Raw genomic sequence first — 72089 nt, forward strand, 5'->3', positions numbered from 1 at the left:
GGGAGCAGCTGAACTCTGGAGTGAATTACAAAGACTGTTAGGAGGGTACATGCTGGAATTATAAGAAACTAAGATCTCTCACCCTGCCTGTCAAATCCAGACCAGGTATGACATTTATTATTTTCTAAGTCTCCCAGTATATGTTTATCTTTCTTCCTTATCCTGATATACATATATATGTATGTGTGTGTGTATATATATATATATATATACATATATATATAAACTCTATATAAATACACATAGAAAAGTTTGATCCAGATGTTGAGATATTGTTTTCTGTTGGGATGGACAGAAATGGAAAAACAAAATTGATTCTGCTTCATCGTATGAATTTCTGGGTCACCAAATCCAACATTTGATCTCTTGAAGATTTTTGGAAGTGGTTCCATATATATAATCAAATAAGCACTGAAATTAACTTTGGCTTTGAAGCAAAGTGGAACTGGAGATGTCCCCATAGGAATCTAGTTCTAACACAAATAGAGGTTTGGGAATGCTATTAAATTGGTATGTTAATCAATCAGACGTGTTTCCACGATCATTATTGTTGTTTACCATCATAATTATAATGATCAACTGCTGGGTTATTTGCCCACTTCCCTCCTCCAGTCCTCTTACTGAGAACTGACCCTTTTGCAAACCCATGTGGACACTTGGGTGACCCCAGCACCTGCAATGGTCTTGTATTTTGGTAGCAGTGAACTGACTTAGATTTGGCTAATCACAGCTCATTCCCAAGGACTTTAGTACTGAGACTGAGACTAAGAAACCCATGCAGTTTCTTCCCCAAGACGGTATCCTTACCATGTCGAAAACTTTTGGCAGCCTTGGCGTCACCATGGGGACAGGAGACAGAGGAAGCCAGCTGCAGAGGGGAATGGGGCAGACAGAGAGAGGATGTCTTTAGATTCCTATCGGGTTTCTGAACTCACTAAGTATGTGCTCTTTGGGTGTCCTTTCTTTCTTCTCCAAGTGTTTCGTTCTGAAAATAAATACATATTTTTAAGAAACTTTGTAAGTAAACTGCAAAATGGTTCTGTGCTTAAAGAATTATCATAGAATTGTGAGTGCAAATGACCATTAGAATAATCAGTAAATAACACCACATTTTAAATTATCCTCAGAAGACTCAGGTCTGCCACAGTGAATGGCACAAATGTTCAGGAAAGCAAATTTATAAGCAACTAAAACATCTGAATAGCCTCAAAGCAATTCAAAACGTGCAAACGTGACGTAAATACATGAACATGGGAGGAGAAGCTGGAAAAGATTCAAGGAATGTATTCTCTCAAAGCACTAATAGCTTTAGAGAATTGGGTAACACATTTCCGATGGGCCAGACAACATCTTCATCAAATAATTTTTGTTGTTTAATAGTGACTGTGAATTAGCATTTGGTGGTAGATGAGAAGGAATACAAATATTTGTCATGAAAGGTTTTATCATATTTACCCCAAGCTATAGAAAATTGCTTATTTATTATAATCCGAATCACCTATTTTAAGCATAATTTTCCTTTTATCTAGGATAGACTATAGCATTCCTCTGATGCTCACAATACTTCTAAATATATTAATATTCTTTTTGGTATCTCTCTCCCAAGGTTTAATCTGAGCTTTGCATGTTAAAGGTTTCACACGAGATGTTTTTAAGGAAAAAGAATTACACAGATATTACATTAAGATTTCTGTTAAATAAATTCTAACAGAATAATCTTTTTATCATCATTCAACGTGGAACAGATATCAAGTAAATGTCTTTCCTTTATCAGACAGCTCTGACCTAATGCATCAGACTTTAAAATATATAAATTCAAAACAAAGGTATGGAATAATACATACCATTTTGTGTTCATTGCCTGGGAATGAAATAAATCACCTTCCCCTTTAAAATTAAAATTTTAGATAAACACAAGTTTCCAATGTTTTTGCAAATCTTTTTGTTTTTTCCAATAAAATAACTGTATTTTACCTTCTCTTTGTCTCAATAATTTGTAACTTGGAAATAAATGTAAGCGTATTTGCAAGACTACAACAGAGAATCTTTTTTTCCCCCCGAACCATTTGGAGATAAGTTGCCAACATGATGTCACATCCTGCCAAAATACTTCAGTGTTTCTTACAAAGAAGGACATTCTCCTACATAACCCAAATACATCAAAATCAGGAAATTGGCATTACACATTATCACCATCTAATTTAGAGACCCATCCAAGTTTTGCCAACAGTTCCAATATCCCCTGGGAAACTAGAAGATCCTACTCAGATGACGCACTGCATTAAACTTCCCTGTCTCTTTAGCTTCCTTCCATCTGAAAGAGTTCTCAAACTGCCCTTGTCTTTCATGACCTTGAGACTTCTGAAGATTACAGGATGATTATTTTCACAAATTTCCTTGAATTACAAGACTTTAATGGAATCATGAAGAAAAGTTACTTACTCCCTCACTGTTTCCAAAATGAAAATATTTAACAATTTTAGATAAAAATATATAAATATTATCTCAATTGTCTACCAAATAAGAAAACTCACACATGGACACACAACTGTTGCTGTTGTTTAGTCACTAAATTGTGTCCTACACTTTTGCAACTCCATGGACTGTAGCCTGCCATGCTTCTCTGCCCATTGGATTGCTCAGGCAAGAATACTGGAGTGGGTTGCCATGCCCTCCTCCAGGGGATCTTCCTGACCCAGGGATCGAACCTGGGTGTCCTGCATTGGCAGGCAGATTCTTTACCACTGAGACACCAGGGAAGTTCCAACAGACAATAGTTAATGAGCAAGCATTCCTCTTGGTTCTCTAGAGTACACCACTAGGTCTCCTCCCCTGGCTTATCTCTATCCAGCTATAAGACACGGAACAGAATGGGCATCTCACTGACTTTATTTTAAATTATAGACCAGGTCTGCAAAGAGGTCATTTCATCTGAATCACGCAGTGTAAAGGTTGTGGATTAAAGAGAATTTTCAATTTAGTATTTTACTTGGCTTTCAATGCATTAACGGCTAGAAAGGGAAAAAGCATTATTCAGTCTCTTCAGTCTAAATGGAATGTTAGGAATTCCTAACTATACCTTTGGGTCTACCTAAACACAGCAATAATAATTACTTAGTCATCTAGCCAGTCCATTCAGTTAGACAACTTGCTTAACATTTTTCCCTTCTCCTGATAGGATGGGATAATTGCCTGTATTACTTCCATTCACTGTAGCAGCGTTACCATGACCTTCCCTGCAGAAGTTAACAAACCTGCACCTGCAATTATTTTCTTTTTTGTTTGTTTTCTTTTGCTTTGGGGGTTACAAATATTGGCACATTTTGTATGTCACCAAGGAGCCAAATGGTAAACTGCATTATTTCCGTTTTCTAACCCATGAGTTTAGCCAGTGTATGTAACAGAGTATTTCACTGTAACAGAGCAGTTCTGATCATTTTATGCTAGATTTATCATAGTAGAATTAGTAAATGGCATTACAGGAGAGCAGAACCTTAGTTAGAGAAATCTCTCTGACCCAGGGTGGGGGCATGATGCGGGTGTGTCTAGAATTTTGTGGTGGGAGATAGATGGATAGAAGCAGCTGTCTGGTATATGTTTAAGTCTTAGGCTTCTTGCTCATTGTTTGAAAATGTTATGCTTACATTGATAAGAAAAATAATTAAGATAAGGCTTCCTGAAATAGAGATAGTTTCAAATTCTCTTCCACAGTCATGATATAACTCCTGAAAGCTGTGTTATGTTTCAGGTTAATTTAGATTTGTGATGTCCAGGGAACAGTTTGGTAGTCATCTACAAAGCATCAGTTTAAAGGGAAGACTTGATGGGAGACATGCAATTACCTGGGAGGAGTGTTCTCCAGTCTCTGCGGTTGTGACAAGGAAGAGGTGTGACCCTTTCATTGCTGATTTCTAGGTAAGGACTAGATTGTTACTTCTTATTTTAACTTAACAGTTTTGCAAGAAATTCTCTTTCCTATTTCTTAATTTTATAGCACTCTGGGCATATGCAAACAAAGAAAACAATAGTATGAAATTAATTGCTGGATTGAAATCATCATACAGGAAAGAAAGAGTTGATCTTTTGCCCAATAAGAGAGACACTATAGAACTGAGATTCTGGGAGATATTGAGTAGTAGTTCCAAATAGACACAATACATTTTGGGGGGAAAAGAGTGAGAAAAAATACCCTGAGGCTATCAATGCCTATTAAGAAGTGGATCAAAGGAAATAAATGATTATAGCCTTAAAAGTAAATTTTTACCAGCATAATGAAAATAGTAAATATCATACTTCACAGGGGAAACAGATGAGTAGTTGAACCATAATTTACCCCACCACAGCCAGGATCTTAGTGGCTGGCAATTAGTATTATAAACAGGAAAGGGGATCATAATCCAACAAATTTGGGATCTGGCCAAGAAGAAAACTGATCCTAAAGAAGACATTCTAACTGAAAAATTTATCTTCAACAATAAGCAGCAATGTTGCATAAGTCCTTAGCAGTTGAGTGCAATCAAAAAGGCATGGATAACTTTTCATTTATAAAGGGGGAAAAATAGTTATTTTAATATTTTATCCATAAACAGCATTCTCTCAAAATATACTGTGTTCTGCTTACTAATGGAGAGGACAAAGAAATACCTGCAAATAGAAAGTTTGAAAAGAGAAGACAGTTTTCTACCCCTCCAAGCAGATGTTTACTTCTCTTTGTTGGAGCTCCTATAGTCACTGTTTAAACACCTCTGGTAGCAAGAAATGCACATCCATCAGTAGATGAAGTATTCCTTCCATTTCCTAAGAGATATATTTTTAAAGAGCCCAAAACACTAATTCGAAAAGAGACATGCATCCCAGCATTCACTGCAGCATCATTCACAATAGCCAAGATATGGAAGTAACTTAATGGATGAAAGGATAAAGAAGCTGTGATGTGCAAATGTGTATGCATGCACACACACACACACACACACACACATGTAAGCAAATAACTTCTTAATGCTTGCTCTGCAGAGAAGTGAAATAAGTTAGCAAAGCAATTGAACATATTACTAAAGCAAAAAAGGGGGCTTAAAATACCCCCATCTCTGAGTTGAAGGTATACTTTTTCAGCTTGATTGTACAGATAATCACCCCATTTCTGGGCTCTGCTTTGTTAGCAGAGACAGTTCTTGAAGTTGATATGCTTTGTGCTCATGCACCGAAGTAATAAATGTTGCCCTTGCAGACACATTCCCACTGCTCCTGTAGTAAATTCTTTGCCTGTGAAACTGCCTTGGGAGCGCTAGGACTGTGCTGTCTACACCATCTGCAACCACTGGCCCCGCTTCCAGCTGAGTTCACTTGGTTCTTCATCTCCTCTACTGGTGAAGCTGAGTCTCTCAGCGAGGGCTGCTTTGGATGGACTAAAAGGAGGTTTGATCTGTCTTCTGTGTGCATAGGAAGCCTGGACCTCAGCCAAGAGTGCGTCCCCTGTGCCCAGTGTGGTCATTTCTCACTTTTGCCCTGCCGGATTGCTTGACTGTGCAGGCCAGCTCTGGGCATCTCTCTCCCCAGGGACTACATTGCCATGGGGCATCAGATTCTCTGAAATGCTTTGATCTTTCAGAATCAATGGCATGACCCTATCTGGAAAGCCACGATGCTCAGACTAGTACCAAAGGAGACCCAGTAGAATGGTGAACTGTCGAGAAGGATGCTGTCCTTATCTCGGACGTCCTGCTGGCATCCAGGTGAGGAGATGCAGGGTCTGTGGGCCTGTCTCCAGGCAGCACAGTGGCTTCAGGCCTGTCTTTCCTCTTCGTCCCTCATGTGTCTCTTTAAAATGAAAGTGAAAGGAAGTGAAGTCGCTTAGTCATGTCTGACTCTTTGTGACCCTATGGACTATAGCCTACCAGGCTCCTCCATCCATGTGATTTTCCAGGTTAGAACACTGGCATGGGTTGCCATGCTCTCCTCCAGAGGAACTTCCTGACCCAGGGACCAAACCTGGGTCTCCCACATTGTAGGCAGACGCTTTACCGTCTGAGCCACCAGGGAAGTCTTTAAAATAGGACAGAGTTAATGTCTATCTCAGAGGGAGGTTTTGAGGGCTAACGAGGCATTAAAGGTAATGCCATTCAGAACAGTGACTGGTTAAAATAATAAGCCCTCTATTAATATTCTTTAATAGCACGGAAGCTCTTTTTTGGTTTGTTTGTTTTTTCATATGATGCTATTCTAGAAAGACTTCATTTAAATTGATTGCATTGCCAATATGCATCTTTCAACTAAAAAGAGTAAGGCAGTAAGAAATTGAAGTTTTAAGTCTCTTGACATCCAGTCACATAGGTGCTTTTGGTCCCATTTCTACATAAAACAATTAAAGAATATGCAGCTTATGAGAGATACTGTGCACTGTGTGTGCATGTTCAGTTGCTTCAGTCAAGCCCAACTCTTTGGGACCCCATGAACTGTAGCCCACCAGGTTCCTCTCTCCATGGGATTCTCCAGGTAAGAATACTGTAGTGGGTTACCATGCCCTCCTCCAGGGGATCTTTCTGACCCAGGGATTAAACCTACGTCTCCCACCACTCCTGCATTGCAGGCAAATTCTTTATCACTGAGCCACCTGAGAAGCCTGTGTAGGCACTATATAAGGTTACACTGCACAAAGGGTCCCATAATTCTCTGGTTCCTGAGGGGGGAAACTCAGAAGTTCTAATGCATACTTGTCAAAATTAAATTAGAATAATGTTACTCGTTATGTGTTGTGCTGTAAGAAACATTATATTTGGCATATTTTAAATAAAACTAAATGAAATAAATACAAGTGAAAAGTTCAGCTATTCAAAATAATTGACTTTTGAGTTTTGTGACTTTCACTGGTGGAAATTTGGTGATTTTTTAGCGCATCAGGCAAAGATAGTTCAGAGTCCGATTTACCCTTTACAAAGCCATTAAGAGGCCCCTAAATCATAGGCAGCCTTGGAGGAAGGCATGGCAACCCACTTCAGTAATCTTGCCTGAAGAATCCCATGGGTAGAGGAGCCTGGTGGGCTACAGTCCATGGGGTCGCAAAGAGTCGGACATACACAAAAACATTGGCAGACTGTCTCATTCAGGACATCGCATTCTGTCAAGTCCTCTTTTGGAATGCTGAGGTTTGAGCTGATGAGAGCAAGAAAGAGAAATTCTGCATGTGACTAAAAACCATTTAAGCAATGGTACCTACAGGATAACACTAAGATTCTGAGTTGTGATTAGAGGTGGCTGTGAAACCTAAGGGGTTTTTTCCTGCCAGCAGGACAAACCTCATTCTACCCTCTGAATACTTCATACAAGGTAACAGATTTGTTTGTTACAGGCAGCATTAACAGCGATGCTATAATACCACTTTGGAATCAAGGCCATATGATTCTACATTCTGAGTATATATTAATGCTCATAGTATGGATTCTTTTTTCCCTCACATTCCCATGCACATTGCATTTTATTTATCTGTGAAATGTAGACAAATACATTTCCAAGTAATTTTGTTTTAAAATTGTTATTTGAGTTTCAATCTGCTGACTTTACTTTGTTGATCTTTATTTAACAATAGTATGAGTTACCTTTTAAATCATGTGATGACTTGACAGACAATGGATTGTACTTAGATTTCAGAGCTAATCTTGCAGTTATTGCCATTTCATGGTTCTACATTATGCTTTGATGAGACCCACGTGATTTGGGTCTAGGGACATGTCTCCTGCTTGTTGTGACTCTTTGGGCAATTTCATGTTTTATTTGCCAGCATCCATTTGTGGCAAATTTGTGCCAGCTCAGCTTCTGGGGGACAGGTGGCTGATTGAAATGGCAATTAGCTGATGGCTCTGTTGGTAGAGGTTGTGCACAGAAATTTTATGACATTCTAATGCAGACACCAAGGCTGTGTGCCAAGGGCAGTCTGACTGAAAACTTTATGAAGATCTAGAAACAAGCTTTCCAAAACTCTGGCACTTACAAATGTGTGTGTGCTAAGTCACTTCAGTTGTGTCCAAGTCTTTGTGACCCTATGAACTGTAGCCTGCCAGGATCCTATGTCCATCAGGATTCTCCTAGCAAGAATAGTGGAGTGGGTTGCCATTCCCTCCTCCTGGTGGTCTTCCCAACCCAGGGATTGAACTAATGTTTCTCACATCTCCTGCATGGGCAGGCAGGTTCTTTAACACTAGTGCCACCTGGGAATCCCCCCAAAATACACAGACTAATAGAAAAATACCAAGATTAAAAGTTTAAAAGTGTATATTCTTAGTGGGTTTGCTAATGTCAATGCATGTTATTCTCAACATCTTTTCTTATGAACTATTTTTGTGGCTGCAGTCCATGAAAAATTTTTGCTCTTTATATCTAAAAATTTTAAACTCTATATATCTATATACAATTCCATATCTCTGTCACTTGCCACCCCACCAAAAAGCCTGTGATAATATTAAGAAATAATGTAACTATATTACTGAGAAAATAATTATAAACGATTGACCAAAGTTTATGCAGTCATTATTCATTTTTTTCAAATGTTTACACCAACTTTTTTGAGGTATACTTTGAAAAGCACAAAATGTACCCATTAGCAGAGTACATCATGAGAAACGCTGGGCTGGAAGAAGCACAATCTGGAATCAGGATTGCTGGGAGAAATAGCAATAACCTCAGATATGCAGATGACACCACCCTTATGGCAGAAAGTGAAGAACTAAAGAGACATTACTTTGCCAACAAAGGTCCATCTAGTCAAGGCTATGGTTTTTCCAGTGGTCATGTATGGATGTGAAAGTTGGACTATAAAGAAAGTTGAGCATCGTAGAATTGATGCTTTTGAACTGTGGTGTTAGAGAAGATTCTTGAGAGTCCCTTGGACTGCAAGGAGATCCAGCCAGTCCATCCTAAAGGAGATCAGTCCTGGGTGTTCATTGGTAGGACTGATTCTGAAGCTGAAACTCCAGTACTTTGGCCACCTGATATAAAGAGCTGACTCATTTGAAAAGATCCTGATGCTGGGAAAGATAGAGGGCAGCAGGAGAGGGGGACAACAGAGGATGAGATGGTTGGATGGCATCACTGATTTGATGGACACAGGTTTGGGTGAACTCCAGGAGTTGGTGATGGACAGGGAGGCCTGGCATACTGTGGTTCATAGGGTTGCAAAGAGTTGGACACGACTGAGCGACCAAACTGAACTGAAAGAGCCTCTTGATGAAAGTGAAAGAGAAGAGTGAAAAGTGGGCTTAAAGCTCAACATTCAGAAAACTAAGATCATGGCATCCGGTCCCATCACTTCATGGCAAATAGATGGGGAAACAGTGGCTGACTTTATTTTGGGTGGCTCCAAAATCACTGCAGATGGTGATTGCAGCCACGAACTTAAAAAACGCTTACTCCTTGGAAGGAAAGTTATGACCAACCTAGACAGCATATTAAAAAGCAGAGACATTACTTTGCCAACAAAGGTCTGTCTAGTTAAGGCTATGGTTTTTCCAGTGGTCATGTATGGATGTGAGAGTTAGACTATAAAGAAAGCTGAGCACCAAACAATTGATTCTTTTGAACTGTGGTGTTGGAGAAGACTCTTGAGAGTCCCTTGGACTGCAAGGAGATCCAGCCAGTCCATCCTAAAAGAGATCAGTCCTGCGTGTTCATTAGAAGGACTGATTCTGAAGTTGAAACTCCAGTACTTTGGTCACCTGATGCGAAGAGCTGCATCATTTGAAAAGACCCTGATGCTGGGAAAGATTGAGGGAAGGAGGAGAAGGGGATGACAGAGGATGAGATGGTTGGATGGCATCACAGACTGGATGGACATGCGTTTGGGTGAACTCTGGGAGTTGGTGATGGACAGGGAGGCCTGGCATGCTGTGGTTCATGGGGTTGCAGAAAGTCAGACACGACTGAGTGACTGAACTGACTGAAGGGTAGAATTCAATGAGTATTTTTTCTTAAAAAAAAAAACAAAACAACTATTTTATAGAGCAGTTTAAGCAGAGAAATCGTACAGAAAATAAAATGAGTCCACGTAAAATCTCCCCCTTCACTGACAAATTCTCTGTGATTACTGACATCTTATATTAGTGCAGTGTGTTTACTAAAACTGAAGAACCTACACATATTTTTCATTGACCAAAGTCCATAAATAACTAGTGTTCACTTTTTGTGGTGTAGAGTTGTAGGGGTTTTGATAAATGCCATATATGCACGTTTAGAGTATCATACAGGATAGATTTATTCCCCTAAGCTCTCCCCACTCTCAGTCTATTCATCCCTCCTTACCCAGACCCCTGGCAACCACTGATCTTCATGGTTATGCCTTTCCAGATCATCATATACTTGGAATCCTACCACATACAGATTTTCACCCTGTATTCTTTGACTAGCAATGTGGATTTAAGGTTTTTCTGTTTCTTCTCAAGGCTTGATATTATTCCTGGAGAATATTTTATTATTGGATAATATTCCATGGCATAGAGGTACCACACTTTGTTTATGCAACTACCCATTCAAGAACACCTTATTTGCTTTCAATTTCCTGTTAATTATAAAGCTTTTATAAATAAATAAGGATATTTTCAATTCCATTTATTTCTGCTGTAGTTTCTTTGTTTTCTTCTGTTTGCATTGTATTTAACTTGCTCTTCTATTTCATTTTCCTAAGGTAGAAACTCAGATTATTGAATTTTAAGCCTTCTCTTCTAATATATGTACTCAATGCCATAAGTTTCCTTTTAAGCTCTGCTTTTGCTATATCCTCTATATTTTCATGCTTTGTATTTTCAATTACACTTAATTCAGAACATTTCAAATTTCTCTTGGGATTTCTTGTTTGACTCATGTGCTATTTACTAGTGTGTTTTTTCATCTCCAACTATTTTGGTATTTTTCTTGCTATCTTTTTGTTATTGATTTCTAGTTTAATTCCATGTTGGTCTGAGGACATTCTTTGCATAGTTAATATCCTTTTCACTTTTGAAGGTCTGTTTTATAGTCCAGTATCTGGTCTATTTTGGTACATGTTCCATGTGAGTTTTGGGAGACTGTGTCATCTGCTATTGTTGGGTGAAGTATTCTAACAATGTTGGTTAGATACAGTTGCTTCATGGTGGTGCTGAATTCAGTGATGTCCTCAGTGATACTCTGCCTGCCAGGATTGCCAGTTACTGGCACAGGGATATTGAGGTCACCACCTAAGATAATGCATTCTGTCTTTTTCTTGCAGTCCGATTAGTGTTTGCCTCATTCATTTTGATGTCTCTCAAATGCACATACACATTAACAATTATGTCTTTTTGGAGAACTGACTCCTATATCATCATACCATCTTTATCCCTGATCATTTTCTTTGCTCTGAAATCTGCTTTTCCTGGATATCAATTTATTTTTCCATTCATTCTTTCATGCATTTGTTAAAATAGTTCAGTCCTGGGAACAGAGCCCACAGCCAGACCTCCTTCATTGGTCTTTTGATTTGGTCAGGTAGGGCCTCAGGGAATGAATCAAAGCAGAGCTGGATTGCAGATAGCTGAAAGTGTCCTCCATGTCATTTGTCCACCATGGCTTAACTGGAGAATTTTCATGGTGACACTATAAATGGTCACACCCACCCCCTGCCCCATGCCTTCAAAGAAATAATATAAGAAGCTGAGATCAGATCAACCTCCAAAATGTGAGCATACTCTATAAGAAGCAAGAGAAATATGAGAAAAAGTGCCAAATTTACTGTCATGTAAAATCCATATCGCGATCTATATTTCAACCAGAAGAAAGCAAAGTAAAAATAATATTGCTCTGGCCGTTTTGGTCATTGATGGTGTGTACTTCCCTGGTAGCTCAGACAATAAAGCGCCTGCCTGTATTGTGGGAGACCCAGGTTTGATCCCTGGGTCGGGAAGGTCCCCTGGAGAAGGAAATGACAACCCACTCCAGTATTCTTGCCTGGAAGATTCCATGGATGGAGGAGCTGGTGGGCTTGGGGTCGTAAAGAGTAAGACATGACTGAGTGACTTCATTCACTCACTCAGTATGCATATATACACAAAGAACTTTTTGAAAGAAATTAGGAGCGACTTTAGAGCCAAGAAAATGACTAGAGAGCCAATGTCAGAATTGGTTTTATTTTTTAATGAAATAATTACACTTGTCATTAATGCATTGCTTCTAAAAATTTGGAGACATCTGAATAATTGCTGATGAATAAGCAATGGATTAGGTAAAATACTTTATATAAGTAAAATTAATCTAAATGGTGGTGTGAGTGGTTCCCTTCTAAAGAAAATGGGACCATCCTCAGTTTATGAATGTTAAGGGTTAATATTTGAAGTTGGAGGGCAGCATTGACAAATTATTAAAAAATTTAAATGCATGACCTATAAAGAGACCATTGTTCTTACAGTTTATGTTTAATGATTCAAATCAACTGATGGAAACTCAACTGGAGTATTCATAGGATAATGTACTTAATGAGAAAAATAAATTATATTCTTTGGTCATCAGGATATCATCATGAAAAAATAGCCCACTTTTGCTTAAGACCTTTAACACATCCTTGAAGTATACTGAGAACTCTGTTCACCTCTCTGTAGGAAGCCACCTGGTTATAAGGTCTCAGTGCCAGGGATGAAGGTACAGAGGATGGAATGTGCTGGTATTAATATCAATGACCCTGAAAGTTACATGGTAGCCGAAAATTTTACATAAATTTGAAGTAGGGGCTCATTATATATTTGTTTGTAAAAAAGGGACCGCTTATTTTATCAATGCAAATTTGACTCTAAATTACTAGGAGTTTAACCTGATGAAAGTAAGGCTCAGAAACACCTGGAATTAAGACGACGACTCTTCACATTGTCATCTGCAGAATAACAATTTGTCCTACCAAGGAATTCATGCACTTCAGCTTTATGAGAGGATTTAATTATTTTCAGCTGTGGAAAAGCTTCTAAGAAGCTTTTTATTAAAAAAGATTAATACTCGAACTGAAATGCTCACTCTAAAGATTCAAACCACAAAACTTTTAAATTCATGTAATAATGCTGACATCCAAAGAAAATATAACATTATACATATTAAAAGTATAATAAAAGTTGCATGATGAGATGAATCTATTCATAAAATTATAGTGCTCACTTACAATGCCCTCTTTAGGGAGGAAATTTATGTCACAGTATAAATCCCTCAGTCCTGAACCATTGCCCTGAAAATCTACCAGCAAAAATACATATTTTTGGCTTTGTTATGTTTTCTTGAAATTCTTTTGTTAGGAAAATGCTCCAAATGACACAGAAACATAAAGGATAGCATGATGAACGGTTCTGTTTGTTCCTCAGAAACCACCCCTGGCTGTCATCTCATGTCTTCCATAAATACTCAGCATACACAGAGAGGATTCTTTTCTTCCTACAGGACTTCTAGTCTTTGGGAATTACTTAATAAAATTACTCTGACAGGGGTTATTACATATTAGTGGATTAATATCCTGAAAAAATAATTTTTAAAATTTTATCTGAAATATACATATAGTATTACACATTGTTTCCCATATATGAGTATATATACCATATTATATTTCATATATATTACACTCCATATGCTAAGTTCAGTTCAGTCACTCAGTCGTGTCCAACTTTTTTTGAAAACCCATGGACGGCAGACATCAGGCCTCCCTGTCCATCACCAACTCCAGGAGTTTACTCAGACTCATGTCCATTGAGTCAGTGATGTCATCCAACCATCTCATCCTCTGTCATCCCCTTCTCCTCCTGCCCTCAATCTTCCTAAGAATCAGGGTCTTTTCAAATGAGGCAGCTCTTCACATCAGGTGGCCAAAGTATTGGAGTTTCAGCTTCAGCATCAGTTCTTCCAATGAATATTCAGGACTGATTTCCTTTAGGATGGACTGTTTGGATCTCCTTGCTGTCCAAGGGACTCTCAAGAGTCTTCTCCAACACCACAGTTCAAAAGCATCAATTCTTTGGTGCTCAGCTCACTTTATAGTCCAAATCTCACATCCATACATGACCACTGGAAAAACCATAGCCTTGACTAGATAGACCTTTGTTGGCAAAGTAATGTCTCTATTTTTTAATATGCTATCTAGGTTCGTGATAACTTTTGTTCCAAGGAGCAAGTGTCTTTTAATTTCATGGCTGTAGTCACCATCTGCAGTGGTTTGGGAGCCCAAAAATAAAGTCAGCCACTGTTTCCAACTGTTTTTCCATCTATTTCCCATGAAGTGATGGGACCAGATGCCATGATCTTAGTTTTCTGAATGTTGAGTTTTAAGCCAAATTTTTCACTACCCTTTCACTTTCATCAGGAGGTTCTTTAGTTCTTCTTTGCTTTCTGCCATAAGGGTGGTGTTATCTGCATATCTGAGGTTATTGATATTTCTCCCAGCAATCTTGATTCCAGTTTGTGCTTCATCCAGCTTGGCATTTCACATGATGTACTCTACATAGAAGTTAAATAAGCAGGGTGACGATATACAGCCTTGACGTGGAACCAGTCTGTAGTTCCACGTCCAGTTCTAACTGTTGCTTCCTGACCTGCATACAGATTTCTCAGGAGGCAAGTCAGATGGTCTGGACTTCCCATCTCTTTAAGAATTTTCCACAGTTTATTGTGATCCACACAGTCAAAGGCTTTGGCATAGTCAATAAAGCAGAAGTAGATGTTTTTCTGGAACTCTTTTGCTTTTTTGATGATCCAACAGATGTCAGCAGTTTGATCTCTGGTTCCTCTGCCTTTTCTAAATCCAGCTTACAGTATTACACATTGTTTCCCATGTATGTGTATATATATATTACTTTCCATATATATTATACTCCATAGTCTAAATGATGCTATAATACAGAGCATGATGGATACAGAACCCCCCTCTCACTCACACACAGCAGTTTCCTCATGTGTCCCCATCTCCATGCCATTATTAAATTCTGTGAATGTTCTTGTGTGTTTGTTGATTTTTGCAATGGATCTTTAATCTCTCTTGAGAGTAAGGTTTAGGTTTTATTCATTTTTTAGGCCACATTTATGTAATACTTGCACAAAATGAGCTCTCAATAAACACTTGTTAAATAAACAAACTGGGAGAAAACCAAATATTAATAAAAAATATTTTGATCAGAAAATTACAATCCTTTTGCCACTTGGCATATACTATGTTTAAGTTATCAGCAAGTTTCAACCTCAGACCAGTTTATTTAAAGTGAAAAAAATTAAATCAATAAATGGAAAATGCACCCTGTCCATGGTCATATAATATAAATTATGGTTATGTGCCCTCTGTGGAAGTGAGTTTGAGCAAGTTCCGGGAGTTGGTGATGATCAGGGCAGCCTGGTGTGCTGCAGTCCATGGAGTCGCAAAGAGTCAGACATGACTGAGTGGCTGAACTGATACTGATGATGCCCTCTGTGGAACCGATCATGATGATTTTTAAGAGCTGTAAGAAATTTTTAAATTTAAAAACCATGAGAAGAAATGTTTACCTAGAGAGTATGAAGGAAGAAAAATTTTAAATATCTGTGCTGTCATCCTGAAGTACAAGCCCATCTTGAGTCTGTATCAGAAAATGTATTCCTTACATAGGAGCTAAACTACATGAGTCTTACATATCCAACATTGCAACTCTGAGACACTTTAAAAAAGTAAGCAATATATTCACAAAATGAAAACAATTACATGTGGCTGCCTATGGAAGAGCCATGTATCACTGACCACTGCAGTTATCAGACATTAGATGGGCATGGAGAATATATACCTATCTACATGAAAGGAAACAGTACTACAGGAACAAATATATTTATGTCTTCATAAATGTTCTTCTGTCCTTTGCATTCCCCTCTCCCAGGACACACAACGTGAATTATACAAGCAATACAAGAACCCACTAAGCAAAGCCAACATTCCTTGGATCTGAGTGTCATTAATCATGAGTGATCTTGGGTTGGTGAATACTTGGCTTTCATATTATGGGGGATGATAACTTTTACCACCAGACAATGAAGTTTCTAAAGAGAAATACCTCTCTCAAGAATACAGAGACAACAAGAATGCTCCTACAGTGGGGTAGATGATGAACAAATGGGCAAAAAATTGTAGATGACAAGATTTGTTAATGTACAAAGTGAAAACAACTATGTGTGTGTATGTGTATATATATACTTATATATATATTTTGCTAAGTAACAAAAATCATAAAATTTTTGATAAGGTCATCAAAGAGGAGATACTTATCTGGTTCCCCTGGTAGATTTCCTTGGGACTCAATACATACTTAAGAACCATGCTGACCAAATACCTCTTAAGATTAATATTTTAATTAGTATTACAGTAGAAACATTACTTTTATGGAATGGAACATTATTGGATGTAGACACATGGAACAAATACTATACCATCATGCATAATGAGCTACATTCAGTAAAGAGGTTTTTAATTATACCATTGATGGAGGTTAAGTTAATTAGGGACAACTCAGTAAGTACCTTTAGTCCCACAGCACAGTAGAATCAGTTTTGGAATCAAAACCTTAAGGCTAAATTGTGGTTGCGTGACTCATTGAGTATCATCTCAGCCTTTCCATTTTACTTTTAGTGACTCAATTTTTCTCATGTTTAAAATCATGCAGCAAAACTGATAAGGTTCAAAGCCTGCTATACATTAGATCATATTTTATAATAAAAAATGATGTGGCTTATACTGTGGGGTTTCCATCAAAATAGGTCTCCTGGACAAAAAAACATATATAGGAGATTAAAACATATAAAACAACTAAAGGAATGGGACTTCCCTGGTGGTCCTGCAGGTAAGACTCCCGCTCCCAACACAGCGGGCCCAGGTTTGATCCCCGGGCAGGGAATTAGATCCCACATGCCACAACTAAGAGTTCCCATGCCACAACTAAGACCCCACATGCCACAACTAAGACTGGGTACAGCCAAATAAAACACAAGACAAAATGAAACAAAGAAACACACACACACAAAAAAAAAAAACCAAAGGAACAAACAACACACACTAGGTGCTAATATAATAATTGGGCTCTTGTTGATTGCCAAAGTCAAGGAAACACAGCTACAGTCGATACATGTTTTAAGAGGAGTTGGTATGAGGATATACAGATTTACAATGAGGATATACAGATTTACATATGAAAACATTTTCATGGGCTGGACCTGGGGCATCCTCCATCCACACACAGGATAACAGGGTGGCAGCTCTAAGAAAGCAGCTGGCCCACGCTGCCCCTGTGGTCAGTCTTCCCTGTCTCTCCCTCTCCCTGACCTGCCTGCCCCTCTGTGGAGTGGCCAGCTCCTTCCTGCTCTGGTGCTCAGTCCTAAGGGTGAGTCAGTGACAGGAAGGGCTACAGTCCAAATGCACTCTACCTCCTGCTTCTCCGCCAGGGCTTCTGACCCCACTCCATCCCAGGGCCATTCCACAATGGGGTCCTCTACTGTGTTTCATGTGGACTCTCCAAGGGAGAGAGACCTGCTGGGGTTGATCGGTTTCAGGAGTTCTTTCCCCTGTCGGACTGTGGGCCAGAGAGCAGCAGTTGGCTTCGGTACAGGTCCCTACTCTAAAAAGGCAGGGTTAGAGTGGTCAATCCACACACGGCCTGTGGTATCCCTGTAGCACTTCCATATTATCCAATTCCAAAATAAGCATGGCTCCGTTTACTGAGTAGCTTAGTCCAAAAGACTTAATAAGTGTTTATGCCCTAACAACTTAGTGGCCATTGGAAAAAATAATACACATAAGTTGAAGGATAAATAATATTTTAATTTTATAGTTAAATAATTACCATGACTCAGTACTAGAAAATATGCACCTGTTAGGCCTTGTTGCTGCTGCTGCTGCTGCTGCTAAGTCACTTCAGTCGTGTCCGACTCTGTGAGACCCCATAGATGGCAGCCCACCAGGCTCCCCCGTCCCTGGGATTCTCCAGGCAAGAACATTGGAGTGGGTTGCCATTTCCTTCTCCAATGCATGAAAGTGAAAAGTGAAAGTGAAGTCGCTCAGTCGTGTACGACTCTTCGCGACCTCATGGACTGCAGCCTACCAGGCTCCTCCGTCCATGGGATTTTCCACGCAAGAGTACTAGAGTGGGGTGCCATTGCCTTCTCTGTTAGGCACTGCACAACTTCTTAATCCTCATTTCTGGACCTGTGTTGATTTTCACCACACGTGCTTTTTATCATAGCAAGCACCCAAACCTCTGCTTTGCAAAGATGTGACATTACAGTAAGTTACAATAAAAGATCTGCCTGCAATGAAGGAGCTGCAAGAGATGCAGGTTGGATTCCTGGGCCGGGAAGATCCCCTGGAGAAGGGATAGCAACCCACTCCAGTATTCCTGCCTGAAGAATCCTATGAACTGAGGAACCTGGCAGGCTACATACAGTCCATAGGGTCATAAAGAGTCAGACACGACTGAAGCAACTTAGCAGCATGCAATGTTGAAGTCACTAATTATTCAAGCTAGTATTTTAGCAGTGTTTGACAGATACCATAAATCTGTTTCCTTCAAAAATTTAAAACACCTTGTGGTCCTCCCACACGTGTGTTTGATCCTCAGTGACACCTTGATACAGTTTCTGAACCATGTTAATAAGAAAGATGGTAGGCCATCTTAAGAATGAGTAAATGAACATGATACGCTTTTTTTTCTCCCTCAGAAGGGATTAGTGACTATGGCAGAAATGCAGTACGTGAGGGAAAGTTCACTCTAATTGATTATGAGGTATGGGTAACAGTTGTAATAAGAGTTGTGAGAAAAAATAATCACTGAGGAAGAGTCTATGGAAGGGCTCAGGGTGAAGGAAGGATAAAAACTATGCTGAGATGAAAGCAGAGTGGCTTCCCAGGTGGCACTACTGGTAAAGAACACATTTGCTAAAGCAGGAGAAATAACTGACCCTGGTTTGATACCTGGATTGGGAAGATCCCCGGGGGGAGGAAATGGCAACCCACTCCAGTATTCTTACCTGGGAAATCCCATGGACAACGGAGTCTGGTGGGCTACAGTCCATGGGGTCCAGAGAGTCCGACATGACTGGAGCAACTTAGCATGCAGGCACACACAGGAGAGCAGGGATGCAGAGTCAAGGGAGCCTGTTGGTGCCATGACAGAAGAGTCACCTTTGAATGTGGTTTTGGGTGAGTCTGCTCTGTCAGAGATGGAAATATGGGCTAAAGTTGGGGAGCGAACTCCCTTCTATAACCTGGGTGTCAGGCGATGAGGATTCTCCCTCTTGTCTCCTGGGAATATGCTCCATCAGTCCTGACCTCACCTCCCTCTTCTGTCACTCTAACATTGCTCTCTGCTTCTTTTCCATCAGCATATATGTGAACTCACTGAAATCTAACTTCTTCTTTATTGCTCCCATAATGATATCCATTTTTGTTCAATGTCTCCTGTATGGCAAAGCCAACAAGCATGTCTCATCTCTTTACTGAATTCTCAAAACCCTTTCTCCCCTCAGCGTTTCTTTTTTCTGCTTCTCTCCACTTCCTGTTTCTTCCCTTCTCTCTGGACATACTTCCATTCTCTCCTCTGTAGATGGAAATATTTACCTCTGTCATCTCTCCACACAGAGATTCTCTTGAGAGCTCATTGTAGCACTCCTCTCACTCTGTACACGTGGCCTGCTCTTGCCCCGCGTTCTCCTCTTACTTCCCAGCCCTCTGGCCAGGCAGGTTCCCCCCACAACTCCCTGCGGTCACCCTGAACCCCCTGCCTCAGCTCACATGCTCCTTGAGGCTTCTGTGCCTTTCCACATGCATTCCCTTCCTCCTGAACTAGCCACATCATCTGCAGAGACCAAAGCAAAAGGAAAAGCCCCTTAACCCACCAAATTACTAAGAATTTCAAGATAATGACATCAGAGCTTTAAGCCAAGCACTGGTCCCGTGGGCCATGTGTGTCTACACTGGTCACTCTCCCTGCAGCCATCTCTGTTTCATTGTCTATAGATTCTCTGACACTCATCTCAGACCTTCTCTCCTCCTGTCTGACCAAGCGTTCCCACCATCTTGGTAAACGCTCCATTCCTGTGCACCCCTCGACTCCATGCTGGTTTCCGGGCCTACTTTCCTGACCACGTTGTGATACCATTAACAGCCAGACAGTGTGTGTTTGTATCTCCAGCACCTTCGACCATGCTTGGCAAAGTTCAGTCCTCAGTGAATGTAAGTAATGTGGTGGGGGCCAAGAGTAGGAATAAAAATGTATACAGGACCTTTAGACAGTTAGAAAGAGAAAAAACAAATCCAAATATAGGATTCTATGTGAACTGGAAGACAGTTCAGAGAGGCAGAAAGGAGAGGAAAAATACAAGTTGAGGGGAACTGATACTGCAATCTAGAACTGGTTGAAAACTCCAACACATCTGACCTCCACATATATGAACCTTACTGAAGTTGTCTCCAAGTTTAAACACAAAATCCCGAATGAGGAAAAGAACCATAGGGTTACACCTAGGTTAACCCTACCAAAGAGCAAACTAAGAACATAGCTTTTCCGATGTGTCCTACTCAGCACTGGCTTTGTCCTGTGTCTGGAGGGGATGGTGTGTGTTGAGGAGGAGGATGTGGTGCTGGGGAAGTCTTCTTCTACCATATATTTCCACCTATTGCCCAGCCACTGCTGTGTAGACCTTTCCAGATAAGCCATCACATGGGGGGAGGCATGATAACTGCTAAGCCAAGCCACGTGGTTCCTCTACAGATGCCTGCATCTATTCACATGTACAGGGTGGTACTGTTGAGCCCCTAGAAGGGTGCAACCAGGGACAGAATGATCTGCACCCTGCTCAGAGCATCATCGTGACTTTCTCATTATTTTGTCTTAATTTAACTCCATAAAATACAGGTCTCATAAAAACTTGTGTTTAAAAATATCTTGCATTCGATCATCTGGCTATCAGATTGGCTCCAAGCAAGCTCTACATTTTTTAATAAAGGAACATCCTGCTGGCAGTGGTACCACAGCAAGAGTCCAGAACACTATGCCAGCATGGTCACACTTCTCGGAGGTATAGTTTTATGCAAAAAAAAAAAAAAAAGATTTTAGAAACTGCAGGGAGGGGGACAACCATGGGGAAATGAAAGATTAAATATTTTTAATGTGAGAAAAGTGAAAAAGCATGTGTGTTATTTGATGTTCTACATAGGATTGTTGGTAGGTTTAATTGTCGAAAATAGTCAAAGATAAAAATAAAGGAAGGAAAGGGAAATGTGACTGTTGACTGAACATATTGGCTTTCTCTGTCTGGTCCTGAGTTGGGAGTGAAAATAGGATTGACGGCAGCTGTTGTCCCTGTCTTGACAGCCCTAGAATGATGTCTGCAGAGGTTGCAGGTCAGACTTCTAGCATCATGTGTGGTCTGGCCATTGTTCATTTGCATATTTAGTCTCTCAGTAGTACTTGACTCTCAAGAATATCTCTTAAGTGGTTGGAGTTAAAATTTAGGATTTATAATATAATAGGAGAAAAAAAATGAAGAGCCTGGTAATATCATTTTTGAGTGCTTCTATGTTACCAGAACTTCTTATGGCACTTATTTTTATATATTTGAAACTGAAAACAAGAAATCTAAATTATTGATCCCATATGGAGATAGAGAAATAGACCCACAAAATATGAACTTGTCCGAGAACAGGGAGTAAGGTTTCCCAATGTGTGGGTTTCATTTGGTGGAAGAGGGCTTCTAATGCTACATCTGTGTGTAGTACAATTATATTAGGAGAATATCTGCATGAAGGTATGAGGTTGCTTTACTTACAAGTAACACATCAATAAGATGCTATCCACTGATCTACAAACCTTATTTGTATTCTGTCAATTACCCAACTGTTGCTCTTTTCTAGTGCTGCTCCAGATGATCCCAGATGCCTGGGGTTGATCACTCTCATTTCTGATGATGTTCACTTGGATAAAGTTTAACTTTAATTTCTCCCTTTGTCATTAAAGAGTATCATGTCTGGTGATGTTTTTAGAGCATAGAAATTCTCTATGTCTCTTCAGACTTTTATCCACTAATTTTAGGATCTATGATTATTTTTGCCTGAATCACACTTGATTGTGGTGTTTGTAAATGGTGATTTTCTATTTTCACCATTCCTTCTTTCTATATATGCTGGAATTACACAGTAAGAGAAAGTTTCTCCTTTGCTCCCATTTATTTATTTGGTTATTTATATCTGGAGAGACTCATGCATAGGTGCTTCATTTTATGAGCTATAATTCATCATTGTCATTAATTATTTTGTAGCTTAAATTGTCCCACATTCTCCTTGCATTTAAAAACATTTTGCTCCATATTGTTTTACAAGCTCTTTTGCATAATTTATGCTTTTCTCAAATTTCCCCAATTTTATTGACACAATAAAGGTTGCTAATAACAATTTAAAAGATTTCTGTATACATTTACATGATACAGTTTAACAAAACCCATAGTTGTGTACCTGTAAAGGAGTTTTCAAAACATTGTGAAAAGTGTATTGAATGACTAACATGTCCATACTTCTTTTAGTTCATTGGTCTTACTCACTACCACTTCCTTCTGCATCTGTAAAAAATAATATTACCCATTCCTCAAAGAAAGAGTGCAGTAAAGCACCAGAATACTCCACATAAAGCATATTTCAGCTTAATATTACACATAAAAACCTATCAGATCAGTATCAATTGTAATTAATCAAAATAATAAAATTGACAAGATAGGAAAAAATAAAATCCAGTTATACCAAACTACAACATTCAAAAACCTAAGATCAAGACATCCACTCCCATCACTTCATGGCAAATAGATGGGGAAACAATGGAAACAGTGAGAGACTTTATTTTCTTGGGCTCCAAAATCACTGCAGATGGTGAATGCAGCCAAGAAATTAAAAGACACTTGCTCCTTAGAAGAAAAGCTATGACCAACTTAGACAGCATATTAAAAAGCAAAGACATTACTTTGCTGACAAAAGTCTGTCTAGTGAAAGCTATGGATTTTCCAGTAGTCATATATGGGTGTAAGAGTTGGACCATAAAGAAAGCTGAGTGCAGAAGAATTGATGCTTTTGAACTGTGGAGTTGGAGAAGACTCTTGAGAGTCCCTTGGACTGCAAGGAGATCCAACCAGTCCATCCTAAAGGAGATCAGTCCTGGGTGTTCATTGGAAGGACTGATGTTGAAGCTAAAACTCCAATACTGTGGCCACCTGAGGCAAAGAACTGACTCGTTTGCAAAGACCCTGATGTTGGGAAAGATTCAAGGTGGGAGGAGAAGGGGATGATAGAGGATGAGATGGTTGGATGGCATCACTGACTCAATGGACATGAGTCTGAGTAAACTCTGGGAGTTGGTGACGGACAGGGAAGCCTGGCATGCTGCAGTCCCTGGGGTTGAAAAGAGTTGGACACAACCGAACAACTGAACTGAACTAAACTGAGTTATACCAAAAGCTTTCCCCACCCTTCATGTGCATTGTAACATTTATCAAGAGAAGATAGTCCTCCCTATTCCTTTAAGTTTACTGCCTCAAACACTACTATATCTGGCGATAAATTATGACCCCTGTTTTGTTTCTATCTTCATTTGCTTGTGTTAGTGAACTTTTTCATTTTTTCATACTGATATAATTTACCCCATTGCTGTTATATTCCTCTGGTCATTTCAATAAGAGAAAATTTACACATCTACACTTGTGTTCCCATCTGATGAAGAGTCCCTTATGTTTGTTTGTGACGAGTTACTATCAGTTAATATATGGACTGTTAATGGTGCTGATGAGGATGTACCTGGGAAGGATATGGTTTGAGGTTTATCAACTTGGCTAATGCTGGTCCTGACTAATAAATCAACATCTAATGCTCTGCTATCAAATACTAATTAATTCTTCCTTCCCTCCCTCACATTAATTTAGTGTCGTTCCAAGTCTTTTGGGGAGAGTGCTAGCAGCTTTCATCAGGAACACTCTGATGCCTTGCCAGAGGTTTTTTATTAATTGCAGTAAATGCAGTGGTTTTGGACAACCAAATTTAGAAAAGAAAGATGAGTTTGGAAGATGGTTCTCCCCTTTGGCAAGTCTGATATTCCAAGATCTCAATAAATCTTTTTGAACCTAATAGGACTGGAAGTAATTTTTTCACATCTTTTTTAATAACCAGACAGTCTGGTAATCCAATTACAAGGACTCTTGTAGTCCAACACTCATATTAACATCAATTTCAAAACACGAAATAAAATAAATGCAACAAATTAGTTCAGTATTCCTAGTTATAATAAGATATTTCATTCTGATGACAAAGACTATGCTTGCATGTACTTTATATTCACACATGGCCAAAAATATCCAAATAAGCATTTTAAAACTCTGCTAGCCAACAAAATCTCCTGTGTATCATTACAAATATCTTTTTCGGATATTTTAAGCTTTTTCTGAGTTTACTGATTTGAAAGCCATATGATGGAGTCTTTTTTAAACAATGTTATCTAGTGAGGAATTACATAGAAAGTTAAGATGCTATGTGGCTTGAATGACTGATAACTATTAAGTGAACTTAGTATGATGAAGTCAGCCATTCATCACACGTTGCTACACATAAAATGTGAAAACAGATACACTCCTCCAACTTTCTTCCATGTATGTTCCAGAAGATCAGGAAAACTAAATATTATGAGAGAGAGAAGACGCAATGAGTGGTGCATTCCACCTCAGAGGCCTGTGTGGGTCTGCAGTAATGGAACCTCCCTGAAACCATGACCAAAGCCATATATAATCAAGTCTAGGAGCCAGAGAGGATGGGAATAAGGCAAAGAAGGATGACTCCCACAGTGAGGCACAGCTTTCCCAACTCCAGGGGTCAGAGATGGGACAGCCCTGGAATGTTCTGTTTTTCTAAACAAATGCTAGCTTTTGTGCATGTTGATTTTTCATTCTTTTCTGAGCTTTTTCAAAGAATTCAACATTTTAGGAGTGCACAAAAGTTTTTGGATATCGTGGCCTGTTTGGAAAGAATGCCTTGGTTTAGTCTCTGTCAGGACCTGGGATGGACAAAGGAGCTCCCAAGGCTCTGTAGTTGAAGTAGGGAATGAATCAGAGGTCCCTCACTCAACTGTGACCTTGGGCTCAAGTGCTTGGGTGTGCAGTTTGCAACCTGCCTAAGGCTGGCTCAAAATCAGGACCCACAGGTCCCTCAGGACAGTAAACTAGGATGGGAAAAAGGACCTGAAATAATGCTATATAAAATTAGTGGTGAAAATATCAATAATATAGTCATTTGGGGAAACTATCATTTTAACACCACCAAGGTAGCACTTGGCAAACCATAAGCAGTAAAGCAGCTTTTAAAATGTATTAAAAAACAAAAACAAAAACAAAATGAACAGGGGAGAAATGCACCTATTCAGCAAATTGAACTCAATGTGTGTAAGGTTCAAAGAAAGATAAACAGTTGTAAAGTCTGTTGGTCAAGGGTTACCATGTCTCTTAAATGACAAGTTGCCAAAGGTTATTACAGGCATCAGCTTTGCTAGAAACTGTTCATTTAAAAATGACATGCTCAAATGAATCAATTCTGTTAGGGACATTGAGAAAGTCAGGGAAAAAATGTAAAGCACAGATCAAGCTTTCCTTCAGGTTTTATTTAGATGGCTGGACATGAAAGTATGTGTTTCATCTTTTACCTTCTATTTTATTAGTGAAATAGAACTTAAGAGTTTCCCGCATGTTATACAGAACTATATAAATTGGGTATGTGTTATTATCTCTAAATACCCACAGAATTTTGTGCCTACTCAGCAACATTTTTATGTTCCTCTGAAATTTCTATAACTATATAATAATACATCAAAACAATGCTCCTTGTTTCTTAAGGGAATTCTCCTCATAACTAAATTTATTAGGAAAATGTTAGTATTTCTAACACCCGTAAGTTATATTAAAAACAGACTCCCAGGAGAAACTTTAGCTCAAAAGGTCTCAATCTCATGACTTTAAACTGCATTTAAAAAGTGACCTGGAAGATATACTATTAAAATTTCTAGTGCATTAAAAAAAATTTTTTATAACACTTAGCACTAAATGTTTTGTGATAGAGACATTTGCATTCCTGCTCTATCTCTACAAGGGAGTAAGGAGTGTATGCTTAGTTTCCTTGTTTTGTTATTTTTTCCCCCTATGGTGACACTTCACAAAATATGTTCCTCGATACTAACAAATTTTAAGAATAGACTCAAACAGTAAAGAGTATGCCCACAATGTGGGAGACCCAGGTTCGATCCCTGGGTTGGGAAAATCCCCTGGAGAAAAGAATGGCAATGCCCTCTAGTATTCTTGCCTGGGAATTCCAAGGACAGAGGAGCCTGGTGGGCTACAGTCCATGGGGTCACAAAGAGTCAGACATGACTAAGCAACTATCACTCACAAAAGAGTTTCATCAATTAAGGTCTAGGGCTAGGGTTAGGATTAGGGTTAGATTTAAGAAATGATATTTTCATGCTTATATTTTCATGTTTTTAACTTATATTTTGACTCTCCTGGCATGATTTAATACATAGAATCTCTTAGCTTGAATGGAGATCAATGCATTCTTTTTTTAAACTTCATGGTTATTTACTGTGCTATATTTACCTAATCCTGGCAATGGAGATTTCTCTATTTGCTATATTTTCCCAGGAAGATTCAGTATTTTAACTTTCTCATTTAGAACTAGACTTAGCCAAAATTGACCTTTATATGTAGTCTGAATTAGTAATCAGAATTTTTATTGAGGCAATATTGCCTTATAACATATAAGCTTCATTGTGCAGCATTATATTTCTACTTCTGCTTACATCCCAGCATGCTCACCACCAAAAATTTAGTTCTGGTCACCATACAGCTGTTGATCAGAAATTTTTACCAGTGAAAACACTTTGATATTCATTTTTACTTCTAATATAAAGTAGCTACAGTACAATGTAGCTACATGGGAAAAAACTTCCAAATAAATGCTAGATACAAACCCATAATTTTAAATTTTCATCTATTAGAACTAACTCAAATATCTTCACTTTAGAAACAAAGATAAAAACTCAGTTGTCATCAATTAATCAGTCTACAAGTGAAAGTACCAATCATGTTTGTCTGTGAAAAATGACATCAACAAAAATATTTGATCAAATTAACTTTTCTCAGGCAACTAAATTAAGTTCGTCAAGTCAAGCATGTAATTAGAATTCTTTCCTCTCTGGTACATACATTTTACACATTAAGTATGCTTGAAATAGTTTCTATTTTATGAATTAAAATGAGAGTAATCTTTAGTCCTTTCCTTTTATGAATGAACTTCTAAGTACAGAAAATTTAGCAACAAAGCTATAATCTTTCTTGACTATATCTTCAAAAAATATTGAGCCTGAAATCCCAAGGTATATTTTTTGCAATACTCTAAAGTCTGCATTGGCTCTTGAATTATAGCATTGGTTGGGAAGATCCCCTGGAGAAGGGAATGGCTACCCACTCAAGTATTCTTGCCTGGAAAATCTCATGGACAGCAGAGCCTGGTAGGCTACAGTCCATGGAATTACAAAAAGCTGGACACGACTGAGCGACTAACATTTTTCACTTTCAAACATAAAAAGATGAAAAGAGAAGAGTGAAAATAAAAAGCTAAAAATAGACAGCTGAGAAATAGACTAATTAAAAAATTAACGAGAGGAACAATAGATGTTACAAAGAATAAACAAAAACATGATTTCCCAAATAAAATTTAAATTTCATATTTATTAATATTTCTGTAAATAGCTTAGCTCTATAAAATACTATTTTCCATAGTATTCAACAAGTGCATGATATGCATAGTAGTATCCTTAGTATTGGGTGTTAGTTCTAAAAGGTCTTGTATGTCTTCATAGAACCATTCAACTTCAGCTTCTTCAGTGTTACTGGTCAGGGCATAGACTTGGATTACCATGATATTAAATGGTTTGCCTTGTAAACAAACAGAGATCATTCTATCGTTTTTGAGACTGCATCCAAGTACTGCATTTTGGACTCTTTTTTGACTATGATGGCTACTCCATTTCTTCTAAGGGATTCCTGCCCACAGTAGTAAATATAGTGGTTATCTGAGTTAAATTCACTCATTCTAGCCCACTTTAGTTTGCTAATTACTAGAATGTCAACGTTCACTCTTGCCGTCTCCTGTTTGACCACTTCCAGTTTGCCTTGATTCATGGACCTAACGTTTCAGGTTCCTATGCAATATGGCTCTTTATAGCATTGGACCTTGCTTCTATCACCAGTGACATCCACAGCTGGGTGTTGTTTTTGCTTTGGCTCCATCCCTTCCTGCTTTCTGGAGTAATTTCTTCACTGATCTCCAGTAGCATACTGGGTACCTACTGACATTTTAGAACTAACACTGAAAAAAAATGTCCTTTTCATTATAGGGGACTGGAATGCAGAAGTAGGAAGTCAAGAAACACCTGGAGCAAGTAACAGGCAAATTTGGCCTTGGAGTACAGAATGAAGCAGGGCAAAGGCTAATAGAGTTTTGCCAAGAGAATGCACTGGTCATAGCAAACATCCTCTTCCACTAACACAAGAGAAGACTCTACACATGGACCTCACCAGATGGCCAACACTGAAATCAGATTGATTATATTCTTTGTAGGCAAAAATGGAGAAGCTCTACACAGTCAGCAAAAAACAAGACCGGGAGTTGACTGTCACTCAGATCATGAACTCTTTATTGCCAAATTCAGACTTAAATTGAAGAAAGTGGGGAAAACCACTAGACCATTCAGGTATGACCTAAATCAAATCTCTTATGATTATACAGTGGAAGTGAGAAATAGATTTAAGGGGCTAGATCTGATAGACAGAGTGCCTGATGAACTATGGACAGAGGTTTGTGACTTTGTACAGGAGACAGGGATCAAGACCATCCCCAAGAAAAAGAAATGCAAAAAAGCAAAATGGCTGTCTGAGGAGGCCTTACAAATAGCTGTGAAAAGAAGAGAAGCAAAAAGAAAGGAGAAAAGGAAGGATATACTCATTTGAATGCAGAGTTCCAAAGAATAGCAAGGAGAGATAAGAAAGCCTTCCCCAGGGATCAGTGCAAAGAAATAGAGAAAAACAATAGACCATGGGAAAGACTAGAGATCTCTTCAAGAAAATTAGAGATAGCAAGGGAACATCTCATGCAAAGATGGGCTTGATAAAGGACAGAAATGCTATGGACCTAACAGAAGCAGACACTATTAAGAAGAGGTGGCAAGAATACACATGAGAACTGTACAAAAAAGATCTTCATGACACAGATAATCACGATGGTGTGATCACTCAGCTAGAGCCAGACATCCTGGAATGTGAAGTAAAGTGGGCCATAAAAGCATCACTACGAACAAAGCTAGTGGAGGTGATGGAATTCCAGTTGAGCTATTTCAAATCCTGAAAGATGATGCTGTGAAAGTGCTGCACTCAATATGCCAGCATATTTGGAAAACTCAGCAGTGGCCACAGGACTGGAAAAGGTCAGTTTTCATTCCAATCCCAAAGAAAGGCAATGCCAAAGAATGCTCCAACTACTGCACAATTGCACTCATCTCACACGCTAGTAAAAGTAATGCTCAAAATTCTCCAAGCCAGGCTTCAGCAATACATGAATCATGAACTTCCAGATGTTCAAGCTGGTTTTGGAAAAGGCAGAGGAACCAGAGATCAAATTGCCAACATCTGCTGGATCATTGATAAAACAAGAGAGTTCCAGAAAAAACATCTATTTCTGCTTTATTGACTATGCCAAAGCCTTTGACTGTGTGGGTCACAACAAACTGTGGAAACTCCTGAAAATTCTGAAAGAGATAAACTGTGGTCTGAAATACCAGACCACCTGACCTGCCTCTTGAGAAACCTGTATGGAGGTCAGGAAGCAACAGTTAGAACTGGATGTGGAACAACAGACTGGTTCCAAATAGGAAAAGGAGTACATCAAGGCTGTATATTGTCACCCTGGTTATTTAACTTATATGCAGAGTACATCATGAGAAATGCTGGGCTGGAAGAAGCACAAGCTGGAATCAAGATTGCTGGGAGAAATATCAATAACCTCAGATATGCAGATGACACCACCCTTCTGGCAGAAGGTGAAGAGGAACTAAAAAGCCTCTTGATGAAAGTGAAAGAGGACAGTGAAAAAGTTGGCTTAAAGCTCAACATTCAGAAAACTAAGATCATGGCATCTGGTCCAGTCACTTTTGGCAAATAGATGGAGAAACAGTGGCTGACTTTATTTTTCTGGGCTCCTAAATCACTGCAGATGGTGATTGCAATCATGAAATTACAAGACACTTACTCCTTGGAAGGAAAGTTATGACCAACATAGACAGCATGTTAAAAAGCAGAGACATTACTTTGTCAACAAAGGTCCATCTAGTCAAGGCTATGGTTTTTCCAGTAGTCATGTGTGGATGTAAGAGTTGGACTATAAAGAAAGCTGAGCACCGAAGAACTGATTCTTTTGAACCGTGGTGTTGGAGAAGACTCTTTTTTTTTTTCTTTCTATTAATATTTCTCATTTTTATTATATTTTTCATACTTTTATAATGATCATCAGTTTTATCTTAATTTACACTATTTTGACAATGAAATTATTTTTCAAGCTGAGCAACATCTTTGTCTACATGCTTTTTCTCTATTTAACAATATTTTTTTCCCATTTATTTTTATTAGTTGGAGGCTAATTACCTTACAATACTGTAGTGCTTTTTGCCATACATTGACATGAATCAGCCATGGATTTACAGGTATTCCCCCCGCCCCTCCCCAACCCCCAATTGGGGCTGGTGCACTGGAGAAGACTCTTGAGAGTCCCTTGGACTGCAAGAAGATCCAACCAGTCCATCCTAAAGCAGATCAGTCCTGAGTGATCATTGTTTGGACTGATGTTGAAGCTGAAACTCCAATACTTTGTCCACTTGATGTGAAGAGCTGACTCATTTGAAAAGACCCTGATGCTGGGAAAGATTGAGGGCAGGAGGAGAAGGGGACAACAGAGGATGAGATGGTTGGATGGCATCACCAACTCCATGGACATGAGTTTGGGTAAACTCCAGGTGTAGGTGATGGACAGGGAGGCCTAGCATGCTGCAGTTCATGGGGTCCTAAGGAGCTGGACATGACTGAGCGACTGAATTGAATTGATCCTTGGTATTATCTGTATTCAATTTTAAGCTTTCTGAAAAGCAGGTTTCTTCTCTTACTCATACCTCTTATTCCGACTAATATTTTTCAAAATATTATGAATGATGTTAATCGTATCATTAAAAAGAGCCTCAGAGATTGTAAAGATAGAAACATTATATACAGACCATGAGATATATACAGTACTTTGATAATATAAACCTGGTAGTATACATATGTCCATTTTATCTATTGAACTTCATCTTAACAATTAATTTTGATTAAGAAAAAATTTCAAATCAGAGCATGGTTCAATACTGAAACCACAATTTCTATAGTTGTCAATACCTGCACATTGTTATTGCTCACTGCATAGCATGACATGTGGGGTTAAAAATATAAACTGAATAAAATGTGGGTAAGTATAGTTAAATAAGCCACAAATGAATGAGGCCATCGACAAGAAACCTATGTTATATTGGACTTCATATATATTTCCCCTCTCTTCTCCTTCATTTGTATCTCTTTTTTCCCATTTAATTGGGAATGTTTTTGTAATGGTTAAGTTTTGTAATTATAATGTAATGTAATGTAATTGTAATGGTTAAGTTTTGATGTCAGTTTGACTAGGTTATGAGGCACCCAGACACTTGGTCAAATACGATTGGTTTGTCCATGAAGGTGACTGTGGATGAGATGAACATTTGAATCAGCAGACTGAGCGAAGCACAAGGCTCTGCCCAATGTGAGTGGGCCTCCTCCAGTCAGCTGAAAGTCTGACTAGAGCAAAAAGACTGACCCTTCCCAAGAGAGAATCCTATGGGCAGTCTTCAAACTGGGACACTGTAGTTGGTCCTTTTGAGGGACTCCAAGTGAAGCAGGCCTTTTCTTGGGTCAGGAGCCTGAGGGCCTTCCGTCTTGTAGCCAAGCTGTCTCCTTTCCGGGGTCTCCAGCACATTGACCATCCTGCAGATCCTGGTGCTCGTCAATTTCTTACAATAAACCTCATCCATATTATCAGTGACAATGAGACACACGGCAGTTAAGCTCACCTCGTGGAGGAGCAGAACCTGATTGCCAAGCCACGGGAACCGGAAGTCAGCCGTCCTGCCTTTTCTGCCTGGAATTCTGGGAAGCGGCGGCAATGGGTGCTGCAGGGGCCCCAGCTGGGCTGGAACGCGGGGCAGTGGGCAGCAGGCAGGGCACGAGGGTGAAGGGAGTGCCCGGGTTCAGTAGACTGTTTCGGGAAGAGGACGGATTTGCACTCCCCGTATTTATGACCCCCAACCATCAGGTCAGAAGCCAAACCCCATTAGTCCTCTCACAGCACACTGCCTGGCATTTCCCAACGTCTTCTTGCCGTCCCTTAGGACAGTGCAGGCTACGTGGTTGCTTCGACGTGGTCAGGTTTCTTTTGGGAAAGAAGCTGCGTTGTGTGGTTTCCGCGGTGTCCGGCGCGCCAGCGTCTGCCACGGGACATTGCTCTTCATAGCGCAAACACAGCTTCGCGCTCAGCCCGGGTCAGGATGCAGAGAAGGAGGGAAGATGCTCTGAGGCTGTAGCAGTGGTTTCAGGTAAGCTGCTTTCAGAGTATGCCAGTTTTGAGATCCCTGGTTTCCAAGGCCCAACGGAGGTTTTAGAGGCGCAGCAGCCCGGTCTCTAGTTGCCGCGGGGCCCTTTTGTCGGCAGACTTTTGTACGGAGAAAGTGGGCTTGGCAGGGAGTTTAGCGGCCTGTTTTTCCGTGAGGGAAGTGAGGCAGCAGGCAGCTGGGCCTCTCAGGAACTTGACGCCTTCATTGAGCTGTTGAGTAGCAGCGAACAGAACAGCTGGCACCTCTCCTTGTCCATTCCCAAGTGTTTGCTGAGGCGGAGGTTGGGGGAGTGGGGGTGGGTAGTGGGGTGGGGGTGGTGGCCGGCTGCTTCCTCACCTTCATCAGGATTCCCGAGAGCACCTCGCCTGGAAGGGTGGGCTGTCTTCAGTTTCCACGGAAGGATCTGCCGCCCTGTGGCGCCCTGGCCCTCCTATGCTCCATGGTCGGCCAGTCCATTGTGCCTCTCAGATCCTCAGCTCTCGCCAGAGGCAACCCCTCCTCCAGCCCAAGTCAGAACCCCAGAGTGTAACTCCCCAAAGAGCAAAAGCTTCCCCAGGCTTCCCTCCTGGTTGGGACCAGGGGAGGGCCTTTGGTTGCCAGATGCCCCCAGAAGATTCATTGCCTTGTGCATTAACAGCAGGCTGGGGGCCCCTGTTTTCTCTTCATGTCAGAGGCACTATGTGAAGATGATCGTGTAATAGAGCCCTTAGCATGTGGCAGCTGCTACACCCTACCCATCTTGTATCCCAGCAGGTAGGTACAGGCAACTCCTTACCAGAGACTGCTAATAGTCCCTCAGCCATTGGTCAGCATTGCAATGGGCCCCTCCCTCAAGTGAGCAGTCGACTGTCAATGAGCCAGCATTATTGGGCCATTCAGCCAGTGGTGAGCAGAGTGGTGGTCATCAGGCAGAGTGAGGTAGGAAGCAGATCCCCACCTTCTCCCAGGACCCTCCAGCTTACCTGGTCCTGGCCAGCAGTTGACCTAGGGTCTCAGGGAACAGGCTGGGGTCTGTGTTCTTTGGGGCTCCAGAGCCCTTGCCAAGTCTGCCAACTGGCTGGGTCCAGGCCTTGAGGCAGCAGTGAACCTTGCCCCCTTCCCTGTTTCTGCAACCTCACGGCAGCAGCCATCTGTATAGGGTGCAGTTTGCTTGACCTGTCCCTGCTGTGTGTGTGGCCTGAGGAGCCCGAGGGCAGTTGGGTCCTGGGTGCCCAGCTCCCTCAGAGATGACAGCTGGGCAGGGTCTGGGACCTGGTCCTGAGGGAGCCACCAGCTGAGATCTGCTCTTCAGCCAGAGTCTGGACCTCAGAGGGTAACAGTCGTGCCTAGGGGACTTTCTTGTCAGAATGCAGAATAACACTTGCTTGATAGATATATACAGGAATTGTTACCCGACCATGACCTGAGCTCAGGAACAAAGACTCTGACACTAAGATGTTTGCAACAACTCACCCATCCCTCCCTCCCTTTCCCTAGGAAAGGGCTTTGCTATGAGCTCTTGGGGAGTTTGGGGTGTTTAAGGCATGAACCTCCATCTCTTTGTGGCGGCCCTGCAGTAAACCTTTTTCTGCTCCAAACACCAACATTTTGGTGGTGTTTGGCTTCGCTGTGGGTCTGGCACGTGAACTTGCATTTGGTTGACACTCAGATATGTGTATATTCTGTTAAAAAACCACTTGAAAAACTGTGATGTTCCTCTGTCATACCAGCCAGAATGCAGATACAGGAGGAGGATCAACTAGTCGGAAGTTTGGGGATAAAATCTTCTCATCTTTCTGCAAGCAGTTTTCAGGAACAGGAGTGTGGAGCCAGCCGAGAGAGGAGGTCAGCACTGAGAGCCTGGTGTGTGGAGCCTCTGCCCAGGAGCTCCCATCCAGAATCTGCTGCTGGAGAAAGAGACTTGAAGATCAGTAGTGGTTGACTGAGACTCAGGAGCATTTATAGATTCAGCTTCCCTTCCCTGACCCTCCTCATATTCTGGTGTCTCTGACTTAGACTGTCAGAGCCAGGATGAAACATTTGCAACTACTGGCCCTCAGGATGAAAGGGTGGGAGCTGCTGCAGTTGTCAGAGGCAGCAGGCACATCTCCGGTGGATGTATTGAGCATTTGGAAAGGCTGATCCCAAGTTCAAGGAAGGCAGATGTTGCCCCTGAGCGCCATCTCTGCACTGCTAGACATAGTGGACATTTGAGCTGCTTGACGTGGAAGAGAGAGGGTCTCTTCAGAAGATTTTGTTTTTATTAAAAACAATAAATAATATTATTTTCAGATGCTTGATGAACTTTGGAGATATGCTTTTTATATCATGCATATAAACCATTTGGATGTCACAAAAGAGGGACATTATATAATAATAGAGGGAGCAATTCTTCAAGAAGACATAACAATCCATATGCATATGCATTTACCAGTAGAAAATCAAAATAAATGAAAAAAATGATAGAACTATAAAGAGAAATAGATGAATTTACTATTTTAGTAGGGGATTTCAAGACACCTCTGTCGGTAATTGACAGATAAAGCAGGCACAAAATCAGTAAGGATATAGTTTAACAGCATCATCAATCAACTGGATTTCAAGAACATCAGATTACCCATTTTTTGAGGTTTACATGGAGCAGTTACAAAGATAGACCATAGTCTATGCATAAAATGTATATTAACAAATATAAAAGTACAGAAATCATACAATTTAGGCTCTTATAATTATATTGAACTGGAAATTAATATCAGACAGAGGGCTGGAAAACCTAGGATATCAGACAACACACTTTTAAATATTAATGACACATGAGTCAAAGAAGAAACTCAAGAGAAATTATTAATAAAAGTATTTTAAACCAAATAAATAAAAATTATACTTTTCAAACTAAAAATCAATTGAAATGTGAATTTAAAAGTAAAGCATCAAAATTTGTGAGATGCAGCAAAGGAATACTTAAAAGAAAACTCAAAGCATTGAATTCATATATCAGAATGAAGGTAGAGCTTAAATTCATAATGTTCTCTTCCCCTTTATGAAACTAGAAAAAGAAGAGGAATACAAATTTAAGGAGTACAGAAGTGAAGTATTAGAGCATAAAGGAATGAAATTGAAAATAGGAAAACATTATAGAAAGTTAATGACATCAAAACCTGATTATTTGAAGAGATAATAGAAATGATAATCCACTAGCCAGGCTAAACAAGAAGAAAATGAGAGAAGATAAAGTTACTAATATCAGAGATGAAATTAGGGCCATCACTAATGATCCTACAGGCATTAAAAGGATAATAAAAGAATAATATGAACAATTCTATGACTTAAATTTAGATAACTTAAATCAAATGTGTTAATCCCGTGAAAGACACAATGTAATAAATTTCCCATAAAGAGATGTAGATAATCTGAAGAGGGCCATATGGAATAAAGAAACTGAATAATAACTTTCCAAAATGAAAGCATCAGACCTAGATGGTTTCACTGGTGACTTCCACCAAACATTTAAAGAAAAAAACCAAAAATACTTCTCAGCAATTTATTTCAGAAAATAAAAGCAGATGTAATAATTTCTATCATTCTATGAGGCCTGCATTACCCTAACACCAAAACAGAGAGAGATGTTGCAGGAAAGGAAAACTACAATATCTTTTATAAATATGGAAGCAACAGTCTGAACATAATATTAACAATATGAATTCAACACTGTCAGAATTACATTCCACAACAAAGTGGGATTTATCTCACGTATGCAAAGAGGGCTCAAGATTTGAAAATCAATTAATGTAATTCATCGTATCAACAGGCTAAAGAATAAAAATTGTATGATCATTGCAATTGATGGAGAAAAAGCATTTGATAAAATCCAACAGTTAATTCATCATAAAAACTCATTGAAAACTAGGAATAAAAGTAAACTTCCTCTTCTTGATAAAGAATATCTAAAAGTCTACAGCTAACGTTATGCATACCTGTGAGGAACTAGAGGCTTTTTGCCTAAGATGAAGGACAAAGCCAAGATGTCCCCTTTTATTACTCCTGTTGTTCAATCGCTAAGTCTTGTCTGACTCTTTATGACCTGGTGGACTGCAGCGTGCCAGGCTTCCCTGTCCTTCACTGTCTCCTGGAGTTTGCTCAAACTCCTATTCAACATCAAATTGGAAGTCTTAGTTAATGCAATAAAATGAGAAAAGGAAATAAAAGTATACAGATTGAAGAACTAAAATTGTTCACAGATGATGTGATTGTTTATGTTGAAAATAAAAAAAACTCATGAAAATAATAAGTAATTATGGAAAGTTTCAGGATATAAGGTTAATATCCAAAGGCAATTGCTTCCCTAAATAAACAGCAACAAACAATCGGAACTTAAAATTAAAAATGTAATACTCTTTATGTTAGCACCAAAAGAGGCATGTGGTTAGAAATAAATCTAACAAAATATGTACAAGATCTATATAAGAACTATAGATGAAACAAAAAAGTTAAACAACTAGATAAATGAAGAGACATTCTATGTTCATTGGTCAAAAGACTCAACTCTTTCAAGACATCAGCTATTCCCCACTTGATTTATAGATTCAATGCTACTGGGAAGAATTCCCAGCATGCCATTGTAGATATCAACACAGTGATTCTAAGTTTCATATGGGGAAAAGAACCTAGAATGGGCAACACAATACCAAAGGAGAACAAAATTGGAAACTTACACTGCTCAACTTCCAGCACTTTTGTTGTTTTAAGTGGACTTACCCTGTTGAGGATATCTGTACACTATCTTCTCTCCTTTACTTATTTTCACGTTCTCTCTTTTCCTGAGCTTCCCATTCAAACTAGCCTGTCTTTCTTGGTATGGATCAATGCTTCCCATTATTTCCTTTCATCAAAATGAACCTTCTAGTTTTTCCAGATAGGATACATTAATGTATATAATGAAATAGTGAATAAAGATATCATTGTCATCATAAAAGCAGAGAGTGACCTGGATTAAAATCCTTGGTTTCAGTCCTGTGATTTTCAGGATCTGTTCATCTCCACAGAACTCTCCTCCACCTTTGTCTTAAATTAAGGTATAAGGATTATCAGAGATAATAGGTGTGAAATGGCTTCATTCTAAAAATATAAGCTATTATATTTTTTTCAACTAAAGATCTCATAGGCTCTAAAATGATATGAGCCAAAGCCGTAAATAATAAGGGATAATGTTAAGGCATTATGTGAATTTGTGAGAAAAGATTGTTTTAAGATCACCCAGCTTTTGGTTCCTCTCAAAGTTAATCTCTAGAATCTAAATGCCTTATTCTGCTTACTTATATGTACCTAGAGACCATATTTTACATCACAGCACCCCTGTCCTGAGTATTTGCAAATGGCAGCAATGGGAATCTCCTTTGTAATGCAGCTTCCTCATCATCAGAACTGAAATGGTATCGTATATAGGTAATTTCATTCCCAGAATTTTTATATAAGCAGGAAAGCTGCTTAGCATAACTTTGCCTGTTGCTCTTCAGTTTGTGGCTCATATGACAAGATGAATTTGGAAGGAAAGGCCAAGACACTAGTAGATGAACTTTATGAAATTTAATTTAACCATGTCGGGATGATTTTTCTTTGGAAGATTTTCAAATACATCTCCTTCAAGACAGAAATTAGTTTCCCAACCAGGTTTATGATCAATGTTTAAAATAAACTGTAAAAAAAATTACCTAAAAAGCCTATTTATGAATCCTTTTTATTTTCTTACAGGTAATGTGTTTGGGAGAAGGATGGATTTTGTTTTTATAAACCCGTTACTTGTGTTGTCCATTTTGATACTGAAATTTAATTTTCAAATAAAATATTCTGTTAAGCAGAATATTCAAATATACCAGCATTAATATTTTGCAGAAAATCTAATCTCTTTTTTTACTTGGTTTTATGTTGAAATTCAAGAAAGTCTATAACTCAGAATACTGAAGCTAAAGAAACAAAGTCATTTGTTCAGGTGTATAAATGAAATTGCACCTAACAATGGGATAATCATATTAGTTTCATATTTGGCTCGACAAACTAATTATAAATACATGACTTTCATTTCTTGTATCTGTAAGCAGTGACTGAAAATGGGAAGGATGTAGTTGTTAGAGATCAGATTAGACCACTGATTCTTCTTCAAGCGTTTTCAGAGAACAGAATTTACATCATTCATAGTGTTTAAAATGCCAAGGAACAGCCAGACTGTGATGTCAGCTGGCCTTCTAACACCTGGATTTTAATCACATCTTTTTTTTTTCCCTAATCTGGTAGAAAAACATACTGAAATTCAGAAACTGCATTCTATAAGTTTTAACTGTGGACAGATCTCAGAATACCGATGGTACAAGTGCACTGAGCAGTTACGTTAACTTCAGGGGCTTGTGACTTACCTTCCTTTCCAAAGAACTGCATCTTTAATTACTGTTTGTTCAGAAACACTTTGAACATTTTAGTAGTAGAGCAAGAAGGCCAACTGACAGGGGAACTATCTCATCTCTTTTCTGTTTCCAGAAGATATATAAGATCATTCAGATTTCAAGTGAAAAACCCTTCTTTAAACAGGAGCGAACAGCAGCATCTGTGCATAGCAAATCCCGAACCTGCACCAGCTCTTTCCTATATTTTAGAGTGTGCACATTTCCTCTTATCTTGTTTTTCATTTCATCATCTCCTGCAGCAAGTCACAGTCAGAAGGACTACTTTGTAATCATTTTGATTTATCTATAAGCAGGATGTATGCAAAATCCCTTATGAACTCATCCTCATAGATTTGTAGCTCAATTAAGCTGATTCAATTAGTCTACATAGGCTGGCTGAAGAGCACAGACAGTTCAAATCCCAAAAGATGCCAGGATCTCATGCAGTTTATGACTTAAAAAGGGCTCATTTCCTTCCACTGATATATTTTTTTAAGACACTTAGAAAGGAAGCTACATATCTGAGGAACGCTGTAACTGCAGTTGAATTTTGCAGCCACCATTTCCTCCATGTACCATCTTTTAGGAACATGGGTTCAGATTTGGTACATTCAGTAAATATCCTCATTATTTGTGGTACCTAAAAGACCGAAACTCTTTTAACTCATGTCTACCCAGATGACAAAGTGAGGAAACTTAAGTGTCTACAACCGCTTTGATTACCACTACTCCAAAGATTTCCAGGGTACATAAAATTAGTGCAGGGAACTACTGCGTCCTTGGGGTTTCCTAGGTGGTGCTAGTGGTAAAGAACCTGCCTGCCAATGCATGAGACTTAAGAGACACGGGTTCGATCCTTGGGTAAGGAAGATCCCCTGGAGGAAGGCATGTTAATCCACTCCAATATTCTTGCCTGGAGAATCTCATGGACAGAGGAGCCTGGTGGGCTACAGTCCATGGGGTCACAAAGAGTCAGAAATGACTGAAGTGACTTAACGCAGCACTGAGTCCTTGAGAGCCTGTCTGGTCTCAGACACGGCAGCAACTTTCATATGCTTTACTGAGTATGATTCTCAACACTACCCTATGAGGATGGTCCCCAAAGAAAGAATGGCTGAGATATTTTTAAAGAATGAAAGTGGGAGAGAGAGAAGACAAAGCAGAGGAGAAGAACCTGCCCAAGAGTGGACAGCTTCAATGTAGCATATTAAACAATTCATCCAATGTGGCTAGAAGAGCCAGATGAATATATAGTTTGTCTGAGAGCAAAACCTATACTGTTTGCCACTCTTACTCCATCCTAGGGCCTGTGAAAGAGACTGACAAAATTCCCTTTACCGTTTGGAAACACAGCAAGGAATATTTCCCCACACCCTGCAGGTAGAAGTGGTCACCCACCTGAGGGGTGGCCTCGGGAGTTTTATCACTTCACAGTCAGGCCACCAGACCTTTCTCAGGGACCTCCCCTCTCTTTCCCTACCCAGAGGCTGAAGGAAGGACTCAGGAGAGAGCAACGCCACTCAGTGGAGGACCCGGGTCTCTGGAACGTCACACAGGAGCTGCCCTGGAGGCGCTGCCTGGTGAGTCACCTGAGCAGGAGGTCCCGTGTACTGGGAGCAGCTACAGGGCCCTGGGAGCAGCTGCTAGAGCAGCTGGCTGCATGGCTGGTGCAGGCCCATATATATGCAGCAGCTCTGCACACCTCCACCCCCACTAGCCTGTTTCCACCCAACAAATCTGACTCCTGTGAGAGCCTCTCGGAAAATAGTGCCCCCATCCCTCGAGGCACCAGGAGGCACCTTGAGGAAAGAATAAAGTGGGCCAGTCTATTTTATCCTTGAAACTGTATTATGCATGGATGCAAGCAAGACATACCATCTCTTATTATTCAGTGTAAAGCTGTGAGAGAGCATCAGCTTTGTCCCCACATTCCCAAATGCCCGATAAACACTTCTAATCTCTGTGGAAAACCTAGACCAACAGATGTCTCCAGAGACGGTGCCAATGAAAACTTCACCTCCTCATAGATTTCTGTAACCGCAGGCCTCAAGTTGAGTTCCCAGGCCAATAAATTATAATACCCACAACAGGATAACATCTACTTGCTGCTGTCATGGTTATTAATACAGTTACTATTGAGAATTCTTTTAGCTGCATGCTTGACTAAGACGCGAGTTTATATTCACAGCATCCCTGGAAGGCAGACAGGTGATGACTTTTATTAACACCGTTTTTGTGATGGAGGAACCAGAAAAGAGAAATGCAAAGGCATTTCCCAGCATAATGCAGCAAATCTAGAGCAGACTGAAGTTTGGAACTCCCAGTGCTTCGAGTGTTGGTGCTCAAGTAGGCAATGATTCACACTCATGGTATAACAGGGTCAGAATTCCTGTTGTGGAGAAAGATTTTCTCCAAGGTCGAAAGAGAGAAGTCTTAATGGCCTTGGTGGTAGATTTTAAAGACTTTATGACACATTTATTATTTGTTTATCTGTAAAGGCATATCCTAATAGAGCTGTTTATCTAAGCAGAAGAGGGATCTGCTTGACACAGATTTCTTACAAAGGACTTTCACTGTTGATCTGTTAAGGATACAGAAATGTTCCCTAATATTTGCAGCAAATTATTGTGAGTTTATTTCTTCATTGGGAAAACTTAGCATAGTGAGTTGGATTGCTCTCGAGGCAAGGGATTACTGCCTGAGGCACACGTCTCACTCCTTGTCCCCGCCCCTGATGTTGCAGAGGCTTGCTGGGCAGGATGGTAAAAGCCATCCTCTTCAGTCAGCGGTACCTTCCCAACCTGTCTTATCTGATGCGTGCTCCTGCCACATACAAACGCTATAAACCTTATGCACCTCACCCTACTCCTTGCCCCACAAGCTCCCTGCAGCTACTCTTTTCTTCACACATTTAATTATGTTTATTGCAGCCACTTGGAAAAACCTTGCCTTCCTGTTAACCGGTATGTCAGAGTCCCTTTTCAACCTTAAAATACTTAACTTTGGCATACTTTCTCTTGAATCCCCAAATTACCTTTGTGTAAGTCATTCACTTCCTCTCCTGCTTCTCATGAGACTTATCAATGACTTGTGAAGTCTTGAAACATAGAAACTGTTATATTCATTTTTTGTTTGTTTTTATTTTCTGTAAGAGTTAGCACAGTGTTTTCTATGTGGCAAATGTTCAGTAAGCAGTTCTCTTGTTCATTCAGTTTTTAATGTAGTTTCTTCAAATGTTTCTTAGAAGAGGCAGAATTAGATTTGCAGTGAGACATGAATTCTTTATAAGACATATGAGGGTAACCAGATCTAGAAAAACCAAAATGTATTTGGTGGAACTCGTCCGTTTGTACTAAGGATTTTTGTTTATTTGACTATAAATGTTTATTTATTTCATTTGATTCTCCCCTACATTATATGCATGTTAGAATTTCAAGTTTTCCAAACAAGTTGCTAACAAATCTGATATTATTTTCACTAGGTTTGTATGTCATGTTCTCTTGCTGACTCTTTAAAATCATAGCCACCTATCAGTAATGCCTGAGATTTTCCCGAAGAGTCCCTTTTAGAAAGGTTGGAAGGTACATTCTTGTTCCTAGAGGTATAGTTACACTAAATAAAAAACAGCAAAAATTTTAAAAATGATTACGAAGCTGAGCTCTCCTAGGGACAAAATGTAAGTCATTAGGGTTGGAAGAAAATGATCATTATAAGTTACTGGGTTTAGAAGAGCTGTCACTCCAAAAAGAATATCATAAAAATGAAGGTGATTTTAGCAGTTTGTCTAGTTTATTATGTAACCAGGATACGACTGCACTGGATTATTGCCAAACCTTTGTGCTCTCAGGAAGTTCTATCCTTTGAAATGCATATGTTGTTGTTTAGTTGCTCAGTTGTGTCTGACCCTTTTGTGACTCACATGGACTATAGCCCACCAGGCTCCTCTGTTCATGGGATTCTCCAGGCAGGAAAACTGGAGTGGGTGCTATTTTCTTCTCCAGGGGAACTTCCTGATCCAGGAATCGAACCTGTGTCTCCTGCGTTGGCAGGTGGATTCTTTACCACTGAGCCACCAGGGAAGCCTTGAAATTCTCATAAAATCACACAAACCTCCATCATATATTTGATGGAAAATTCAATACCACATTTCTAAGAATTGTTTGGAGAGTTGGGGTGGGATGGGATGAATTTGCTTTAATGAAGTTCATGGTGCATCATACTCTCTTATAATTCCCTTTATTCCATGTACTTACAGATATTAGACATCAATGTAATCCATCCATATTCAAATTCATCAGAGAGTAAAGAGATCACAGAAATAAAGCTGGCTGTTATTGGTGTTTCATTCAAAAGACTCTACTATAGTTAATATTGGAGAAGGAAATGGCAACCCACTCCAGTATTCTTGCCTGGAGAATCCCACAGACAGAAGCGGGCTACAGTCAGTGGGGTCTCAAAGAGTCTGACCTGACTGAAACGACTGAGCACACGTGCACTATAGTTACTATAAACAAACAACAACAACAACAACAAAATAGGGGGAGGGTTTCTGATGGGACTGGGGAATTTAATTTAAAAGCCAGTCCTTAAGCGTAGGATCTCCAGGCTGTCTTATAAAGCTTCACTCTGGAGTGTTGCCATTGCCAGGGTTGTGCTGCCAAGAAATCTGTACCTATTGTTTTTAGTGTAAACTCCAAATTCCTGGGAGGAACCTGCATGGCCATCTTATGCCACAGACAAGGGGGGCATAGGCGGAGCGCAGTTGGCCAAGATACTTTTGCTGACATTGAAGACACAGTCTCATGGGGAAAATGGTAGTAATTTTAATATTCAGGATGTGAGTAATCCTTGTCTCGGTGCATTCGGGCTGCTGTAACAGAATGGACTAAGACATATTGATGAAATACTTGCCCTGGGAACTGGGAGGGGGGAAGGCGGGCTGATGGTCACACTGGTGTTTTCAGATCCAGAAGACAGTGGGTGATGATGATAAGGTGTCATCTTCAAATAGGAGGGCGTTTCGAGGAGGACAGTGAGACTCACATTTGCCTAGCGTCATGTCTGTAGCAAACCTAAGAGCCATGTCATGGTCTGACCCGTGTCATACCTGAACAGAGCTTGAAGTAGCAGAGGTTCATACATGTCTACAGACTATTAGGTTCAAAGCTGTAACCTGAGATTAGGACAATACAATAGAGCATACAAGATCTAACAGAATATATTACCAGATAACAAATATATTTTCTTCATTAAAGTATAATCCTGGAATAAGTCACTGGATGAGTTTAATAACAGATTGGAAATGACAGAAGAAAATCAGTGCACTTAGATATGAGTCAATTTATATTGCTCAGTTGAGGAAAAATGAGAAAATTTAAATATTTATAGTAGGTAATTGCAAAATTACCTGAGAAATAGGCATATTCATCGTTAGATGAAAGCTTTAACAGAAAAATCAAATAAAAATTTAACAACATGAGCAATAAATTTAGCTTTGTGAGTATTTATAAAATTATATACCCAGTTTCTACGGTTAAAAGGATTGGGTGGGTGAGAAAGGATTTGAACAGCTAGGCTTACACCCATCTGACTAATATCCAGGCTCCTGACTTCTAGGAGAGGGAACCCCTTACCAGCTTGCTAGCCAGACAGGCTGCACTCTAACAAGTTTGGTTGCGTTAAGTGTTTACTCTTGTATGGTCATCAAGCAGCCTGAGTCTTAGTCCCCACTGATACTAGAAATGTTGTGGCACACCAAAATTCTTCATGTGACCTGGGCAGGAAAGAGCATTGAATGAAATGACCATGGACACCCAGAGTCTGGGACCAAGACCATGCCTTACCTGGACACAGGACAAACAGATGTGAACATGGCATTGTCACTTTTCCATCCTGTTAGTCTGTCCTTGATGACCAGTTCACACATAAAGGATGTTTTCATGCGTTTTCCCCTCAGTAAACTCTGCCCAGTGAACCCAAAGGGAGGTTGTTCTAAGATACACTAGAGGCAAATTCTGAGACATGTTCTCCTGTGAAGTAATAGAAAAGAATAAAGAAGGGAAGGAAAATAAGGAAACTTTCTTAGAAACTTGCTTTCATTTATATATCTCCTCATATTTTCCCTGAGGACTTCAATATACTGGTGTTAGAAACAAAAACAGAGATTTATGAATTCTGCAGGATGAATACTTGAAGTCAAAATACTTGCCAATGTGAAGTGTTATCAGATTTCTTCCCCACAGAAGCTGTGCGAGCAGAGAGCACCTGGCAGCGAGTCAGTTCCTGGTGCGGCTCAGCTAGTGTGACCCCGATCTGAGCCCAGACTCCGGTTCCGGTGTGGGATTCACGAACACGTTGAGTGTGGGCTCAGTCTCTCTTCTACTACTGGAATGTGAGTCGCATGCTGAATTAATTAGCAAAAATAAAACCAAAACAGAGCTTTAAGCCTGTTTTGGCTCTTTCTAGTTCTCTCAATTCATTTTATTTTCATTGGCATATTTTATTTTCATATCTTGATCCAAGGCTCATTTGCATAGGATTTATTTGCATACTCAGATCATTTTGAGGAATAGACGACTTACAAAGCACTATGAATCAGTTATTCCAAGTAATCCTTGATTAAGGTGTGTCCTTAGGATGGGATAGAATTCCCCGTTTTTGATTCTTAAATCCCATCTGGCTAGCTTCCTCTTACTTACAGCTCTTCTTTTGCCTCTCCACAGATGTGAAGAACACCTTCTATTTCTTGCTTTAAGTTAGTGCTATTTATATTTCAGAAATTCCAGATCTCTTTGCAAGCCCTTTGAGACCCAGTGGCGAGAATGAATTACCCTCAGCTGTCTGTCTCTCTCCTGACAGGTTGGCCTGGAAAGCCGCTCGCCTGGAGCTGAATGCATTGTTATTTCACTCTCTGAGCCAGCAAGAGCCAGTTTTACAAATTTCTAACAGAAGGCATAAAAGGAATTCCAACAGAAACTGATTTTTCCCTTTTTAAAAAAATTCTTAACTTGGACCAAATTAGTAGGGACTGACATATTTGAAGTGCTTAATGTACATACTGTTGTATTCCTTTGAAATTTAATCTTATAGTCACTGCTCCTGGGAGAAATATATTAAAGTTTATTGGCAAACACATATCCTCTGATTTCTTTCTACCCTGAAATAAAAAGATGAGTTAGGGTGTCACACATACATGAGCACTGAGTGTTTGGTATAGCTCTCATCTTGCAAGCCCAAGTAGTGATTGGTACCCCTGCAGAGACTAATTGCAATACCTGGGCCCAAATTGTACAATTTTAAATTAGTAGAATGCTTAAACTGAGTATTTAAAGCAGCCAAAACATGTATAACTGCTAGAGTAGTGAAATAACAGGAAGATATCTGAAGTGAATATTAGTAAATGTTATCTGTAGTCAGTTCAGTTGCTCAGTGGTGTCCAATTCTTTTGAGACCCCATGGACTGCAGCACGCAAGGCTTCCCTGTCTATCACCAACTCCCAGAGCTTGCTCAAACTCATGTCTGTTGAGTCAGTGATGCCCAATTAATATGGAAACACATTTTCTAATATTCATCCTAAAAATGTATCTGCTCCGTTCTGATTATAATAATTACGCAGCTCATGATATAGTGTTAATCCAGGAAGTCAATGCAGCATTTCTCCACTATTTCCTTGTTACTTGTGTAAGCTAAAGGCAAGCAAGTGAATAATTGAGATGCTCAGAGCTGTCCAGGTACCCCAGGGAATGTTGGGATAAACATACTTCCCTACCATTAGCCCTCAACATCCTCCATTTACATTGAACGATCATGTTTAAGGAGAGAGAATTTCCAACCCTGTTATTACCTTGTGAATCAATAAAAATTGCGATCTTGCCTCTATTTGAATTTTTAAAATTAACTTTTATTATAATGCTTTTCCCAAATAATAGTGGTCATAATGGATTATTTCAATAATAATGAATATTTATTTAGCTCATTGGAATGTGCCAAATGTCTGTTAGGCATTTTTTTTTCAAGACTTAACTCTCATAACCACCACTCCATTGGCAGCTCCATTGTACAGGCAACAATATATATGGAGGCTTGAATGAATAATGGATGCATCTGGGCTTCAAATGGAGGCATCCTTCACTCAATGCCTGAAATCTTAGATAATGCTTTTGTTAGTCCTAAGTTTTGTAATAATAAATAATAATTTAATGAAAAGATTTCTAAGTTCTCCTTTAAAGTGCTTAATGTAACAAGTTTCTTAGTAATCACTTTTGAGATCCTAGAACTTGGATCTCATCCTAGAGTCAGATGAGTCAAATGTACCTTTTACTAGAGGAAGTAATGGCACCCCACTCCAGTACTCTTGCCTGGAAAACCCCATGGACAGAGGAGCCTGGTAGGCTGCAGTCCATGGGGTCGCAAAGGTCGGACACACCTGAGCAACTTCACTTTCTTTCTTTCTTAAAGGAAGTCCTGTTGATGTCATCATTTAGCTTTTCTCTAATACATTCAATTATCTCATTCTATGAACATTTCTTACTGTATTACAAAAAAAAAGGGGCCTGCTAAGTGGTATCCAGGGGCCACTGGGCAGCACATTTTCACAACTTACTCTCTATAATCAGAGACAGCTTTTCAGAACACAAGTTGGTTGTTAAATACCCACTCAAGACAGTCCAATGGTGTCCCACGGACCTTACACCACAACACTTCACAGCACAACACTTCACAGCACAACACAACATCACAACGCTTAAAATGGGTTTGGGGTTGGGTGTGGTCAGCCCACGGAGGACCAGCCTTCTACACTTCACCCACCTAGCTCTTTTCCTTCCAGCCCTGCTGCCCTTCTTCTCAGCGCCGCTGTGACTGCTTTCCAGCCTATGCTGCTCTCCTCCGCCTCCGCCTCCACCTCCACTTAAGAGTGTCCTCTTCCACTCTAACCCCTGCTCACCCCAAGACGCAGGCTGCATTGTTGTTCTCCACACAAAGCTTCCCTGTCCTCCCTGAATGCTCCCATCTCCCTGTGACCATCTGGTATAATTCCGTCTCTCATAGCATTTCCCTAGACACATCAAATCTGCGCCTGCACTGTGTGCTTCACAACAGCATGTACACAAGACACAACCGAGAAAACATCAGCATCAAGATGCAAATGCTTCAAGCTGATACAAAAAGCACAAAAGTAAAACAGAAATGTGGGCCAAAAATACATAGTGACATTGCACAAAAAATAAAACCCAGATCGGCAATAAAAATATAAAGAATTTTCATCATCAGTAGTGGCTAGGAACATAAAAACCAACACCACAATGCCATCTTATTCATTTAGCATCTAATTTAATCTGAAAGTAATGAGAATATGGATAAGCAGGAAATTTTATATATTGCTATTGGGAGTAAATTTGTACTACACTATGGAACAAAATGTGTCACTTCTATTTAAGTACAATATTTGTATTCCTTATGAAATAGCAGTTCCACTCCTGGTAATATATTTAATAAAAACTACCTCACATGTTAAGAGAAGAAACTTGTAAGACTGTTCATAGTTGCAAATAGCAAAATGTCTGTGAAAATCCTTTGATAGGATAGTGGATTAAAAAAGGAATCAATTAGTAAAATGATTTTGATCAGTCTGTTACTGTAGAATATTATGTACCCATTAAAAATGGTTATACCTGGATTTGTGCACATGTTAACAAATGATAGATACATGTGTATGTCTTCATACATAGATGTAGACATAAACATAGGTATGCGTTTTTTATTATAATGGATATTGATTAGATGGAAAAAAGGAGGTCAGATTAAAATATATGTAGATATAATTACATATTATGTACATGGTATGTATATGAAATATATGTAAAGCTATAGAACATAATATAGTAGTTCTTTGAATTTTAACAAAAACTAATCTTTAAAGTAATTAATGCCTAATAATAAATGAATTTAGATTCATTTTAGTGTGTCTGAATTTCCTAACTCTTTTGTTACATCTCATTTGCCTGAAATATCTTTTAAATCAATTTGATCTCTTCAAAACTTAGCTAACCCATAAATTTGTTAAATCTATACTTGCTTTCTCATATGCTTCATCTCTTTTAAAGTCTAGGGCATTAGTCTTTCCTTGATATGAAGCAGTTGTATCTTCCAGCTTATAAAATATTAAATTGTGGCTATATTTAAAGTAAAAATGACTAAGCAAACATTTTTGGATATCTGAATTTTAGTCCTAGATGTAGCTCCATAAATCTATGAGACATTTCAAGCAAGACCACTGCTTAAGAACTATCTTGGATTTAGTAATAATACACAGACATGTTAAAATCTCATATTTTTGTACATATCATTTCTACTGCTTTTCCCTGGGTCCCTTTCTACCTTTAACCTATAATTTTGGTTAAATGTTATTTCCCTATTAATTTTAAAGAGATTTAAAAATGTGTATTCTTACATACAATGAATAAATCAGGAAGATCATCCACAGAAACAAGAAAAATAGGTGTGTATTTTCTTAATATTAATATTTCTTAATAATTAAGAAACATTAATATTTCAAGAAATATTAATATTTCTTAATAATTAAGAAATATTAATATTTCTTAATATAGAGCATTATTTAGAAATGTAAATATTAGGGGAAAGTTTGCCAAGGATAATTCACTGTTTAAACTTTGGTTTAAATATTCTAAACCAATGTCTTGAACCATTTTATTCAATAATTTCCTCTGTGTAAAACCTATCCCCAAATTTTTGGATAGGGAGCTTATTATAAGAACTCAAAAGGTTTAAGGCAATAAATAATATTCACAAAGCAAATGTTTTGAAGTGTTAAATATTACAGAGTCAGAAGCATATGGACTGAGTTTTTACACATCAAAGACTTTTTTACTCAGTAAAACTTAAAGCTACACCTCAGAATTAGTGTTTTGTCATCCTGCTGTGGTGAATGGAGCCAGAGAGTGCTATGGATATTAATTAATTGGCTCTGTGCTTTGCAGAAGCTAGCATAAAAAGGAGGTGTGATTGATTAAATATTTTCCAGTGTAAGTATATAAAAAGGAAATTATTTTTGAAAGTCAAGTTTTATAAAATAGGAGCCTTGCCACTGTGGTTTTGAATCAGAGCTCCTAAATAAGGATGGGGCCTGTTGAAGCATTGTCCTTCTGAATATTTACACTTGAATGAGTACTAGAAAGTAAAATATAGAGTTAGCTTATTGAAGTCAGTTATTTTACCAATAACATAGTCAATTTAACTTACAGAGTATTTTTCTTGTTTCTTTGCCTTAGTGAACAAACAGAATATGTTCATTCAAAAATGCATAAGACTGCAAGAAGTAAAGTGAAATGATCTTAAATTTTATCACATAGATAGATACATGTATGCATCTTTGAAGGTGGTTGTGTGCACATATTAATAATAGTATATTAAACAGTGGGTTTGTAATATACTCTTTTTTATGGCACTGCCATGTATTCCTGGCTTCCTAGGTGGTACTAGTGGTAAAGAATCTGTCTGCTAATGTAGGAGATGCAAGAGATGAGAGTTCAACCCCTGAGTCAAGAAGATCCCCTGGAGCAGGAAACGGCAACCCACTCCAGTTTTCTTGCCGGGAAGATTTCATGGGCTAAGGAGGCTGGGGGGCTACAGTGAATGGGGTTGCAGAGTTGGACACAACTGAGCACGCACACAGACATGTATTCATATTCTATTTCTCTAAGCAAATCATTCTTCCAGACTCCAAAATTGCTTGTCAATACCCTTTACACTTTTTTCCAACTATCTCCCAACAAAAACAAACTCAACAGATGATCTCATCTTCAATTTCACAGAAAAAGAAAACATGAAATGCCTCTGCCAGCAAACTTCACTGCCTCCTTTGAAGTCTGCAAAATGCTTGCATTGGTGTCCAGGCTTCCCTCTTTCTTTCTGTTATGAAAAAAGTGGGCGACCACTTTGATGTTTGAATCAGACCCCTCTCCCTGACTCTCCTTTCCTTCTCTCACTCCCTCCTTTGCACTACCCTCTGTCTCCTCAGCTTTCCAGTTACACTGTTAAAAAGCAAGCTCAAGAAGCAGTACTGCTTTTTTTAAAAGCTGAATTCTCCTTAACCCACACTATCTTCAGATAGTATTCTCTGCCTTCTCTCATCTCCAAAGTCTAATTCCTTGAAAGCCTCATCTATTTTATTTCCATTTCCTCTCTTTCCAATCACCTTGAATCCACCCCGATCTGGCCCGTTGAGAATGTTTTTCTGAAAAGGGTGGAGGGAGGTGAGGTGCTTTCTCAACCAGCCCTTTTGGCAGAATTCAAAACAGTATCTTGTTTTATAGATTCTTTTAAACAGTTCCCGTGCTTAGCGTCTGTAATGGCACACTCTCCTGATTTGCATCCTCCCTCAGGTCCCTATTTATATCCCTTTCTGGCTCCTCACCATCCTCCCGACTCAGAGGTGAATTTCCTTAAGAGTGTGCAAGCCCTCCTCTTCTGTCTCCCTGCGTGCTCCCCCTGAACGGTTCTGGTCTCAGTTACCCTCAGCATGCTAGTGCTCCCTGTCCCGACTTCTCTTCTGGGGCCATCTCATAGATCAAAATGCTCGCTTGACGTCTCCACTCAGAGGTCTTGGCCTCTCCACGTAGAGGCTCCTTAAAAGCGACATGATCAAAATAGAATTTATGAAAATCCCCACCAAACTGCTTGTCTCTCATTGTTCCATGTTTACTGAAGTGTCCCCAGGCCCCAGCTTGCTCCCTTTGGCCTTCAACACTTATGTTCACTCAACTGGTAAGGTCCGTTGACTCCCTTGAGTTATTTTTATGTTTTTAAAAAACAGCAACAAATGATAAAATCTCTCTTTTTCTTGTCACATAAGGTTAGAGAGCAAATTGAAAAATAGGCATAAGTCTATAAAGAAGTGTTATCAATTGTGCACTTGTCTGGCTTGCCAAGAAAAAGTATTTCAAGTTTCTTTTAAAATTTCTATCTTCCAATAAGGGAAAATATATGATGTCTGTGAAATATATCAATTATCAGATGTTGTTTCAGCTTCCAGCAGATTCCTCTTCTGTTTAGTCCCTTCACCATTCTCTTTAAAAATCCAATTTTTTAAATAGAATGCACTAAATTTATGTTATGGCCAATGTAAATCTTGGTTGTCTAAGTAGACATAAAGAATTCTGTAGCAATCATTCTTGTAAAATATTCTTGCTGATAATATCATGTTTTATAATTTGAAGGTTTTTTTGAGCAATATAATTATGAAAGGTATTATAACCAGTCACGTGCTGTGATAGCTGGATCATATTAAAATGAGTTTAAACAAAATTAATAAGAATTTGATTACATAAAGTTTGAAAAGTGTTGTCTACCATAACACACTCATTTTCAAGTATTAATAGTTTTCTTAAAGCTGTATTTTCACACAGACTAGATCTTAGATTCCAAAACACATTTGAGAACTCAGTAAAAATACTTTCAGTAAATTATGACCCACTAATATTTGTGAAAGCATGAAAAAAGGTCACAAGTCTGCATACCAAGCTGCACAGACTTGATTAAGGCCGAGGTTGCATCCGTCTTCTTTATGACTATATTTGATGCCTGGTACAGGGCTCTGGCCATAGTAGTCCTCAGGAAATACTATATGACTGGACACATGTGAAAGAGTAGGATGTCCACATGTCTGTATGGACTAAACATTGAAGCTCTAATGGCATATTTCACTTCCCTCCGGACATGTCACACATCTTTATAATCTACTAGGAGAGTTGTTGTCATTGTTCAGTCACTAAATTGTGTCTAACTCTGCAACCCCATGGACTGCAGCATACCAGACTCCTCTGTCCTTCATTGTCTCCTGGAATTTGCTCAAACTCATGTCCATTGAGTCGATGATGCCATCCAACCATCTCAACCTTTGTCATCCCCTTCTCTCTTGCCCTCACTGTTTCCCAGGATCAGGGTCTTTTCCAATGAGTTGGTTCTTGGCATCAGGTGGCCAAAGTATTGGAGTGTCAGTTTCATCATCAATCCTTCCAATGAATAGTCACAGTTGACTTTCTTTAGGATTGACTGGTTTGATCTCCTTGCAGTCCAAGGGACTCTCAAGAGTCTTCTCCAGCATCACAATTTGAAAGCATCAGTGCTTCAGTGCTCAACCTTCTTTATGGCCCAACTCTTACATCCGTACATGATTACTGGATAAACCATAGCTTTGACTATATGGACCTTTGCTTTTTAATTCACTGTCTAGGTTTGTCACACCTCGGGTATCATACTTAGGTTTGTCATACCTAGGATATGGTTCTCAAACTTCAGCATCTTCAGAATCAGCTAAAAATGCTACTAATATTAAAACATGGGGTGGTGAGCCATGCAGCACACAATTTCTCCATCTGGGACAGGACCTGAGAATTTGAATTTTTAACAAATGTCCAGGTGATACTGATGCTGCTGGTCCAGGAATCCCACCTTGACAACCACTGATCCATGGCATTAACATTTACATAGGATTCAGTATTATATTTAGCATATGGAGAAGGATGCAAGAAGGAGCAGCAGCAACAGAATAAACTCATTGCCATCTTTTTTGCATTTTATATGTGTTACACCCCACACTCAAATACGTGAAAAATAAGTTGTGCAAAATAAAAGAGAAAAAAAAACAACAAAATTTAAGGTTTTTTGGATTTTGAAAAGAAGCACTGTGGTCTCTTTATTATACATGTTAAGTACCAAGACCACATTTTTTAAAACATTTTGCAGAAGTGCATGAAGTAGCGTCAATAGGTATTTGATTTTTCTCAATCTATACAAACTACCAATTATCTTTCTAAAGCACAACTAGGACTTTCAGTCTAGATGGGATGACATAGACTTATTTCACCCTGCTTCTCCCCACTAAGGACAACCGCAATTCCTGGAAATTATGCAAGAGGTAAATGACAGGGAACTCTGAAAGGTGGTAAGAGGTGAGAGGAAGGTGAACTAATGCAGGCCCCCAGGGTTGAAGGAACAACACGGCAGCAGCAGATTAATGAATTCTACCAAAATAACACAGCATAAGCTCTGAAAATTAAACTGTCATTGGAACCACAACCTGCAAAGTAGGTAAGTACCAGGGCAATAAACCTAAATAGGGTAATCTGCTAAAACAAAAGATTTAAATAGGACATGGAGTTCCCTAACAAAACAGACGAAATGTCCAGAGTACAATGAAAAATAACCCGTCATGCCGAGAACCAAGAAAACCACAACTTGAGAAAGACAAGTAACTGATCGTAGCACCAAGATAAATAAGATGTTTTATCTGACAGTTACTTTAAAGTCGTCATCATAAAATGCTTCCATGATTATATGCTTAGTGGCTCAGTCGTGTCCAACTTCTTGTGAACCCATGGACTCTAGCCCACCAGGCTCTTCAGTTCATGGGATTTTCTAGGCAAGAATACTGGAGTATGTGGCATTTTCCTTCAGGGCATCTTCCCAGCCCAGGGATCAAACCCAAGTTCCCTGCATTGCAAGCGGATTCTTCAGCCACTGAGCCATCGGGCTTAGATAATCTGTTATTAATTTTCTTGAAACAGATGGAAAGTAGAATTTCAGCAAATTAATAGAAACTGTGAAAAATTAACTAGAAGTTATGACAACAACAAAAGCAAGAACAAAGCCACAAACAAAACAGATAAATAACAATGACAACAACAAACCTATCTGGATAGGCATGATTGTAGAATGGAGATGACAAAGGGTAGGATCAATGAACTTAAGCAATGATCAGGAGAACTCACCCAAGATGAGCAACAAAGAGGAAATAGATTGAAAAAGAGACTCAGAGACCTACAGGAAACTAGCAAAAGATCTAATAATTGCATCATTACAGAAAGATTGTAGGTCAGAAGGATTATTCAGTGAAATAATGGCTGAAATGCATGTAAAATTGTACTATCTATTTAGAAAAAAGTAGTAAAAAAAATTTTCAAGATTGAGGAGGGCTAGGCAAAGAGTTCTTACAACTGACACCAAAAGCATGATCCTCAAAGGAAAAAATAGTAAATTGGATTTCAAAATTAAAAACTATTGCTCCATGAAAATGTGAAGAGGATCGAAAAACAAGCTACAGCCTGGGAGAAGGTGTTTGCAAGCCACACCTAAAAAAAGACTGCTGACTAGAGTATATGAAGAACTGAAGATTCAACAATAAAGAAGGAATCCAGTTCAAAAATGGGCAGGAGACACAAAGAGTCACTTCACTGATAAAGATGCATAGATGGCAAATAAACACATGAAAATATTGTTGCTGTAACAACGGACTGGTTCCAAATAGAAGAAGGAGTATATCAAGGCTGTATATTGTCACCCTGCTTATTTAACTTATATGCAGAGTACATCATGAGAAACGCTGGGCTGGAAGAAGCACAAGCTAGAATCAAGATTGCTGGGAGAAATATCAATAACCTCAGATATGCAGATGATACCACCCTTATGGCAGAAGGTGAAGAGGAACTAAAAAGCCTCTTGATGAAAGTAAAAGAGGAGAGTGAAAAAGTTGGCTAAAAGCTCAACATTCAGAAAACTAAGATCATGACATCTGGTCCCATCGCTTCATGGGAAATAGATGGGGAAACAGTGGCTGACTATTTTGGGGGGCTCCAAAATCACTGCAGATGGTGATTGCAGCCATGAAATTACAAGACACTTACTCCTTGGAAGGAAAGTTATGACCAACCTAGACAGCATATTAAAAAGCAGAGACATTACTTTGCCAACAAAGGTCCGTTTAGTCAAGGCTATGGTTTTTCCAGTGGTCATCTATGCATGTGAGAGCTGGACTGTGAAGAAAGCTGAGTGCGGAAAAATTGATGCTTTGAACTGTGGTGTTGGAGAAGACTCTTGAGAGTCCCTTGTACTGCAAGGAGATCCAACCAGTCCATCCTAAAGGAGATCAGTCCTGGGTGTTCATTGGAAGGACTGATGCTGAAGCTGAGACTCCAATACTTTGGCCACCTTATGTGAAGAGTTGACTCACTGGAAAAGATCCTGAGGCTGGGAGGGGTTGGGGGCAGGAGGAGAAGGGGCTGACAGAAGATGAGATGGCTGGATGACATCACCAACTCAATAGACATGAGTTTGAGTGAACTCCAGGAGTTGGTGATGGACAGGGAGGCCTGGCGTGTTATGATCATGGGGTCGCAAAGAGTCGAACACAGCTGAGCGACTGAACTGAACTGAACTACCCATTAGGGATGTGCCAATCAAGAACATGATGAAAAATCACCATACACCTCTGAGAACAGCTAAAACAAACAAAAATAGTGAGAATACCAAAGGTTGGTGAGGAAGTACAGAAACTGTATTGCTCCCACATCTCTAGTGGCAATGTGAAATGCCACAAGCACTTTGAAATTGTTTGGCAGTATCGTATAAACCTAAACATCTAATTAACATAAAACCCAGTAAACATACTCAGGCATTCATCCCAGAGAAATGAAAACTTACTTTCACGGATAAAACAGTGTACAAAAGTGAAGAGCAATTTTCTTTGTAACAGCCAAGTAACTGGAAATGACTCAGATGTATTTAATCAAATGGATGGTTAAATAGTCTAGGACACACATTCCATGGAATGTTTACTCAGCACTGCACAGTAATGAGCTATTGATAAGTGGAACAACTTGATGAATCCCCAGGGGATTACACGAGTCAGTGGAGCGAGTCAATCCCACAATGTTATATACGACATTATTCCATTTGCATGACATTTTTAAAATAAAATTTTGGAAATGAACAGATTAGTGGTTGCCAACAGTTGAGAATGGGAGTTGGTCCGTGGGTATAGTTACCAAAAGACAATTTGATGGATCCTTGTGTTCATTTCCTGACTATGGTGGACACACAAAGCTATACATGGGATAGAGTTGCCACACACATGCACACACACACACACACACACAAGTACAGGTAAAGTGTAGATAATCTGCGTAAGATGGACGGGTTGTATTAATGTCGAGATTCTGTCTGTAATATGTATGAAACATTTTACAAAATGTTAACAATGAGGAAAGTTCTTACAACTTGCTTATCCAAATGAAATATCTGGATGTGAAAGCACAACAAACCAGTCAGCTGATTTGTTGCTTTTCAAGAGGCATCTGGATGGGGGTCCATTGTTCTGAACCCAAGGAGTCCAAAGTGCCTGGAGACAGGTGTATATCCATCATCAGCTCACAGACACAGAACTGAACCTGAAGTCATAAGACTTGGCTCAAGAGTGGCTCAGCCACCCCTCCCACCTCCCTTGGCCTGTTCCACACATTGTTCTAATTAGAGAGCCGTTTCCTCTGCCCAGCTGTTTTCAATCTGGACAAACCACAGTGACGTCCAGCAAGACAACATGGTCCTTCTCATCTTCAGGGAGACCTTTGCCCTGAAGCCTTATGAGTTAAGTCTTTGGGGCAGTTTTTATGAATTCATTGAAAAGGACAAAACGCCTCCAGCAAACAGATAACATATTGTCCTAGAAAAAGGTTTTATTCTGTAGACTAAATAGTAAGCCACTCTTTATACATGTCCTTTCCCATAAATTAAAGCTTACGAGTGACAAGTACTAAGTGAACAAAAACACACTGACCTGATCTCAGAATGGGATGAATCAGTTTTATAAAATATATAAATTGCAAGTTTTATTCTTGCCTTAATTCATTTTGGCAGCTTCTCTGTTATAAAAATGTTTCTGGGTTGGTTCTGATGATAAAAGTAGGATAGTGTGTGTTCATTTGAAAAGTTGAGAGAAGCAAAAAGAGTGAGGGAAGGAAACCAACCCCATCACAGCCCTGCCTCACGGAATAAACTTCAGTGACTGTTTTGTCTTAATTCATCTATTCCTCTGTGTGTGTGTGTGTGTGTGTGTGTGTGTGTGTGTGTGTGTGTAACTGGGTTACAACTGCATGCAGCTCTTAAGAACCCTCTTGATGCACTTTTACAGGCATGTTCATCCAGGATCCATAACCCTGATCCTGATCCAAGACACTCCTCAGCTTCCAACCAGCCTCCTACCCTACTTCCCAGCAATAACCCCCACTCAAAGGAACCTCTATTCCAATCTATAGACAACAGAATGATTTTGCCTCTTTTCGTATTTCATAGCAGTGGAGTGTGTGCTTTTGTGGCAGACTGCAATGTTTCAACATGAGGTTAGTCAGGTTTGCCCTGTTGCAAATATTGGTTTGTTCTTTCCCCCACTGTGGGCTGCTCTGATGTGTTAATAGTCAAAGGTTCATTCACCCCTCTTGGGGGACAAGTCTGGAGGCTGATCTCACCATGGGGCTATTGTGAACAAGGCTGCTTTTGGTAGACATGAGCTTTCCCATCTATTGTCTACCTATCTGGAAGTAAAATGACTAAGCCAGGAGGGTGTATATGTTCACTTAGGTGATGCCACTAATTTTTGAGAGCTCCCATGCTTCCCATTCTTGCTGACACTATGTGTCCTTTTAATTTTAGTCAGCAGTGATAAATAATTGTAATTCAAAAGAAGAGCATAGTGAGTCTAGAATTTTGTATCTTATGCATTACATCATGGTCTTTCACACAGACTATTTCTCGTCCTCATGGGATCCTTTCATTGTTTTAATCTCAGAGAACAGGATTAGCTTTAAGAAGAAAAGCAAAAACATCTTACAGAAAGGGCTTTCAAAAATATCTAAAGGGTTACTATTAGTATCACAGACAGTGTGAGCGTGGGGTGGGATGTACAGGGCTTCCCAGGTGGCGCTAGTGGTAAAGAATCCCCCTGCCAATAGACATTGGATCCCTGCATCATTAAGATGATCCCCTGGAGGAGGGCATGACAACCCAGTCCAGTATTCTTGCCTGGAGAATCCCACAGACAGAGGAGTCTCATGGGCTACAGTCCATAGGGTTGCACAGAGTTGGACACAATTGAATCAACTTAGCACACATGTGTATTCTGTACGGAATATGTTTTATCAAAAAAAATTATCATGCTTTGTTGGGCCTTAACTTACAAAACATTTCTCAAAAAAATGATACTTTAAAGGCATTTCAAATTAGAATATGATGATTCACATGATAAGATATATAAGATTGTACAGAGGTAATAGAAACTTTCTGTAGAAACATTCTTAATCATTTTTAATTGGTTTTTGCTTTGTTTTTTACTCAAAATTTTATGTGAACACCTATGATTGATAATAGAATTAGTATTCTACCACAAAATAAATAAAAATGATTTTAAAAATCTTCATGTGAAACCTGCCAGAACCTAAAATTTAATTATCAATATGCTATATTAAGAACTCTACTTATACCATTTTCATTATGTATGCAGCATTATATTGTTGCTGTTTTATTTTTTTTCTTCTTCCTTTGTTAATTTTTTTCTAGCTTAGAGATTTTTCTTTGTTCCCTTTTTGTGGCTTTGTTTTTTTACACATACACATTTTCTCCGCTGCTAAATAGCTCTTTTATGTATTAAAGAGAATGGGCTTCCCTGGTGACTCTGGTAAAGAACCCACCTGCCAGTGCAGGAGACACAGGAGATGGGGGTTCAATCCCTGGGTCGGGAAGATTCCCGGGAGAAGGAAATGGCAACCCACTCCAGTGTTCTTGCCTGGGAAATCCCATGGTTAGAGGAGCCTGGTGAACTATAGTCCATGGGGTTGCAAAAATGTCGGACACAACTTAGTGACTTAAAAACAACAACAATTAAAGAGAGTACAAGAAGGCATACAAAAATTGTCTCAATCTACAAGGATATGCATCTGGAAACCTTCTTCTTGAGGAAAAGTATAGATATAAACATACATTTTTATTAACTTGCAAATTTTGAAGCTCTCTGATTCAATTATGTACTCTAAGCAGGGGGATAACTCTGAGCAATAAATACTGAGGTTTACTAGTTCCTGCTAGGTGATTACCTTTTAAGCCTGTGGTTGTCTGGGACTCATCTACTTCAGACTGTGTATTTCATTTCATACCCTCTCTGTAGTTACTACAGAGTGAATTGGATCTCCTGCTCTGTTGCCAACACGGGGAGTTGTGAAATTAGTCACAGTCACTTGCTTTCCTTTGATATTCACTTGATTTAGAGGCAAGACTAAATCTACATTTTCCCTCATCTGGGGATACTGCAAAAAGCCCTAATGCATTTTATTCCAGAAGATTCTTAATGTCAACACCCTCTTATAGCTGGTAAGGTTGCTCGTCGTCTATGTGCCTTATGAACACACTTTAGAATTATTTCAACTCAGTCACTTCTCTTTTGGATGCCCCCTCCCTGCCCCGACTCTCATCATTCCCTCTCCAATAAAGACAGACTGCAGTATAAAAAATCAAACAGACTATAGCTTTTCAAGTTGAGAATGCACTCAGTCACTTTTCATCCTGGAGATTTTATAAATGATTATTTAAGGAATTCAATTGTTTGGTACCTCTAGATCAACAAAATAGAATATTTTAGTCCAAATGAAAAGAAACCCTTGACTCAGTCATCCCAATATTTTGTCTATAAGATAACCACCCTCCAAAAAACCTTAAAATAATGTCTTAAGGTACAGAAACATATTTTATGTGTTCCCACATACACAGCTTCCAAGGAAACTGAGACAAGAAAAATAGCAGAATTAGGTCAGTTTCTCTAAGGCACATAATGTGTGCTATGGTGTAAAAAGCTTTGTGAGCTCTCGGACACTTGGCTGAGATTGTATTTTCATAGCTGTTAAGATGAATATTCATAATATGTCAAACTCAAAAGACCCACTACCGAGTGAGTCATCATCTCCTCCAAACCGTTTTTCCCCTGGATTATTCCCATTCCTATTAAAGCATCTCCTGGAGGGCAGACCTTTGGCCAGCATCTGGAGTGCAGTCACCCTGACAGGGCATGAGGCTCACTGGGATGGATTCACCCTTAGTCTAGCAGAATGTTGAGGGCATTACTCCACAAAGAACATTTCTTTCTAAAGATTGTCCTAAAAGTCCCTTGTGTTGGGGGTAAACTACAGACTAATTGGGATCAGGAGATGTCTTTCCTGCCCTCCATTCTGGTCCATGACAGTTCGTATGCTCTTGTTTCTGAAGGGGGAACTGACAAAATCGATACAGAGCTGTAGTCCTGTCATGATGTGACAGTAGGATAAGTTTCCAGGACTGAGACTTTCACTTAGGAAACAAGCAAGTTCCAGGTGGACTAGAGGTGGTTTGGAATACATAAGGGTTGATTTCCAGTGCTTGGGAATGAGACTGTAAGCCCATGTGTCATGAAGATTTCACATTAGAGTGTACCGTAAGTATTATAGCAAAAGAGATGGCCAAGTTTAGGACAAAGAGAAAAAATGGAGGTTGGAGTTAAGAATATTTTGACTTAAAAAAAAAAAATAGAGGTTGGCAGACGTTTAAGCACCATGCTGTAGAGGGCAAGAGTATTGTAGGTTATCTGAATCTTCTAATGGATAACAACTGAAGTGTATGTTATTTTACACATATCTTTATATTCCCCACTCCTTTTACCAGAAAGAAAAATACTTAAGGATTATGATGATAGTAGTTTGAGGAATGGAATCAAGTTTTGTAAGCAAGCTGATTTTTTCTTCATGCATTCATCGTAGAGTTAAGAATGCACAAAACTCTTCCTGTAGAGGGGCCTTGTGGTCCCATTGTGTGGAAACACAGTCTGAGAAAAAAGCAAAGATGGGGGCACTGCCACACGTGGCCAGTAAGATGGAAAGTCTGCATCACACAGAGCCCTTCTTCCTCTCTTCCCCAAGGAGCATCCAAAGAGTTCCCCAGCATGATGACTCATTTCAAACGGTTCTGGCATCTGCCCTTCCTTTTCACAATCACCACAGTGATTCTCTAATAACTGCCTTTTCCAAGAGTTAATTTAATGTATCCACTGTAATTGATTCCTCCCCTTGTACCTATCACATATGTCATTGTCAGATTCATGTTCTGAAAACACCAATATACTGGTGGCTGAATAGCCACTACTCTTCTGTTTTAAAAAGTGTAATCCATATTAGCAAATACATGTCACTATATTTATGCTTTGCAAATATTTGATATTCTGAAATGATATCTCAGTGATCTGATCACCAAGAGAGATACAGAAAGTGATTTTTATCCTGTGAACCAAGGTTTTCACCCTGTATGATTCCAACTCTATGACATTCTGAAATAGTCAAAACTACGGAGACAGCAAAAAGATCAGTCGTTGCCAGGCGGGAGGAACAGATGGAGAGATGAGTATTTAGAGCATAGAGGAATTTTAGGGCATAAGATTATTTGAAGGGCTTCCCAGGTGGCTCAGTGGTAAAGAACCCACTTGCCAATGCAGGAGACACAAGAGATGCAGGTTCAAACCCTGGGTCAGGAAGTTCCCCTGGAGAAGGCAATGGCAACCCACTTTAGTGTTCTTGCCTGGGAAATCCCATGGACAGAGGAACCTGGTGGGCTACAGTCCATGGGGGTTGCATAGAGTCAGAGATGACAGCCACTGGGCACAACAACCCAACACAAAAATTATTCTTATGATACAATAAAAGAGTACGGATACACGTTGTTATACATTTGTGAAAACCCTCAGAATGCACAATACTGAGAGTGAATCCCGAAGTTAACTGTGGATTTTGAGTAGGTCAGTGTCAGCACATTGACTGTAACAAGTGTACCACCTGGTGGGGATTGTTGACAGTGGGGAGGCTGGGGGGCGGGCAGGGATTTACCTTTTTCTGTACCTTAACTTCGCTTTGCTGAGAACCTAAAACTTCCCTAAAGATGAAGTCTGTTTAACAAATAGCACAAGTTAAATAAAAATAACCCTGTTTTATTAAATAATAGTACACAAAATGGTGTTTTTAATCCACTGACTGCATACCTTCCTTCCAACCAAATATCCCATCGCACACTTTAAAAAATCGAACTGGTAAGATTCTTCAAAGTGTTTGTGAAATAATTTTATTCCCAGATTGTTAAAGATTTTATTCAATTTGCTTTTCATGCCTGAAACGGCTTTTAGTTTATTCAGAGGACACAACTAGTTCTCCAGGGTGCAGGCAGTATGGTCTCAAAGGTCTGTTTTCCACATGACATGGAAACACGACTCTCATTAGTGATTATAGGGGCTTGGGGCACGTGCTGAAGCTTAAATACACACACAAATTGTTAGATTTCATAGAAATGATTTCCTCTTATTATGTCATAAATCATGATTATTTCTAGTGTCATCTGTGATTTTGTGGACTAATGTGATACGTGATGCTCTGGAGCTTTCTGAAAGCTGCGTGGAGAATAGAGTTGCCAGCTGTGGGGCAACTGGAGCCTTCAGTCTGCGTGTGTTTCCAGCACAGGGCTACAGATTTGCATGTGCAGCTGTCTCTAAGAATTCTGATTGCCCAGCATCCATGGTAAAATAATACTAGTACCCATCTGGTTAATTAACTATTTGAATGAGCAGAGCATATTTGTTACAGGCCAAATCTGAGTTTCCAAGTTTGCACATACACACACCCACACAAACTTGGCGGATACCATTGAATATGTTTTCAGTGTCCAGGTTTTTCTGTTCCATCTTTGTAGTTTAGAAATGACCTGAGTTCTCATCCTCACAAGATATTAGAGGATGACTCAGCAACAGGTCTAGAGCTTCATGAATCTCAGATCTGCCTATGGTGCAGATAGTGTTGCATTTTAAAGTCCTCATTGCCTTCATGTCTGTATGTGTCACAGATAACTGTTGAAAAACAGCTGTGAACACCGGCCCACATCAGGTGCTAGAAGACCCGTAAAGAGCCCATGCTACTACCCCGGTTGCTATTCCTCTTGCACCATCTGAGGACGAAATCTCTCACTGGCTTGCTCTGGCCTGACTGTATATGATGTTAGTGTTGTAATAAGTGACCTCCACATGGATTATTATGTCGACTCAACTGTATGTTCCAGGAAGATATCAAATAATAAGATCTAGACCTGATTCTCTAGCAAAATAGCAAGAGTTAGGAGAGGTGGGCTATGTTTTTTCATAACAATGCTTCTAGATATACAAAAGATATATCTATTTTAGGTATCTCTCTATGTTCTACAATTCAATATGCTTTCAATTCCACAGGGTAGTGTAGCATGGAAACACTCCTTTCATTTAGCCCACATTTCAAAATGTGTTTATACACATTTTTTTTTGCATTTTTAAATGGTGATTTACAACACGTTTAGAAAGAAAAATTTCCAGACTTATTATTCTTTATTAATTCTGAAATATGTCATGTATTTCAAATATATCACAACAAAAAGTCCACATAATGGCTTAAAGAAGAAAATTAGGGCAGCTACCCATATACTCACCACCACACTTTAAAATCAGAATCATGCCAAGGTGTTTGAGGCCCTGACAACACAGGAACACCCTCTTCAGATGGCTCAGTGCTAAAGATCATTTGCCAATGTAGGAGACATGGGTTTGATCCCTGGGTGGAGAAGATCTCTTGGAAGAGGAAATAGCAATCCACTTCAGTATTCTTGCCTGGGAAACCTCATAGACAGAGGAGCCTGGAGGACTGCAGTCCATAGGGTTGCAAGGGAGTAGGACACGACTTAGCAACTGAGCTCACACACACAAAATAGATATCCAATACTTACCACATTTAGATAAGCAGTGATTGGCACATTGTTGAATGGCTCAAGTTTTTCCTGGTGATCTTCAGTGGCATCTGGCCTAGGTTTCTCTTTAGCCCTCAATCTATTTCTGAGCTCCCTACTCCTTTCATGGTGTATTTTAGTGTTCTTGAATTCTCATCATGATAGCTTCCTGTTAATTCTTGATACCTCTTGAAGGTAGATGCCCTCACTGCCATCTTAACCTAGTTCCTCTTCAGAAATGTTTTGGATATCTTTGACCCTTTGCTTTTTCATATAAATTGACTAAACAGATTATGCAGTTCATGAAACAGTGGCTGGGACTTTGGTGCAATTACACTGATTTAGGGAACAGTTGACAAACCTAGATATTATATTCAAAAACAGAGACATCACTTTTCCACAAAAGTCTGTATAGTCAAAGCTATACTGTTTCCAGTAGTTGTGTATATATGTAAGAACTGGACCATAAAGAAGGCTGAGCACCAAAGAATTGATGCTTTTGAATTGTGCTGGAGAAGACTCTTGAAGTCTCTTGACAGCAAGAAGATCAAACCAGTCAATCCTAAATGAAATCAACCATGAATATTCATTGGAAGGATTGATGCTGAAGCGCCAATACTTTGAAAACCTGATGCAAAGAGCCAATTCACTAGAAATGACCCTGGGAAAGATTGAAGGCTGGAGGAGAAGGGGACAACAGAGAATGAGATGGTTGGATGGCATCACCAACTCAATGGACATGAATCTGAACAAACTCTGGGAGATAGTGGAGGACAGGGAAACCTGGCGTGCTACCATCCATGGGTTTGCAAAGAGCTGGACACGACTTAGTAACTGAACAAAAAGAATGATGAAACAGGATAGTTGTTACAGGGATTTTTGTAGATGGTATCTATTGAATTAAAGAAGTCCTCTCTGTTCTCAATTTGCCAATGTTTTTATCATTAGTGATTGTTCAATTTTATCACATATTTTTTTCTGCATTAATAAGGTGATCACTTGGTTCATTTCTGTTTATTTGTTGATGTGTTAAGTTACCTTAATTATTGTTCTTATGCTAAAAAATTTATAGTTGACCCTATATTGGTTTTTTTGTTTGTTTGTTTGCTCATTCTGATGTACTTCTGAGACTGGAGACCAGATTTCCTCACTTCTATTGCATATTCTGGTTGTGATGGTAAGGCATCATTTGTCTCATAAAATACTTTAAGACCACCTGTTCTTTTCATGAATGCTGGAAAGATTTCTGGGAGAGGAATTAGGTTTTCTATATGTTTGGTAGATTGCACAAAATTCTCTGAGATTGTTATTTTCTTGGTGGAAATGCTAGGAATTATTGAGTTAATTTCTTTAATAAGGGTTACTTACACTTATGTGTCCTCTTGAGATAGCATTTTGTTAAGATGATTTTATGGATCTAATTGTTTGTTTGCTGATTTATGCTGTTATAAACAACCCTCTAACTAGATTGTTTTTTGTGTTTTGTAGGATGCAAATTTTTCAAATTTATTTTAGGTTTTAGGTGTGTCTTTTGTAAAAAGCATATGGCTGGGTATTTTTTTTTCCATTTATTTTTATTAGTTGGAGGCTAATTACTTTACATCATTACAGTAGTTTTTGTCATACATTGAAATGAATTAGCCATGGATTTACATGTATTCCCCATCCCGGTCCCCCCTCCCACCTCCCTCTCCACCCGATCCCTCTGGGTCTTCCCAGTGCACCAGGCCCGAGCACTTGTCTCATGCACCCAACCTGGGCTGGTGATCTGTTTCACCATAGATAATATACATGTTTCAATGCTGTTCTCTTGAAACATCCCACCCTCGCCTTCTCTCAGAGTCCACAAGTCTGTTCTATACATCTGAGTCTCTTTTTCTGTTTTGCATATAGGGTTATCGTTACCATCTTTCTAAATTCCATATATATGTGTTAGTATACTGTAATGGTCTTTATCTTTCTGTCTTACTTCGCTCTGTATAATGGGCTCCAGTTTCATCCATCTCATTAGAACTGATTCAAATGAATTCTTTTTAATGGCTGAGTAATATTCCATGGTGTATATGTACCACAGCTTCCTCATCCATTCATCTGCTGATGGGCATCTAGGTTGCTTCCATGTCCTGGCTATTATAAACAGTGCTGCGATGGACATTGGGGTGCACGTGTCTCTTTCAGATCTGGTTTCCTTGGTGTGTATGCCCAGAAGTGGGATTGCTGGGTCATATGGCAGTTCTATTTCCAGCTTTTTAAGAAATCTCCACACTGTTTTCCATAGTGGCTGTACTAATTTGCATTCCCACCAACAGTGTAAGAGGGTTCCCTTTTCTCCACACCCTCTCCAGCATTTATTGCTTGTAGACTTTTGGATATGGCTGGGTATTTTTAACTGATCCTGACAATCTTTGTTTTTAACTGGATGACTCAGTTTTTTCCCCTTTATGGAGTTTACTGTACATTTAGATTTATTTCTGCCATCACATTCTTACTTTTTCTATGTTTTACTTTTCTTCATCCAGTCATTGTGTGTATTAGTTGGGGAGTTTATCCATATATTTTTCTCTGTCTTGTTAAAAATTATAAGTTGAAAGTTTGATTTTTTTTTCAGGGCTTTGATTATATTTATGCTGTGAAAAATTTTAATTATATTCTTTTAAACTTGCTCCTTCCGATTTCCATTTCATCCTTTCAGATCACCAAGTGACTTGGTTTCAGTTTAGTACTTTGAGTTTCAAAGTCCGTTATGTGGTGTAACTCATGAATGGGAGGCTAGTTTTCCAGGTGAGGATTCTTTGTGGCCTGGACTGTGAGCATCTTCCATGGTGGGTCCCTGTTTACTTTTGCCAAGAGCCCGAGGCAAGTAGCTGACCTTCAGTTCACATCTCAGTTGGGTGGTTCCTGGACCTCCTGAGTAGTGTAAACATGAGTTTTCAAAATGCATTCCAGGTGCATGCCCATGGTTTCAAATTCTACCAACTTTTCTTCTTCCCTGTATTTCAGACTAAGTATTTCAGTGTTGTCTTCTATGCATACATTTCATATTTTTTTAAATAAATTGAGTGTGTTTGATAGTTTTGCCCATAATTTCATGTTTCTTGCAAGAGATTTACCCATTTCTTATTCTATCCACCATGCTGGCCCTATAGAAACCTAGGTGTGTGTCTTACACAATCAGGCTACACAACCCAGCTAGAAGCTAAAAACATTTAAAGCCACTAGAACATCTGAACTGTTAACCATTTGCTTATATCTGCCTTGCCCCTAACAACTCATGAAATTCTAAAATCTTTTGTGTTATTTCATTCCTATTTCACCTATGCTAGCACAGTTGGTTAGCAAAATCTGTTTATTGCCCTAACAATTATAGAATGTTTGGCTGCCTCAGTTATGCAATTATCTGAGTTCTCCAGTAGCAATGAGAACAAGTGAAATAATTGTCTACTGTGTAGATACAGAGGTCATCTTACAGTCAGTTATTCATGCAATACTCGGATGCCCAAAATCACTACTAGCATGAATTAGGATAAGATGAACGTGTTATCATATATTTCATTACTATATGAGAGAGGTGAAAGTCAGGCTACACAACCACCAAATAAAACAAAGGTTGAATTTAGAAAATTTCTCGTTTCCCATATTGAGGAAGCTACATTTTCACAATAACTTTATAACTGTACAGTATATATAAAATACTGTGTTACTTCCCATGCTTGAGAATATAGGAAATAGTTGTTGTTTTTTTAATTCTAAAGCACATTTATTTTGGTAAGTAATGAAGTCTTAACTCATCAAGAAATGGACAACTTTCTAAATAAATATTTCCTTTCATCACCCTAAGATATTATTTCTTGCCTTTGGCCAAACCCATCCTTATAATTTCTCCTCCAAATCTCTAGAAGTGTCAAAACCACACTGGAAAGTATGTCTGTCTAAGAACTGGTGAAGCCTAGCTAACACACTGGATTAAGCCTTAAGCTGGGATATGATGACATACCGAGGAATTCAGCAGCGTGTGAGAACAACCACAGGGCACTGCTCTGCTCTCTGTGCCTGGAAGATGTCCCAGGGTCATCTCTGCTTCTCTGTGACTTGTCTTTGCTGGTTTATCCCTTCGTTCTTTCTTTCTGTGTCCTTCTAGGGTCAAGAAAGTGAATGACAGTGAGTGCTAAGAGCTGGGGTTGCTGAACGGTTGCCCATCCTGGTAGCTAAGAAGGGAATGCACAGGGAGACAGCCTCGAGCCTGTGCTGAGACAGGGCTGTTCTCTTTCATGTCTCCCTTCCCGAGCCTCTGCTATCCTTCTCAGTAGGTCTTCTTGCTTTATTAATAGTCCACATCACTCCTGTGTCTCGACTCTGCTTACTGTCCAAAGTCACCCTTGCAGCCTCCCACGGCCCCAAGGGCTCCAAGTCCTAAATTACATTTCCTCTCTCACCACAAAAAACAATGATAAATAAATGAATTACTTTGTCCTGTGTACGTAATTTGATAAGCCTAAAAGTTTATTCAAACTTTTTCCGACTTCTGTTAACTCCAGTGGCCAGTTATCATTTAAATATACAGAAATACATCCTTCCTGACTCCTAACAATGGGAGCCCATGAAGGAGATTCCCCAGGACAAGCTCTTCAGGAGCAGGATGGGCACCAACTCCAGGCCCTCTGAGAAATCAGAAATGTGGCAAAAGTCTGCACTGAGGAGTAGGTACAGACCATGGAAATAAGAGCCGGGCTGGGGTGGGGGGCAGGGCATGGCTGAGATCAAGCAGGCGGTATTGTTGGTTGTGAGGAGTTGCTGGGAAAAGGGAACACTTGCCGGGATAGTTTTGAGACAAAGGAACAACACACAAAGGAGAATCAGCCAGTTGTGCAAACAAGCAGAACTGAACCATTTCCTGTTTTCAGACAGCCCCAAATAAAGTGCATTTCACATTTAGCCACTACTGAAAATAAATTAAAATGATGCAGTTTCCACAAATGGTTAATTTTAATTGCCTACCTAATGAGATGTTGACCTGATTTTCCATCTGCTTTAATGCAGACGCATATGACTTACAGTCCATTTGTGTGCGTACTTTCAGTTGTGGTTTATTTTGTACCACAGCAGCAGGGTTTCCGCTGTTTCCGAGCTGCAGAGTCTCTGTTCCATTGAGTTCCTTTTCATGGACCATGACTTCCCCTCCAGTCCCCACAGCACAGTGCACCAGAGTTGACGGTCTAATCCAATAAAAAGGAGAGTTGTATGTCCTCAAGTATGTGGTCAAAGCATACTTTAAGAATGACAACACAATAAGGACTACCAACTTGCTTTTGCCCTATCACCAGCCTGGTCAATGTGAACTAGAGTGATGCCAGCACATTCCTTTGGGCCTTCTTTTGGGCCTCTTTGTTTGGTGAATGAAGCAGCACATACACACCTGTGCACACATACACACCTGTGCACACATACACACAGAAACATGAGCGCACACACAAAGTCACAAAAATAACCATGGCTACTTGTTCTAGTCTGAGATAAGTCAGATGAATAAAATGACTTCATCCTTGATCATTCTGGCTGATAGAATTGACACGACACACTTTTAGACGGCCCAGAAATTGAAAACCTACATTTGCAATCTCTTCCACTGGCTTCAGGTAGCATCACATTGATCTCGCTTCACCTTACTTGCCTGGTGCACAAGATGGGCCTAATGATGGTGTCTCCCTCAGTGGCTGTTGAGAGACCTTCCCCAGATCAGGCTGCCAGGAGCTGAACCTTGGCAGCCAGAAACCACAGCTCATGCACTTGATTGACTTCTCTGCAGACCTTACCATGATAGTTTATGGTTTCTAAGAACTGTGTCACCTGTTAAGTAGCTTCCATAAATTCTGTTATAATTGCTGACTCATTTGAATATGACAGCATCCAGTGCTCTAGGAATTCATACTCCTTTAAAAAATGGATAGGGCAAAGAACTAACAAAAGAAAGGAAAAAGTGTTCCTTGCCTTAATTTGGGATCCCCAGAAGGAGACTCTGAGACGAGGGTTTTAGGATAACCCAAGAAAAGAACTGTCCTGTTATTCCTTTGGTTCATGCCTTCCTTGAAAATCAGAGTTATGAAATCCCTCCATTTCAGGTTGTCTTCCACCATCCATCACAGACGATGGAGGATGAGATGGTTGGATGGCATCATGGATTCAATGGACATGTGTTTGAGCAAACTCTGGGAGATGGTGAAGGATAGGGAAGCCTGGCGTTGTTACAGTCCATGGGGTTGCAAAGAGCCAGACATGACTAAGCGATTGAACAGCAAATCCATCATGCTGCAGGGGGAACAGGAACATAGCAGCAAAGAGAGAGATACTGCTACTATCTACAAATGACTTCCTTAGACAGGGAAAGACTGAGTGTCTCTGAAAACTTAAAACTCTAATTTGTCTGGATGGTATACGGTTCATAGAATGGGAACCTATGTGTAAAAGCTGCCACACAGGAGAAGGTCTTGTAAAAATAGTCATTGCCGACACGTGTGAAGCTGTTGTGTACTGACATCCTCTGTGGGCCTTTATATGTGTGATCACAGGTACTCAGCACCGTCAAGAGAGAGTCGGACCCTCCCGTCTCCACCTGGGGGCTCAGGTTTGGAGACCTGTATCCTGCCGGTGTTTGGGGGTGAGCACCCTGCGCTCCTCTCCACGTGCGGCCGCCGCTCACCGTGCCTTCTTATCCCTCTTTTGGAGCTCTCAGTCCTGCTTTGCTGCCCTCCATGGACCCAGCTCACTGAGCGCCGTGCTCACCGCTTGTATGGCACCAGACACAAATAAGCTGGAGAAGAGGCACGCATCTGCTCCATGGTATAGAGCTGCCCATTCACGCCACAGAGTGCTCATTCCCAGCTGTGTTTCTGTCCAAAGAAAGAAAAGTTGGGGCTATTTTTACTGATCATTAGGTGTTTAGTCCTCACTGCAAAACTGACTCACTCATCATGCAAGCTGTACTTTGGGAATGCCATGCTTATCAACATGATTTGGGGCTACACTTTGAATTATAAGTCCATCCTGATCATAGTTTCAGTCCTAAATAAATGACCAGTTCTATATTTGAAACATACATTCTAGTTTCCCGTATATCTCGTTGTCTTGGGCAGCTTGGTTTTTATGATAATCCAGATTTCCTTGATGTGTGCTGGGTTCCACACCAGATTGTATTTGAAACTCCCATTAGATAGGATGCTTTGGCAGATGTTTTCATGGGAGATTTATCTATATCTATGTATAAAT

This window comes from Odocoileus virginianus, chromosome 9, assembly GCF_023699985.2.
Source record: "Odocoileus virginianus isolate 20LAN1187 ecotype Illinois chromosome 9, Ovbor_1.2, whole genome shotgun sequence".
Lineage (NCBI taxonomy): Eukaryota > Metazoa > Chordata > Mammalia > Artiodactyla > Cervidae > Odocoileus > Odocoileus virginianus.